Raw genomic sequence first — 70,932 nt, 5'->3', positions numbered from 1 at the left:
GCAGAGCAGGTGGACGGAGGGTGGAGGGGTAGGTGGAAGGGAGAACGGGAAAATGAGAGTCATAAGGCGGCGCGCGCACACCCAGCCTGCCTGGCTGGGGGTCTCCCCTCCACGCCAGGGTGCCAGGCCACAGAACTGCTTGGTCACTGTTCATTGACTGAATGCATAACCAAACTTGCCTGATGTAGGAGGGTCACTCTGGGAGTCAAGTGCAGGCTGGAGCACGGCAACAGGTGACAAGGGCCAGGGAGGCCAGGGAGGGACTGGCGCAGGCCCCGGGGGTGGGGAGACAAGGCCCAAGCCAAGGCAAGGCGCTGGGATGCACAGGATGTGGGCAAGGAGCTGGGAGCGGCCGAGCCTGGGGTCTGCCCTGCTGCCAAGCAGGCAGGGGTGCAATGTCCAGGGGGTGGGTGAACAGGGAGGTCTGCAGAACGGGGATGTCCACACAGAGGGAGAGGTGAGGCCTCCAGGCTGGTGGGAAGGGAGACGAGGGAAAGACACCGTGAAGGGCCGTGGGGAGAGAAGGGACGACTCGGGAGGTGGCATCAGGGAAGCTCAGGGAACACACTTGTCTGCAGTCAGGCCCCAGGGTTTGCAGAAAGGTGGGAGGGGCCATGGCAGCGCTGGTTCAGCAGGACAGGAACAAATGCAGGGGGCAGGGCGTGGGGAGGGAGGCGGGACGTTTGGAGGTGAAGGCAGCCCTGGGGCTGGCGTGGAGATGGTTCTGCAGCAGGAGAGATGGGCCTTGGTGGGTGGGTGGGCCTGGGGCTCAGCTCCAAGGTCCCAGCTAGAGACCCTGATGGCAACTGGTTGTCTGTGGAACAAAGTGCGTTCAGTAAGAGGGCCAGGAGGTGCAAGGGTGAGACCACAGCTGCGGCAGAAGTGGACAGGCCAGCACACTCCACACCGTGAGAGCCAGCTCACACCACCTCTGAGACAGAGCAGGAAGGAAGCAGGGGAGGGAGGAGAGCCGGGCTCACCTGGAACAATCTAGATGGAGCCCCCAGGAGTGGGGGAGAGAGGGAGGGAGGCAGAGGTGGGGGAAGCAGGGAGTGAGGGGGAGGTGGTGGGCGAGAGGGACACACACACACACACATACACTCCTCCGGTGACGCACAGAATCGAGACAGAATTCAATAATGACTTGGAGACAGAGCAGAGGAGAGGGAGAGAAGCAGCTGGGGAGGGAAGGAAGGCGGGGGGACGCACAGCCAGCCCATCTTAGGAGGTATTCAATAATTGTTGATTGAATGAGGGGACAAAGACAAGAAACTCCCAGAAGGGAAGTAACAACTGAGAAAGTTCCAAGACAGACAGACAGTCACACATACACACAGTAGGGGAAAAACCATGTGGAGTTTTGGATTTAAAACAATGAAAGGAAACAGTAATTGAGTCAGAACAGTGGTTCCCTTGTGGGGTGGGGGGTTGGTGAGGGAGGAGGAGGCTGGGGCTGCTCGGATGATCTGGTTCTTGCTTGGGGAGGTGGCTCCACAGGTGTAGAGTTGCACATTCTATGATATGTAAGTTATACCACAATTTTTTAATTTTTTAAATCTATTTTTATTATCGATTTCAGAGAGGAAGGGAGAGTGAGAGAGAGATCGAAACATCAATGATGAGAGAGAATCATTGATTGGCTGCCTTCTGCACATTCACACTGGGGATTGAGCCCCCAACCCGGGCATGTGCCCTGACCAGGAATTGAACTGTGCCACGCCAGGCATCCACTGAGCCACGCTGGCCGGGCATACCACAGTTTTGTTTTTTTTAAATGAGAGAAAGAGGATAAGAGAGGGAAGGAAAGATGTATGCGTCAGACAGGAGAAAGGAAGACACACACACACACACACACACACACAATGCCCAGCTATGAACCCTGACAAAATATGCCGAAAAAGGAAATAAAAAGGTAATTTGACCTAAGAGAGAAAGACTAATGCCTAGACCCTCACATGGGCAAAGAGAGAGACCCTGGGGGAGACCTGAATTGGGAGGGGGGGAGGTCGACAGGGCAGGAAGGAAATTTCCAACGCTGGCCTCCATCTGGAGGTATGAGCTTCTGGGGGTTTCTGGGCACGTGTCCTGTTGGAGGCGGGTGAAGCAGGCACATGGGGGAGAAGGGGCAGAGAAAGGGCTGAGTCTGGGGTGGGCCTAGAGGGGTGCAGAGGTTGGGGGTTGGTGAGGGGCCCAGAAGCAGCTGCTTGCTCAGGTCTGGAGCTCACAACAGAGGGTGGGGCGAGGGAGAGGGGGGAAGGAAGAGAGGGAGAGAGGGAGGCCGGATGAGTGTGAGTGCTGAGATGGCCCAGCAGCACAGGGGAGGACAACAGTGGGCCCGGCAAGAGGGGTTAGGAAAGGGTCCAGAAATAACTCTCAGACAGACAGATGCATGGATGGATGGACGGACAGATCACATGTGCGCATCCCCAGAGTGAAAGCAGCACTGGACAGAGCCTCAGAGATGGATGGGGAAGGAGAAAGGGAGGTATTGGAGGGAGTGGGGAGTGAGACAGATAGATACCAGCATGTCTGGAAAAATCAAGATGGAGCTGTAGAGAGGAGGTGAGCAAAGAGCTCAAGGGTGAGAGGAGTTTTGTCTCACACACACACACACACGCACACACACGGTGTTCAGTGTCTGCTGACCACAAGGAAACTGCCCTAGTGGGAGCGGCGGGTTAGCAAAGTGGCAGAGCGGACACGCTGACAGCTGGCCACACACTGGTTCACACCCGCCTCCCTGCGAACGCCATGCAGAGCCAGGGCAGGTTTCCGAATGGCCTTAGAGACGGGGCAGCAACAGGCAGGAAGGCGGCCGAGTCACACACACACTCACACCCAGCACACAGGAGAGGCCCAGGGGTGTTGATTGAATGGAGGGACAAATGCAAGTGACTCGGAATGATTACAAAAGCCTCAAACCCCACAGAGAAGGGGGCCGGGCGGGGGGCTACCCTGTCCCTGTCTGTCTCTGTCACACACACACACGCACATGCACACACACACGCACACACGCACACACACGCATGCCAAGACCAGCAGGAGCAGCTGCTTCTCGGATGACTGTTCCAGGAAAACCGGAGGGAGTGAAAGGAAACAAAGCCCTCAGCCCGTGGCAATGACCCCCGGCGCGGAGCAGCGGGGCAGCAGCTGCCTGCACTGGAGATCCAAAAAGCCAGCGGACACAGGGAGGGCCGGGGCGCGGGGGGCAGGTCAGGAGCCAGATGCTGGCTCAGCCGCACAGACACATGCACACGCCTGACAGGCCCTGTACAGTGTGGGGCAGATGGACACACATACACACAAGCACACATGTGACTGTGCGGCCACATATTGACAGAGAAAGGTTAGTTAACACCAAGTAAATTAAGCTAAAACTGAGAGGCAGGGACAGCGAGAAACAAAGAAAGAACAAAACAAAAAGAGAAAGACAGAGACAAAGAACATCGGAACAAAGGGAGAGAGGGAAGGGGGGCAGTGTGGTAGAGAGGTGGCAGGTAGATGCAAATGCAAGAGGCACACAGACGTCTGAACAAGAGTGACCCTGCCCCAGCAGGTCTGGCTCAGTGGAAAGAGCATCGGCCTGCGGACTGGAAGGTCCCGGGTTTGATTCCGGTCAAGGGCACATGCCTGGGTTGCGGGCTCGATCCCTGTGCGGGGCGTGCAGGAGGCAGCCGATCAATGATTCCCTCTCATCACTGATGTTTCTAGCTCTCCTCTCTCCCTTCCTCTCTGAAATCAATAAAAATTTTAAAAAATATTTTAAAAAATAAAAATAATAAACAAGAGTGACCCTGAGAGTGGGGTTCAGAAGGAGAAATGGAGAGAGACCGAATGAAGCATGAAGAGAAGGCAGAGAGCGGCCCCCCTTGGGTTTTGGACAGAACAAGCACCTGAAAGAAAGATGCCTGCATGGCAGGGAGGGACCTCAGCACAGTGAGGGGGTCAGCAAGGAGCCACATCCACACACACCACCACACACACAAATACTGCATGCACACCACACAACACACACAACACACATACCAATACATGCCACACACCACCACACACACAAATACTGCATGCACACCACACCACACACCACACAACACACATACCAACACATCACACACCACCACACACACAAATACTGCATGCACACCACACACCACACACACAACACACATACCAATACATGCCACACACCACCACACACACAAATACTGCATGCACACCACACAACACACACAACACACATACCAATACATGCCACACACCACCACACACACAAATACTGCATGCACACCACACAACACACACAACACACATACCAATACATGCCACACACCACCACACACACAAATACTGCATGCACACCACACAACACACACAACACACATACCAATACATGCCACACACCACCACACACACAAATACTGCATGCACACCACACAACACACACAACACACACAACACAACACATACCAACACGTCACACACCACACACACACAAATACTGCATGCACACCACACACCACACACAACACAACACACATACCAATACATGCCACACACCACCACACACACAAATACTGCATGCACATCACAACATACAACACAACACACATGCCAACACGTCACACACCACCACACACACAAATACTGCATGCACACCACACACCACACACAACACATACCAACACATGTCACACACCACCACACACACAAATACTGCATGCACACCACACCACACACCACACAACACACATACCAACACATCACACACCACCACACACACAAATACTGCATGCACACCACACACCACACACAACACACATACCAACACGTCACACACCACCACACACACAAATACTGCATGCACACCACACACCACACACAACACACACACAACACACATACCAATACATGCCACACACCACCACACACACAAATACTGCATGCACACCACACAACACACAACACACACAACACACAACACATACCAACACGTCACACACCACCACACACACAAATGCTGCATGCACATCACAACACACAACACAACACACATGCCAACACGTCACACACCACCACACACACAAATACTGCATGCACACCACACACAACACATACCAACACATGTCACACACCACCACATACACAAATACTGCATGCACACCACACCACACCACACACAACACACATACCAACACATGTCACACACCACAGCACACATAAGCCACATACAACACATACGCCATGCAACACACGTACTATACTACATACACATGCCACACACCCACACATACATGTACCACACACAGAGACACACATGAACAAATGCAGCAAGTCCAGAGAAAGAGGAGAGTTAGATCGGCCCAGAGAGAAGGGGACGGGGTGAGACGGGAGGTAAACAGGAGAAGCAGGCTTCCCTGTGCCTCTCCCGCCCTCTTCTGGTGTCTGTCTCCCTCTCTCTGGTCCTTCACACACACAATCACAAACCCCCAGAAAAGGGAGGAAGGAGAAGGGGCAGAGCAAGAGAGGATGGAGACTCAGTAGCAGTCCCGCCCTGGTTCTGCCCAGCTCCCACCTCCTGGCCTGGGGCGCCCCCTCCTCCCCCTTGTTCTCCTGTTGCTCCTACTCACTCTCAGCTCTCCCTTAGCTCCTCATTAGGGGAGCCCTCCCCGACCCCCTGTTCAAGCTCTCTGTGCCTGGGACTGAGGGTCTTTCTGCACCTGTTCTGCTCGTCTGTCCTTCTAGACAGTGAGTGCGTGTCCAGGGCTGCTCCCAGCAACTTCCCTCACCCCTGAGCCCCCAACCATGGTCAGGCAGACAGTGGGTGCTCCATGGAAACCCATCACAGGAAGAAATGGACCAGTGAGTGGAGGCATGCTTACACACCACGTGAGAGCATCAAGGATGAACGCAGACGAAAAAGCAGAGGGTAAAAGAGAGGGCAGAGGGAGGAAGGCAGAGGCCCAGAGGGGGATGGAAAGACGGGCAGGCACATCTGGAATAATCAAGATGGAGGCCTGGGGGTGGGGGGAACACACACACACACACACGCACACGCACACGCACAAGCACAAGCACATGGCCAGGCAGGAGCAGCTGCTCCACAGTGAGTGTTTCAAGAAGAGTCTGAAGAGCTGAGGGGCTGATGGAAGCACCAATGCCCCTCCGCCCCTCCCAGCCACGCAAGGGGCGGCAGGGGCACAATCCACACTGGAAAGCAACAAGCCTGCAGATCGGGAGCACAGAGGCCTAGGGGCCAGGCGGGGACCAGATCCCTGTTCCCTGGCAGGTCCACAGGCATCAGGTATTTGTCGGGGGAATGAATGAATGAATAAATGGGGGACCCCAGAGAAAGAAACAACCCTGCTAGGGTGAGAGATGGGACAGAGAAAGACCGGGGGGGGGGGGGGGGCTGGCACCTGTCATCTGGCTTTGATACACTCACAGAAGCCAAGGGTAAGCTGCAGGGGGCAGAACGGAGCAGAATGGAAATGCAGAGCACAAGGCACAAAGGACACAGCCCCGCCAGGAACAGCGCTGGCCCAGGACGGGCACAGAGGAGGAGCTCAGTAAATCGCCAGCTCATGATGCTTTTAGGGGGCCACGAAAATAATCTACTTTTTTAATCAAAACAAAAATGAACTTTTCGAGAGGTTCATGGGTAGATACACACACACCAATGCACGCACACCAAGAGGGCAGCAGGAGAGGCGAGAAGAAGGAAAAGAAGGAGGATGTTAAATAAAATCTGCAGGGAGGTGGACGTGGGAGGTGGAGGAAGACAGACCCCCCGGCACTGAGATCCAGCCACAACCACATGGACACACACTCGCCACCCTGGAGACGGGGTAGCCAAAGGAAGAGATGGACACTTAATGAGACCACAGCAAAGGGGCAACAGGAGGGGCCAGGCCGAGGCAGGCAGACAGACAGCTGAATGCACAGACAGAGCCTGGCAGGTGACAGTGGCCCGGGGTCCATGGGTCACAGTCTGAGGGAAGCACAGATCTGGGCACTAGGTGAGAAGACCCAGGGAGAGGAAGGCTGGGGAGAGCGAGGGAGGGATGGATGACAGACTGATGCACGGAGAATGATGCACGGAGCTCTGTCTCCAGGCCCCTTCCCCGCCCCGCACCCCCCAACCGTGGCTGTTCCTTCTCTATCTTGGTGTTTGTCTGTTTCTGTTTTTCTCTCTGAAAACCACAGCTTTTTGGAGGCTTCAAGAGAAAAAATGGGAAAGAAGACAGATGAAAGAAAATGCAGACGATGAACTGTGTGTGTGTGTGCGCGCGCGCGCGCGCGCGTGCGGATGTGAGCTCAAATGTACCTCCAGTACAAGGTCTGGGTGGAATTTTATGAGGAAGAGAGGAAGGAAATGGAAGGAGCAGAGTGTGAAGGAAGAGATGGGCGGCAGAGGGGCTTGCAGCCTAAAAGGCAGGGGAAGCAGGGACACTCACAGTCCACACACACGGCCACAGCACGCACAGCCCAGGGACACACAACACACAGCACAGTGCACACCAGACTCACCGCACAGTGCACACCACACACGCTGCTCACACACAATGTAACACATACTATACACACCACACACATTGGAAGTGCAACACTGGGAGGGAGCGCAATGAATCCGTGGAGAAAGGGAGGCAGGGAGTGGCTGAGTAAGACAGACAGACCTGGCACCAAGGGCCTGGCACAGCTGTGCAGGCAAACGTGCACACACACATCCACGTGGGCCCATGGCAGGACTGGGGCCAGGGTAAATCTTCAATATGAGTTTTGCATGTAAATGTATGAAAGAATGAATGGGCTAGCAGCCCAGAGAGAGAGCCAATACACATGGACCAGAAGATGGAGAGACAGAGGCACGTTCAGAGTCAGAGAGACAAGGAGGCGCAGAGGTGATGGGCAGAGAACAGGTGACAAGACCAGATGGACACACACCCAGAAACATGCACCATGTTTCCAGGTGGGAGGGCTGGGGTAGGGAAAACAAATTAGGACCTTTTTGTGCTTTTCTGTATCTTTCCTACTCTGCTATATATTTTTTTATTCATGGAAGAAAACATCTCAAACAAAAAAAAAAATGCATGCAGAATAAGAGAAAACTACTGAAATTAGGAAGAGGTGGAGGGGACGTGCGGGTCCAGGTCTCCAGTCCTCTGAAGTAGGAAACTGGACAGAGTTGCACAAGGTGGAGTGGGCTGGGCCCTGAGACGGGGGCCCAGTGCAGTGGCATCTCTTGCCTCTCCACGTTCTGTCTCTCACAGAGAGTAGAGCAAAGCAAATGAACAGAGGCCCAGAGAGAGGGAGTCCAAGCCATCGGTGGGCGAGACAGAGGAAGCGTCCCTGCCTCCCTTCCCGTGGACCAGATCTGGGTGCATCAGCGAGACTCGCCAATTCCCTCGAGCTATTGTTCTGGACAACCCTGCAAGTTGGGGCAGGGGGGGGGGGGCAGAGGGGGACAGGAAAGCTCCCAGAGGCAGTCTGTCCCCAACCCTCCCAGATGTGTCTTGAAGGAGGAATAGGAGTTTGCCAAGTTGCAGAGAGGAAAGAAAGGGCATTCCCAGTAGTGGAAACAGCCTGAACAAAGGCATGGAGATGAAGACCTGGGGAAGAATCAGAGGCATTAAGGTATCGATAAGAAAGAAAATCTGAAAGAGAGGGAGAGAGAGTAGAGAACGAACAGCAAGGCACAGAGAAAAAGAGAAACTAACCACAGTGAGAAACAGGGGGAGACATAAAAACGAAGGCAGCAAATCAGAAGCACAGAGGCATGCAGAGAAAGACCCAGAAGTGGGGAGAGAGGGAGGTTAAGGGAGGGAATAGGAAGAAACAAAGACTTGTCAAGGAGAGCCAGAGCCACGCTGACTAGCAGGGCAGGAGGAACTGTAGCGACAGAGACAACGGAGACAGAAAAGGCACACAGAGAAACAGCGAGACAGCGGAGAGAGGGGGTGCAGGACCTCTTCCCCGAGGAGCGTGCGTCAAGTGCGGAGAGTGGGTCAAGTGCGGAGGGGCCGCCAGGGGAATGCGCAGGCAGTTCTTTGTCCCCACGGGGCGGGGTGTCCCCCGCCTGCTTGCTGTTCCTCCATCCCAGCGCACACATGGGTCTTGCCGGGAGCGGCCCGCGTGGTGTGTGCGCTGAGCCCACAGGGATCTGCACCGACCCACACCGCTCCATGCTCGTCCACAGAAGCGGTTACACACATCGGTGCCCGCAGCCCAGGGGCCCACAGGTTCAAGCTGGAAGGACTGGGATTATGTCCGTGCAATACACACAAATCTGTGCACACGCAGCTGGAAAAAGACAGACCTACTCACTTCATATCCCATTAATTCCCAGGTACACACACCCCAGGAGCCCACAGGCTAGCACACTACCTGGACACGTGCATATAGACACACAGAGCCATGGGCAAACAGCTCCCCACACATACACCCATGAACACCAAGGCACACACGTCCTAGGACACACCGCCCAGGAACAAACAGAAGACCCGTGCCACAAAGTCACGGCCACGCTCCCCGGGAATTCCTTAATCACGGCCACGGTCCTCGGGAATTCCCCACTCACGGCCACGCTCCTCGGGAATTCCCCACTCACGGCCACGCTCCTCGGGAATTCCCCACTCACAGCCACGCTCCTCGGGAATTCCTTAATCACGGCCACGCTCCTCGGGAATTCCACACTCACGGCCACGCTCCTCGGGAATTCCTCTCACAGCCACGCTCCTCGGGAATTCCCCACTCACAGCCACGCTCCTCGGGAATTCCTCTCACGGCCACACTCCTCAGGAATTCCCCACTCACAGCCGCGGTCCTCGGGAATTCCACACTCACGGCCACGCTCCTCGGGAATTCCTCTCACGGCCACGCTCCTCGGGAATTCCCCACTCACGGCCACGCTCCTTGGGAATTCCTCTCACAGCCACGCTCCTCGGGAATTCCCCACTCACAGCCACGCTCCTCAGGAATTCCCCACTCACAGCCACGCTCCTCGGGAATTCTCCACTCACAGCCACGCTCCTCGGGAATTCCCCACTCACAGCCACGCTCCTCGGGAATTCCTCACTCACGGCCACGCTCCTCGGGAATTCCTCACTCACGGCCACGGTCCTCGGGAATTCCTCTCATGGCCACGCTCCTCGGGAATTCCTCACTCACGGCCACGCTCCTCGGGAATTCCTCTCACAGCCACGCTCCTCGGGAATTCCTCTCACGGCCACGCTCCTCGGGAATTCCTCTCACGGCCACGCTCCTCGGGAATTCCTCTCACGGCCACGCTCCTCGGGAATTCCCCACTCACAGCCACGCTCCTCGGGAATTCCTCTCACGGCCACGCTCCTCGGGAATTCCTCTCATGGCCACGCTCCTCGGGAATTCCTCACTCACGGCCACGGTCCTAGGGAATTCCTCTCACAGCCACGCTCCTCGGGAATTCCTCTGTCACGGCCACGCTCCTCGGGAATTCCTCTCACAGCCACGCTCCTCGGGAATTCCTCTCACAGCCACGCTCCTCGGGAATTCCTCTCACAGCCACGCTCCTCGGGAATTCCTCTCACGGCCACGCTCCTCGGGAATTCCTCACTCACGGCCATGCTCCTCGGGAATTCCACACTCACAGCCACGCTCCTCGGGAATTCCACACTCACAGCCACGCTCCTCGGGAATTCCTCTCATGGCCACGCTCCTCGGGAATTCCTCTCACGGCCACGCTCCTCGGGAATTCCTCACTCACGGCCATGCTCCTCGGGAATTCCACACTCACAGCCACGCTCCTCGGGAATTCCACACTCACAGCCACGCTCCTCGGGAATTCCTCTCACGGCCACGCTCCTCGGGAATTCCACACTCACGGCCATGCTCCTCGGGAATTCCACACTCACAGCCACGCTCCTCTGGAATTCCTCACTCACGGCCACGCTCCTCGGGAATTCCTCACTCACGGCCACGCTCCTCGGGAATTCCTCTCATGGCCACGCTCCTCGGGAATTCCTCACTCACGGCCACGCTCCTCGGGAATTCCTCTCACGGCCACGCTCCTCGGGAATTCCTCTCACGGCCACGCTCCTCGGGAATTCCTCTCATGGCCACGCTCCTCGGGAATTCCTCACTCACGGCCACGCTCCTCGGGAATTCCTCTCACAGCCACGCTCCTCGGGAATTCCTCTCATGGCCACGCTCCTCGGGAATTCCTCTGTCACGGCCACGCTCCTCGGGAATTCCTCTCATGGCCACGCTCCTCGGGAATTCCTCACTCACGGCCATGCTCCTCGGGAATTCCACACTCACGGCCACGCTCCTCGGGAATTCCACACTCACGGCCACGCTCCTCGGGAATTCCTCACTCACGGCCACGCTCCTCGGGAATTCCACACTCACGGCCACGCTCCTCGGGAATTCCTCTCATGGCCATGCTCCTCGGGAATTCCTCACTCACGGCCACGCTCCTCGGGAATTCCTCTCACGGCCACGCTCCTCGGGAATTCCTCACTCACGGCCACGCTCCTCGGGAATTCCTCTCACGGCCACGCTCCTCGGGAATTCCTCTCACAGCCACGCTCCTCGGGAATTCCTCTCACAGCCACGCTCCTCGGGAATTCCTCACTCACGGCCACGCTTCTTGGGAATTCCCCACTCACGGCCACGCTCCTTGGGAATTCTTATTTATGCTCCCAAGTCATAAGCACACCCATGGGATCTCTCTGGCTTGTGAAAATTATACTGAATATCCCCATTTAATTAAAGTGTTATTACAACCAAAGGTGACTCGTGGATATGTGCATGATCTGATGTAAAATAAATTTCTTCGTAGACTGCTGCAAATGAACTTCCCAGGTTGTGTCCATTGGTGGCGGGAGAGAAGGGAGGAGAGAAGAGTCTTCGAAATTTTTCTTCAGTGCCCAGGACTTCGATGCAGCCCCACCACCCACCCAGCCCCGCACTCCGGGAAACGCAAATAGCACCCGCACAGCCACATCTCCCCAGGAGCACATCCACACTCCATGCAGGCCTGACAGCCCACCCAGCCCCAGAGTGTCGGCCACCACCATCCACCCGGCATCAGAGTTCTGAACTGCAGATACTTTGGGAGTCTTGGGTTTCATCTGTGCAGCTCAGACACAAGCAAGGCTTCTGCCAAATGTGCTCACTCCACAGAGGCAGGTCCAGGTGTGCATACATGGTCACATTCCATGGAAACTGTTGACTCCAATCTGATCATGTCATGCCCAGGCCCAGCGCCCGCACGAAGGCCCTCTGACCACAGTCTGGCCTCACTCCCACCCCTCACCCTCCGGCACACAGCAGAGGCTGAATAAACCACTAGCTGAACTCTGAGGTCTGTTTGTGTTTAATCAGACAATATACAAAGTATTTACAACCAATTCTGGGTTCCCCCACCCCCCGAGCCTGGGCCATGGAATGTGGGACCCCCAGGCCCTGCCCAGAACTAGGGGTCTGCTAGGCCTCTGCATAGTCATCTGAAATCTACAAAACACTGTTTTTTTAAAAAAGGACAGTATTAGGACACCTTATACAAAGGGTCTTGGGCAGTTAGAAGGGGATTTGAGAGCACGTTCGTGTAGGTGAGTCCAGATTTGGGACTGGGACAGACAGGAGAAGACTTGGGTAATAAACATGTATGAAAGGAAAAGTTGAAATTTCATAGGCAGGCACCCCTTTGGCCTCCTTCCCCACTGGCAGGGCCTGGCTGGCTCAAGAATCCCCGGCAGCAGGAATGTTATTGCTATGAGGGGGGCTGTGGGTGAAATGTACAATGTGTCTGGGCGACAGAGTAAGGGGCATTTTTACATGTTAAATATGGACACACATGGAGGAACACACACGTGCACACACACACATACACACACAGAGGCCCTTACCAAGATGCCCATAAACTGTCAGCTTCCCCTTTTAGGAGGGGCACACTGAGGCCAGGGAGAAGCCACCACATACCCTAAGACTGAACAGTAGAGCGAGGGCCAAAACAGTCTCCTGACGCCCGCCTGTGTGATGCCGGGTCACAGGTCTGGACAGGACAGGAGGGGAGCAATTGCAGAGGCCATGGCCACAGAAGGAGGCAGACGCTGCAGCCCAGAGAAGTCAGGTCCACCCAAGGTCTCACAGCCAGTCCTGATACCTGACAGTGGAACCCTCATCCTCTCCCACCCCAGCCTAGGCACTCCTTTCCCTACTCATGAGTTTAGGGTGCCAACGTGGAGAGGAGAGCAGGGGCCAGGCATTGAAATGACACAGGACAAACTGGGCAGACAACCTGGGGCCCCCTCCTAAGGCCAGGGCAAGTTTCCCAACCACTTGGATCTTCTATTTCTGCCTGATTGCCCCCAGAGCCTGGGAGCTCACTCCCTTTCATGACTGGCTAAGCCTGAAGGTCAAAATCCACCCACATTCTGACTGAAGTCTGCCTCCCTACACCTGCACCTTCACCCTTCATTCCCAGCTCAGCCCCACACCCACCTCCACTCTCCCCCCACAACAGCCCCGCTGAGCGGGAAATAGCAGAACTCTCTGCTGCCTCTAACCCACCCTCAGGCCCCTTGTCCCTTGGGCTGCCACAGTCTGTCCATGATGCCGCTGAGGACAATCTTGGTTCCTGAGGAAGACAGAGGGAGCACCGGGTTCTGATCCCACCTCAACTCTGAACTGCTCTGTGGACTTGGGTGAGTCACAACCTCTCTCTGGGCTGTCTCCCCATGGGTAGTAAGGGACAAGGAATTGATGATCTCTAAGGGACCCTCGGGTCTAAGAAGGGCAGGGTTTGCGGGGAGCCCACCCCACCCACCATCATCAATCAGTCGAGGCGTCAGGCTGCTCTGCCCGGGAGCCAGGGCAGAGGGGTCTGGACCCAGCAGCCTCCACGAACAGGTGTTTCAGAAATGGACGGCAAGGGGCAGGGTATCAGGCAGGCTGACGGCCAAGGGCCTATCACTTTTCTTTGGAAAGGCTCTTTGGCCAGCTCTGGAGACAGCCCTGCATGGCGTGGAAGAGGGAAGGAGCCAATGTGTAGAGGAGGCTGAGGCTGGGAAAGGGAGCCCTCAGCTCCAGCCCTTTTCCCCACGTCCTCCTGCTGCAATTCACGGAGCTCCAGGAGGTGTACAAGGAGGTGTGTGGTGGGAGCAGGAGCCAGGCACAGTCACCGTGCCAGCCTTGGACCCCGCCCTCAGGGCTGCTCCGGGCCCCAAGCCCTTCCATGCCTCAAAAGAGGGAGAGGCCTAATCACTGACAACTCAGCCCCACAGAGGAGCAGCAGCGGCAGGAAGAGCGAGGCAGGACCCCGCACTGGGGGCCACCCAGCCCGATCCACGCCGAGCAGCCGGTCTGGCCCCGTAGCTGCCCCTATAGGTTCTCTCCAGGCTGGTACTGGGGCTCAGTGGACGTGAAATAGTCCTCCAGGAAGGCCTGCAGGTACTCGAAGGTGGGCCGCTCCTCGGGCTCCTTCCGCCAGCACTGGCACATGAGGTCGTGCAGGGACTCGGGGCACTCAGGTGGGCAGGGCATCCGGTAGCCTCGCTCCACCTGGTCCAGCACCTCACGGTTTACCATCCCTGTGGGCAGAGGGAGGAGTGAGGCGGCTCTGGGAGGACAGTGGGGTGGGGGGAAGCTGATGGGGATATCAGAGAGGGCTTCCCGCCAGAACTGGGTAAGTGTAAGCATAAGCCCCTCCCCAAGGCTGGAAGCCCTGACCGGAGAGAGAGCCTAAGATCAGATGTTCAACTTCTTTCTTCTACAGATGGGGAACCTGAGGCCTGGGAGGGGGTCTGGCTTGTCCAAGGTCACCAGGGCAGAGGGGTTCAGGGACTAAAGACGGGCTGCGGGAGCCCTCGTACCAGGGTAGGGCACCCGGCCCTTTGTCGTGAGCTCTGTCAGCAGGATCCCAAAGGACCACACGTCTGACTTGATGGTGAACCGGCCGTAGAGGGCAGCTTCTGGAGCCGTCCACTTAATGGGGAATTTGGCACCTGCAGGAGCAAGAAAGGTCATATAGGCATCCTTCCCATCCTCACATGACAGATGAGGAAACTGAGGCTCAGAGAAGGGGCAGGACTTCCCAAGGCACCTGGTGCCCGCCCAGACCCTGCCCACCTTGCCGGGCTGTATACTCGTTGTCTTCGATGAGCCGAGCCAGGCCAAAGTCGGCCACTTTGCACACGAGATTCTCTCCAACCAGGATGTTGGCAGCACGGAGATCCCGGTGGACATAGTTCATCCGCTCCACGTACGCCATGCCTGAGGCGATCTGCAGGCAAAACCCAGGAGCCTGGCTCAGGGGCCACCCCAAGCCCTTCCCAGGTCACAGGCATGTGCCCAGGGCTGGGGTCATCCCGAGGATAGAGAGCCAACCAAACACCCTGCCCATCCCTTCTTCGGGCAAGTGAAGTAGGTCATAATAAACGCTGCTGCACAAAAAGCAGAAGGAGCGAACGCGGGACCAAGGGCAAAGGGCAAAGGGGCAGCACAAGACAAGAGGCACCCAGGGAAGTGGGTGACCATAAAAGAGGCCCCAGACGCCCCAGAGACACAGAGCAGTGTCAGCTCCGGCCTGCAGCCCCGAGACCCCTTTCCACGCCTCCGTTTTCTTATCCATCAAATGGAGTCAACAGCCATCCCTGCCTCCCCTGGTTGTGATAAGGATTAAGTGAAAAAGGCCGTTCAGCAAACAAGTACATGTTTGTGAATACACGTTCGTTAAGTGAGTGAATTACCTTTACAGAGAAGAACACTGAGGCCCCACGTCCCACAGCAAGTCAGGGACTCGCTGCACAGCGAGGGCTCTTTCCTCCGCCCAGAACCACCACCTGCAGCACTGTCAGTGCTCCCAGTAACACACAAGGTGAGACCAGCGAGCGTGAAGGCAGCCAAAGCAAGCTTCCCGGAGGCTAGAGCTGGCTGCGCCAGGAGGGCCTGAGTGTGTGAAGCCAAGGGTGCAAGAGGGGCTGACTCACCTGAGCAGCCATGTCCACCAGCTGAGGCAGCCGCAGATACTTGCCCGTCTCCCCCTTGAGAAAGTCCAGCAAACTCCCTGGGCGGAGAGAAGGCAGCTCTAGCCCCTGCCTGCCCTCCCTGAGCCAGGAAGCAGTGATTCCCAGGTCCTGTCCAAATGGGAAGGGCTGGCCACACCTTAACCAGCGCTGCAGATTTTATGTAAACCCATCTCTGATAAAGTCTCACTCAACGTTTGTCATTCAAAGGCAAGCAGGATGAGAAACAACCCCAATGTTCACCTCCGGGTACACAGAAACTACGGTCCATCCATTGATGGGATGCTACTCAGCAGTAAAAAAGGAACAGAGTACGGATAACACACAATAAGGAAGGCCCTCGGATGTGGAAGGTTACATAAATGAAGCCCTAGAAGAAACAAATCCAGGATGACAGGAGGCAGGTGGTTGCCCGAGTCTGGGGCTGGAGACGGGGCAAGGGAACTGTCTGGAGGGACAGATCTTCTCTATCCAGATGTGGTAAGGGATACAGAGCGCATCCATCCATTGGAACTCATTGAACTGGATGTATTTTATAATCTATAATGGGTAAATTTTATAATATGTAAATTATGCCTGTAAAAAGTAGAATTTTAAAAATTCATTCATTACTTTTAAAATTCAGTAAAGATAAAGCCAGGGACTTAATGTGGCTGAGTTTGGATGGTTAGGGGAAGGTCTCTTTCTGCCCCAAAATGGCAAATGGCTTTAGAAAACCAGCAAACTGAGGTGGACCAGATGCATTGTGGGAGACTGTTAAACAAAATGAGACGAGAAAGGCAATCTTTGTTTTAACTTTCCATCAACATGAGAAGTTGTGCTCTATTCCATTCCACCTTTAAAGAGGTACACTCTAGGTCTGGGGGGCAGTAAAGCACTCCCCACCTGCTGTTCGGTGAGCACCCTCATTCAGAGATAACCTGGCCAGGGGCTGCCCACATCTCGGTGCCAGTCACCAGGCCTCACCCTTGCTCATGTACTCCGTGACGATGTAGATGGGCTCCTCGGACACCACGGCGTACAGCTGCACCAGCTTCTCGTGCCTCAGTTTCTTCATGACCTGGGCCTCCTGCAGGAAGGCCTCTGGAGACATCGTGCCCGGCTTCAGGGTTTTGATGGCCACCCTGGTGGTGCCGTTCCAGGTCCCTGTGTGGGGAGGGATGCAGGCTGCCTCAGTGGAGGCCCCCCATTCTCACCCATAGGGACCCAGGATCTTCCCAGGTACTAATTTCAGCTCTGGCCTCCCTGGCCATTCTGAGCCTCAGAGCTCCCACCTGTAAAATGGGCACAAGAACAGATGCTCCTCCCGGACGATTACAGAGACTACATGTGTGTATACACCCTCACCCCACACAGGCTCACACTGCCCCATGCATCTGCTCCCTGAGTCATCCATGGAGGTACATGCTCCAGAAATAGTAGCTGTTGTTAGGACTCTGGTTATTAGGAATGTCCCAAAAGGCAGCACATTCACCTGAGATGGGAGACCACAGTTCCAAAGCAACTACTCATTCCTGGGTGATCATGTTCCTTCTCAGCAGCACAAAGAAGGTGCCTCAGGTGCTAGCAAGTGAATGGGGCCGGGGCTGGGGCTGGGAGCAACAGGGAAGAAGTAAGAACTTCCCCCACTGATTACTGCACAACCAGCCCAGGTATGAGTCTTGCAGCCACCAGAACAGCGGATGCGTGGACTTCTCCAGCATTCGCTCACATCCTCATTTTGCACACGTGCACAGGAGCTGGCTTCTTATCCTCTCCCCTCTCTCTAGCTCAAAGCCAGCACCTCTCTCTTGCTGACTTGGCCTGAGCTCCAGCCTCCAGGCCTTTCTCCCTGCAGTGCCTCCCACCCAGGAACCTTCTCTGCTCCTCTCCATCATCTCTCCCCCTGACGGGAGAAAAATGGAGACAGCAATGCCAAGTGAACAGAGTGGCTCCGGGGAACACCTTGAAGATGGGCCACTGTGTCCCTCCGCTGAAGCCACAGGCTCACAAGGGTCATGCCTACCTCACCCCAACTTCCACGATCCCTCCGTGTCAGCAGAAACCAGGCCGTGGGAGGGACCTGAGTTCTGCCAGGGCCGCAGAGTGCTTGTTCTCAAGGGCGGCTTTGCAGTTTGTCCAGGGTGAGACAGGAGGCTGTCAACAGGCCCAGAACAAGCCAGGCCTGTGCTTCCCAGCACTCCCTCTGCACCGAGGCTTCTCTCCCCAGGGCTGAGGGCTCACCTGTGGATGCACGCTCACACAGCCCCACGGTGGGTCCTATCATCACCAGCCCCGTTTTACAGTTGGGAAGATTGAGGCTCAGCGTGAAGCCGCCTGGCCCAATGCCCAGCCCCTCTGCAGAGGCACGAAGAGGCTACTTCCCATCTTGGTGCCAGCCACCACTGGGGGAGATTCGCATTAAAACAGGGCCCACTGTTCAACAGAGGCAAGTGAGACTCTAGGAGGTGAAGGGGAGGGGGTAAGAGGGTTTTGAGCTGCCAGACAGATGGACATCTGCCTGGCTCTCAGGTGGGGACACCAAAGTCCCCCAAGGCGACTGTGTTCTCCTTGGAGGGGTAGGGGCAAGAACTCACCCATCCACACCTCTCCAAAGCAGCCCTGGCCCAGCTTGACCTCCAGCCGCAGTGACTCCCGGGGGATCTCCCAAGCGTCCTTGGCCAGGCCCTGAGTCTGTGGCTTGGACGTGGGGCACACAGTGGTGAGTCGGTGGCACAGGCCATCAGCATGTTCTGAAGATGGAGAGAGGGAAGATGGAGTTCAGGCCTGGTGTCCACCCTGGGGCCTCCCTGTCCCACCATGTGTACAGACCTGCACGCTGTATGCACACAGGCTTCGGGGACACACAGGATGCCCTTGAGGCCAAGCATCCACACCTGTGTGTATACACCCTCACCCCACACAGGCTCACACTGCCCCAAGCATCTGCTCCCTGAGTCATCCATCCATTCATTAATCACACTTTAAGGCGTGGCCAGCCAGGTGGATACCAGGGACTCACTGGAGGGCATGTCCAGTGGAACCTTGGCCTCTGGGAGCTCACAGTCCAGGGGGAGCCCAACTTTCCTTAATAAACTCCCAGAACCACATGTGTGATGTGCATGCAACAGCAGGTGGAGTGGATAGAGTCCTGGAAGGCTTCCCAGAGGAAGCGGCACTTGGGCTTGAGTCTGCAGGAGGGTGAGTGGTTAACCAGGGAAGAGCACTCTAAGCAGAAGGCACAGTGCCTCGTGCCTGTGTAAAGGCCCTTAGGGAGGGACAGCCGCTGGGGTGGAGGAGCTGAAAGGAGGCTGGGGGGCTGCGGGGAAGTGAATGGAGGAAGGGCAGCCCCAGGTTCATACTACTCAAGGCCTCAGAGACCACACTGGGGTCCTTATCCTAAGATTGCAAGAGCGCCCCTGGAGGGTTCTGATTTGGGGGAACAGGATTCAGAATGAACAGTAGTGGTGGCCGAGGGACTGACAGAAGGGGCAGATCCTAGAGGAGTCAGGAGGCGGGTTGACAGAGGAGGAGGAGGAGGAGGAGGAGGTGTGGGCTGGAAAGTAGCAGGCACCCTCAGGATAGGCCACACCGGCACACGGAGGCCAGAGCTGCACACCACAAGCTCACAGGCTCCCACAGGCCGGCCACAGGGTGCACACAGGCCCGTGACTCTTCAATCCACCCGACAGCCTCAACATCCAGGTGCAACAGCTGCTCTGTATACACAGGGGCTGTGCCTGTGAGCACCACGAACTCTCGCTCTCCCTGCGCCCTCCCTCTCTCAGCAGCAATCAATGTGGCAGTCCCCTCCTCCTCTTCCAGTAACCAGTTCAGACCGGTGCTAGGGCTGCAGAGACAATCGACACCGCCTGTGCCCCTCCCTTCCCTGCTCACTCCTCCAGGCAGCCCCCTCTTCACCAGCCAGCTGCAGAGGAGGAGAAAAAGGAGGGAGGGGTGTGGGGGGAGAGAGGGGAGAGGAGATAAGGAAGAGAGCACAGGGAGGAAAAGATGGGGAGGGAGGAGGGGAAGGAAGAAGGGGCAGGGGAAAGAAGGGGGGAGGAAGGCAGGAGCCACATATCCTCAGCATAACAGAAGCCCCAGCCCTTGTTGGCCCCAAAGCCCCCTCCTCAGGGTCTGCAGCTGAGGCCCTTAGAGGGCCTAGCCCCGGCCAGGCTCTCCCCTGGCCCAGCTGCCCACCCCCTGGAGGCCTGCACCCCGGGCTGGGGGTGGCACTCACTGGAGTAGTAGGCTACGAGCTGCTGCAGGCTGTTGAACTGGGTGCGAGACGTGATGTAGAAGCCGCCGCTGTCCAGCTTGCGGATCTTGTAGTGCTTCACGTTGAGGCCCTTGGCGTTGTCGAAGTCGGACACTGAGAGGCAGTAGGCACCTGCAGGGAAGGGCCAGCGAGGAGCCGTGATCACCAGGCCTGCCACCCCCACAGGCCACAGCACTACGCACAGTTCTGTGCCTGTCCAACACAGGAGGGGAGAGGGATGCCAGGTCGGCAGCCCCAGCCCAGGCAGAGCCAGGGTCTGGTTCAACCCAGCTCTGGGGCAGCCACTGAGACAGGGCCAAGTCAGCAAGGCGGCACCTGGCTGGAAAGCTTTGCCATGCACCCTTGACCCTGGCAAGGCTTCTGAAGCCTGAGTGAGTGTCCGAACTGTGTGACCTGAACAAGTCGCTTGCCCTCTCCCTGCCTCAGTTTCCTCCTCTGCACAATGGGGCTACCCCAGGGCTGCTGGGAAGATTCAATAAGACTACATATAAGAGGTGCTCAATAAATGCTTGATGGGAGCATAGACGTGGCCCCACGTGGCTGTGTGTACCCCGATTAACTGCTGCCCCTCTCTGGGTCTGCCTTGGCAGCATTCTCTGTGCCCCATCACTTCATGAAGACTCCAGGCTCAGGCAGGAGCCGGTGACTGGCTGAAGCTGAGGCAGACAAGCAGGAGCCCATGTGCTGGGCATGACCTGAAGGCTGCTAAGGCTCAGCTGTGCCAGCCACAATGGCCCCCTCCCTGCTTTCCTTGAGCCTGGAACAGCTTTGGGTGGAATAGCTCCCTCCTGCCCAGCAGGCCTGGCTGGGAGCCTCTGTTAACCTGAGCCCAAGAGACAGTGGCCTCAAGGGAACAAGGCGGCAACAGGGACCAAGGCTGAGCCCAGAGGTGGGGCAGTGGGTGCAGAAGCTCTAGTGGCCACAGAAAGCCCTTCTTGGGAGGCAGCGTACAGGCACTTTGCTAGAAGCCCAGCCCCCATAGGCCACAGACCCTCTGGACAGTCCTCAGCTAGAGGCTAAAATCTGTGTAAAGAAGGGAAATGAGGCCCAGAGAGGGAAGCAGCTAGGCTTCAGGTCACACAGCAAGTCAGGCACCGAGCTGACTTGAACTGTACCTGGGTCTCTAACGCCTGCATGGTGCAGCCATGACTTACTGCAGATGACCCGGGCCCTGTGCACATGGAAGCCTCAGGCCTGCGCCTGAAGCCGGCCCCTGACCATGCGCACACACAGGTGTGCCTGTGCCCGGGGGCTGCCTGCTCACAAGGTACACACTCCCCAGGCCCACAGGCATGAAGACAAACCCACAATTCACTCCCATGCAACAATACACACACAATTCCACCCCCATGTGCACACACATGCCTAGACCCACACATGGCGTGCACGGCCACAGAACCGTGCACATGCGTGACATGGATGATCTGCTTTCCCAACTCCTGCTGTGTCCCAGGCCCACAGGAAGTGGCCCAGCTTCGTTGCCATGGTGATGGGGTGCCTGCAACCCACTCGCAGAGGGGCTGGAGAGAAAGCGGTGATACATATGCATTCTCTTGCTGGGGGGAAGGGACAGAGGAACAGGGGCCAGGACTGATGGGGGAAGGGTAAAGCCGGGTCCCAGGACCCAGTCCAGCCCCAGAGGCCCCTGAAGAAGGGGAAGGAGAGGGACCCATTGTAGCAACACCCACCCTGGGAACAAGCCTTTCACTGTGTGACCCCTAGTCCTCCTGACAATCTATATCCATTCCTCATCTCAGGACACTGAGGCTAGAGAGGCTAAGTATCCTCTTTTACTGCACCTCTGGCCACCCAAGATAACTCAGTGTTCCTCAATGTACCTCTCTACCTTTGATCTTGTCATTTCCTCCACCCTGAGGGCTCTTCCCACTTCACGGCATACACCAAACTCCTATTCATTCTGCAACACCCCGCTCAAACAACCCACCAGAAGATTCAGTTCCCACTGGCTCCTACCTTTCGTGGTCTCGCTTTCTCGCACTAGGAAGGTCCCTCTCGGGTTCTCTGCATTGAGTAGTAACCGCTCTGACTCCCGTCTTGTGATCTTGCCAAAGTACCACCTGGGGCAGGAGGGAGGAGGATAATACTGGTGATCCAGGCTTCTGCCCATGCACAGTGCCTCTGGCCTGGGATGTGGCTGGGCCCTAGGCAGCCAGACCTCCCAGCCCAGGAGAGAAGCGACGGTGAGCAAGCAGGAGGCCAGAGTTCATACTCACTCCTCAGCCTGGATGGAGTCGGAGGGCGCCACGTAGTTGCTGGGGATGTAGCCCGTCTGTCCCGTGCTGAGCGAGTGGGCCAGCCACCAGTCTCCCTCTCTGAGTGTGGGAGCAGGAGGGAACAAAGGAGAAGGGAATCATCAGTGGTGGGTCTGCCTGCAATTTTCAGGGGTGCTGTGCTGGGAGCCCTGGAGGCCAGTGGAGCACAGGGAACGGTGGGACCAGGCCCCTCACAGCCTGCCCGGCCACGCTGGCCCACATGCCTCGGCCAAAGCTGACTCAGATAGGCTTTGTCCAGGACTATGGCAGGACTGACCGTGGTCAGCCTGAAGCCTGATTTCACAGGGCAGAGTCCTGGAATGGGAAGGACTCTTGCTTCCCTTCAGATAGACCAAGCTGTTCAAGATGCCAAGAGCTGCCTGGGAGTGAGATAGGAGCTCCTTGTCTTTGGGGAGCAAGCAAGTTACAACAGCAAGTTCCTGTCGGAGACAGATGTCAAATCAGACCTTCAAAGTCTCCCCAAGCCCTGAGAAGCCCAATCCTGGGAGCTGATGAGACCTGGGTGGAGGCAGGGGGTGGCCCTTTGGGGGACTGATGACAATCCAAGTGCCAACCCTGCAAACTAGAGCAATGCCTGCCTTTGTCACAAATCACAGGTCACACCTAAAGGGCTCCTTGACTGAAAACTACAGGCCTCCTCTTGCAGACTGCCCATCATGGGGAAAACTGAGGCCAGAGGGGGCTGGGACTTGCCCAAAATCACACAGCGAGTCATGTCAGAGGGGGCTAAGGTGGCAGAGCCCCAATGCCCAGGACACTTCTATATTAATGGCCCACAGGAGGAAGAGGAGAGGGGGTGGGGCAGGAGGAGCTCCCCACAGGGCTGGGTCCCCTGGGCCTGGGTGGGAGGAGGGAGGGGGCGAAGTACCTTTGCAGCCATCTGAATGTGAACCAGGTCTGGCTGGAGCGGGGGTCCAGAGACACAGAGGAGAGAGGAGAAAGCGAGAGCCCAACAGGAAAGAAGAGGCAGAGATGGGGGTGGTAAGAGGGAGAGGCAGAAAGAGCGAGGGAAAGAGCAGGACAGCCAGGCGGTGCTGGGGATGGGCGACAAGGGGGCAGCCACAGAGGCCTCGCATCCAAAGCAACCAGAGAGGCTAGGGAGATGTCCATGAGGAATGTGGGGGGTGATGGGAAGGGCTGCCTGGGAAATGGGGTCCAGCTCCCTCCCATTCCCACTGGGTGGATGGGAAGACTGAGGCCAGAGAAGCAAAGGCCTCTGCTCAAGGTTACACAGCCAGGCCCAGGCTCCAACTGCCAATAAGAAGGCATTCTCCCTACAGGGGCTTGACAGCTTGCTGAGCGTCTCCATCCCAGGACGCCTCTGAGCCTCACGACCCTGAGAAGATATACAGCTACTGGGATGCACTCCCCTCCCCATCGCCAGGGCCCAGAGGGAGAAAGACCCTTGCCAACAGTCACACAGTCTGGACTTGAACCTGAATCCCTGGATCCTGGTTTTTCTGAGCTTCCCCTGACCCACATTCTTCAGCCCATTTTGAAGATGGAGAAGTTGAGGCCAGGAGAGTACGGGGCTAGGGATGCTCTCCAAGGACCTGGGAAAGTATAGGTGAGCAGTCAGACCAGGGCTTAGCCATGGGAGGGGGCGTTGAACCAGAGGGGTAGAGTCCCTTCTGGCTGGACGGAGGTGAGAGCAGCATGATACGGGCTGTGCAGGCTGACTTGGCTGTGCCATCGCTGACGCGCACTCAGGCAGGGACACAGTTCATGTGGGAGTTTCTGCAGAAGAGGGAGGGCCCCAGGGTAAGAGGGCAAGGCCCTCCTCAAGGAAAGAAGCCTTTGGATTCCCAGGGCCTCCCTCCACCTCCTGATGTGCACCCGCTCAGCGGTGGCTACACTTGTCTGTCCCATTTGACCCTCAAGGCCACCCTGAGCGGGAGGAAGGCAGGCCTCAGCCCCCAGATTAGGACACGCAGCACCCAGGCTGGAGCAACCCAGCACTTCCTTCGTAGAGTTGGGGAACTTGAGGCACAGAGAGGGGCTGAGACTTGCCCAAAGCTACAAAGCCAGGACTCAAGTCACAGGGAACAGCGGAGATCTTCCAGTCCAAAGCTGCCTTTCACCAATGGGGAACATAAGGCACAGAGAGGGGCAGTGATGTGCCCAAAGCCATGTTGCAAATCAGAGCAAGAGGGAGGACCAGGGCCCCTGAGTGCCGCAGCCAGACAGAGCAGGCCTCCGGGCACCTGCAGTCTCCCCAGGCCCTCAGAGGCCCAGAGGCCCTGGGGAAGCCAGGGGAGGATGAAAGAGGAGCAGCAGGACTGGAGGGCGGGGACTGGGCTGAGGTCTAGGTGACAGGCTACAAGACGAGGCAGATTGACAAACCAGGGTCTGAAAGCTGACCCGCCACCAACTCAGTAGGGAAGGTCGGTGGAACATGTGCCCAGAGGCCAGCCACATAGAGACCCCAGAAGCAATGAGGGTTCAGTTCTGCTGACATCATCCAGACTTTGGCCAGCAGAGCCTCTAGCTCCCTGACATCAGCCCATATGTGAGTTTGGGCTCCCAGGCCAGTTTCTGAGTTTTAGTTCACAAGGGCAAGGAGGGTGGTTGTTTGCAATCTCACTAAAGGGTCCAACTTGAGCCTGGCCCCAGCTTGAGAGGCGTCAGGGAGCTTGAGCACCAAAGTTAGCCACAGGCTGTGTGACCTTGGCCCTGCCTCAGTTTCCTCATCTGTAGGATGGGGATACTCATGCATCCCTCCGAGGGGTCCTCAATGTGCATGAATGGTTAATATCTCAATCTGGCTAAAAAAAAAAACTGAATTCATATCTCAATGGTGCCCCTCTCCCCACTCTCAAAATGTTTTTTTTAAAACTAAAGGCAAAGCAGCTCAGTCCAGCTCCAATAAGGATTTGCTGTGTGACCTTGGGCAAGTACCGTGCCCTCTCTGGGTCTTAGTTTCCTCACCTATAAAGAAGATACTATAAATAATACTTTTTATTTCCTTCTTCACAGAATCATCCTTGCTGCAAAGTATGTCAATCAATCAGGACCAAGCCAGTTTCAGCTTCAGTAAGCTAATTCTGCATCACCTGCGCCTCAGTTTACCCACCTGTGAAAGGGAGCCATCAAGCTCCATCTTCCCAAGTCTATAGTCTGGGACAGCGGTCGCCAACCTTTCGGAACTCACGGACCACCAGCGGTCCGCAGACCACCGGCCGGCGACCACTGGCCTGGGAGACTCAAACCTGCCACCGGGTGCCAAGGGCCTGAGGCTGCTCCCACAGGAGATGCCCCACAGCTTCCCAGGCCAGTTCAGTGCCACAGGGACACCAGCACAAGCCCAGCCTCAGAGGCAATGGAGAATTAATCTGTCAGGTTGAGCAGATTCGCCGAATCCGGCACCTTCCCTGGGGCCTAGTCCTTACCCGATGGGTAGGAAAAAGGAAAAGAGGGGAGGGAATAAGACATTCCCCGTGGACACAGACGATGGGGTGGTGAGGGCCTGGGTGCAGGGGAGGATGGCAGCGGCTGGAAGAGGTTTATGGGGGAAAGAGGAGGACCTCTGTGTAATACTTTCAACAATAATGATAAAAAAATAAAAAGACAGTCCCCGCCTGATCCCTCACCTTCCCACCTGTGGCCAGAAGAGAAAGCAATGAGCTGCCCTGAGCTACCCTTTTATATTCCCACTGCTGTTCACCAGCTGTGTGACCTCGGGCTACTGACCACACCATTCTGAGCCTCAGGACCCTCTTTTTGGACCCTAATCTTTGTGCTGCCCGGGTTGGTATGTGGGTCAGGATTGTGGCAGCTTTGGAACCTAAGTTATGCCCATTTGGGTGCTCACATACTGGTCAAAGAGGCAAGCTTGGGCAGCGGGGCATGACCCTCGCAGGCAAGTGTCCTGAGGCCTGGGCATGGCCCATGGGAGAGGGCAGGGTGAGGCCAGGGCAGGTCGAGTAAGGAGGATGGGAAGGTGTCCCTTGCCCCACGGTGGGGAGCACCCAGGGAAAGGTTTCCGAGGTTAGTGCTCCCCCAAAGAAGCTGCTAGAATGTGGGTGGGAGAAAGGGGCAGTTCAGGGAGCAACCCACAGGGCCCTGACTCCTGGAGACTCAGACACCAGGGCTGGGCTTGCGACAGTCAGACCTGAGACCCCAGTGGGCTTCCTCAGATCCAGGGCCACAGAGCGCCCAGGATTCTCGGGCTCAGGGCTTAGGGCATGAAGATCTGGGGAACAGGAGCTCCAGGCCTGCTGCAAAGCCCCAGCCACAAATGTGCTCCTCCTTAAGCTCTCCATCTCCCCCCACAGCCCAGCCTCAGGTTATATTCAGAAAGTTCCTCACTCATAAGAGGAGGTGGGGGTTTAGGGCAGGGGGCAGGGAGATTAAACAATAATGCACCCTAAGCAATAACAATGGAAGGACATGTAGGGTGGTCCCTGGGTGGAGTGTGAGACCTGAACACCCCACCTTCCGATAAGCCCCCAACTCGGATCCCTTTATCTCTCCTCTTCCTCTAATGCCTGCCCTGAACTCTGCCACCACCAGACTTCCCAGGCGAAGGAGCGGCTGAGCATTGTGCCTGCGGAGGGACTCTCGATTCACCCCACCCTCCAATCGGGGCACCTTAGTGCCACCGAGGGCTTCCCATGGACGGGGCTCCAACACTGCCAGCCTCCTGACAGCCTCCGGGCTGGCCAAACACCCTCCCCCACAAACCATCCCGGAAGGCAGGAAAAAGGAAGGGAAGGGGTGGACAAAGAAGGAGCGAGGGCTGCTCTCTGGGTGAAACATGCAGAATCCAGTTTCCAGAGCCTCTCCTCCCGCCACACCTTTGCTCAAGCTGTGACCCCAGCCCGAGAAGCCCTTCCCACTGTTGCTGGTTGAGATGCCCCCAGTTCTTCAAAGCCTCTAACACTTAAATCCCCCCTGCACCTCCTTTCCCTCCTCCTGGCTCCTCTGTACCACCCCAGCAAGGGCCCTGGGTCACGCCTACCCTCCCAGCTCTGCCACCGCTAGCTGTGTGACCTCGAGCAAGTCATTTCACCTCTCTGGGCCTCAGTTTCCTCATCTGTAAAATGGAGCAAATATGAGTTTCCACTTGCCAGGACTGCGGTGATGTATAAATAAAACAATGCAGCTCAAAGCGCTCAGCACAGAAACGGTGCTGTTTCATTACTGTTCATCCATCTGGTTCACCTGCCCGGAGGGGTAACCCCAGCGTGCTGAGCAACAGGTGATGGGGGGACCCAGAAACATGGCGGACCCGAGCAGCCCTCAAGGTGCTCCCAGCTTGGGGGAAGGCAGATCCAAACAGCTGGAACCAAGAGAACTGGGGTGACACTAGGAACTGGACACACAAGGGGTGGAAAGTTGGGACAGCCCCTCCCCCAGGGAGAGACGCTTGAGTCAGGGAGAGAGCCGCCGCCCAGGCTCCAACCCCGGCTTTGCTATTTGGTAGCTGTGTGACTGTGGGCAAGGGCCTTCACATCTCTGAGCCTCAGTTTCCTCGTTTGCAAAATGGAGACATCCCCTCCCCCCATCACTACAGCCCTGGCGGGACTGCAGCTGAGCAAATTTGAGGACGTGGGTCTAAACTGCCTGGCCCGGCACCTGGCACCTCTTTTCCCTCTTGCCCCTCAGAGAAGGCAGTCTTCAGCTGGATCTTGAGGGATGAATAGGAGTTTGCCAGGCAGAGATGGGACAAAGGGCATTTCAGGCAGAAGGAGCAGCATGCACCAGGGCGGGGAGGCATGGACAAGCAAGACACATTCGAAGAGGGTGGAGATATCCAATCTCCTTAGCCAGGCCTTCGGGGACACTCAGGGGTCACTTCTACCCTGTCCTCTGGAACAGCTCCCTCCAGCGCGGCACCTCCCACAGCTGCCCCTCCGTGAGGGACTGCCTTCCGCCACCTCCACTTGCCACTCGACTTCACTGTTCTTCCTCCAAAGACCTGGAAGCTCCCGGACCCTGGGGTCACCGCCAGAGGGGGACACACAGCGGAAGCCCAAACGCCCGGGCTGACCCATCCTCTGCCTGCCACTCTGCCTGGACTGGGGCTGGCTCCCGGCTACCCTCTGGCTCCAGGAAGGCCTGGACAAGGCCGTCTCCGCCCAGGCCTCAGTGGCCCAGCCCTGAGCTGTGCATGCAGCTGGAACTCAGTGCGGGCTGAGGGATCAGAATGAGGAGTGGGTGAGTTGGGAGGGTGGGTGGGAGGAGGGGTGGTGGAGAGTGACAGGTGATGGGAGGATTCTCCCCATTCTCAGCCTGAGGTTGAGGTCGGGACCTGGCCAAACTGGCTGGGGGTGAGGACACAAGCTGGGGAGCTGGAAGCGGGCAGCCAAGGGGGCCAGAGACCACAGGCAGGGACACAGCCACATGCAGACAGCAGCCCCACCCCCACCAGCAAAGCACCCCACCCAGCCCGCCCATGAAGTATGTACACACCTGACATCCACCTTCCTCCTAAGGGCCAGCGAGAAAAAAGCAGAGAGAGGGAGAAGCTGAGAGGGCTGGGGGAAGCAAGTGCGGGCCAGGAATGGGGTGGGGGAGGTCCCAGGCTGCAGGGGGAGGGGGACAGCAAGCGCTGCCAAGGGCAGCAATGCAGCAGGTGCAGTCTCTGCCCTGCCCTGTCAGCAGTCCTGCATGAGCAAACCCATCCCCAGCCCACCCTGAAGGCCTCCACCGCCCCTCCCTGGGCATATGGCCCTAAGGCTGCACGGCACCCCCATGACAGGTATAGCACCTCACTCCCACTGCACTCTAGGCAGGGAAAGAAGAGGAGGGGACAGGAGGAGGAGGACCCCACCCCATGGCTGGAGCCCCATCCACCCCTCACTGGTTCTTTCCTCCCTGCTCCCTGCTCCCCTGCCCACAGAGGCCCCAGCGTCTGGCATGGGCCCCCATAGGCCAGTTTGGCTCTAGGATAGCCTACCCCAAGGAGGAGTCCCTGGAGGTAAACCAGACATCCACCAGGGAGTCCTGCCCTCCACACCCTATACTATCATCTCATCCACATGCCCAGTCCTGACCTTCTCCCACTGTGTGCCCAATATGGGTTCCCCACCCCTCCCAAGGCGGGCTCCTCCCCCTACAGTGGGACACGCTGACTTATCCGGCTGCCCCGGGCCCTCCAGCCCTAGGTCACTAATGGGGGCACCTCTGTGGGCATGGCCTCCAGTGTTAAGCCCTGCTTTTTGTAGTCGTGGGTCCTGGGCCCAGTTCTGCCATGACCACATGCCCCCCTGCAGAGTCTGGGATCTGGGGTTCTGGGGTACTGTGCCCTGTTGACAAGTTACTGAACCCAGATCTCTGTCCCAGGGGCCTTCCCGGAGCCCCAACCACCACACTTGCCTCATTATCACTCCCACAGGCCCCAGGATGGTTTCCTGGGCCTCCACAGCCCCAGCGCTCAGCTCTGCCTGCTGCCCAACATGCTGCCCTCTGAGCCTGGGATGCTCAGAAGTGGTTCTGGCCCAAAGCCGGGCCCAAGGGATGGGACATCCAAGGACGACGGGGAAGGGAGGCACTCACGTGTTGTTGACAATCTGCAGCCGCTCCCCTTTCTTGAAGGATAGATCAGTCTCTGTCCGGGACTCATAGTCGTAGAGGGCCACAAAGGTGGTCACTCCGCCTGCAGAGAGGGTTGGGCATATCAGAACGGCAGGGGCCATGGACAGGGAGAGGTGTGCACAAAAGGGCCCTGTACCCCGGGGGCGTGGAGGCTGGTCTCCCACAGGCCATCAGAGCCCAGCCCAGAGTCACGGTCACATTCAGAGCTGTGTCCATGTGCCCGGGCACCCCTGTGAGGGCGTGCAGAAGGCACGCATCTCTTCCTGTCTGTGTCCCACTGGGCTCTGGGTGATGCTAGGCATTTGTTTGGTGTCTATCTTCTCCACAGAACCAGCAGCCCCTACTAACAGGCATCTTTGTTTTGTTCCCAGAGCCTGACACATAGTAGGTGCTCAAGAAACAACTGTGGGATGAATGAATCAGTGAATGAAGGAAATTGCACCAGGCGAGGTTGCTCTACTTCTCTCTCCGGGTTCTTCTATGTGTCTGGGGAGAGCTTGGTGGCAGGTAACTGTCCCCTCAAAGAGGCCCTCTCTGTCCCCCATTTTAATTACAACCTCTATCCCTCCATCCTCCAAAATGCCCTCCCTGCCCCTTCTGTCCTTCTCACCAGTTACCACCTTCTAACATGCCGCACCGTTTACACATCTTGCTTTGTTTCTCTCCCCTGCGGGGATTGTCTGCATTACACACCGCAGGTCCCCAGACCAGAAGAATCCTAGCACGCAGTAGAGGTGCCACAAATATTTCTTGGACACATGAATGGGTGCGCATGTGGGTCTGTTTGTCTCACTTGGACTGTGTCTGTGCCTGAGGAGTCCATGAGTGTCCATGTGTCTCTGTGTGCTTTTGTGTTCTCACTGCATGTGTGTGCACTTGTGCCTCCATGGGTCTGTGGGTAGCTGCAAATTCGTTTCTTCAGTGTGTGTCTGTGTCCTGTGTGTGTCTTTGAAGGGCTTTGACCACACGTGTGTGTCTTCGTCGGAGAGCAGGAGGTTATTTGTACGTATGTGTGTGTATATTTGTGTACATCTGCACTGGGGGTGTGTCTGTGCCTAGGGAGTGCAATCCATGTGTGTTCTATGCGTGAGGCGTGCGTGTCTATGATGGAGTCTCCAGCTTAGCACAGGTACATGTCTTTAAATGGTTTCTTTGAATGAGTTGCTGACTTGGTGTGTGTAACCATGAGTGTATGGCTCCGTTTGAGTGTGTTGGGTGAGAGAACACGTGCTTGCAAGTGTCATGTGTCTCTCAGGACCACATCTGTCTCTAAGCATCCCTGTCTTGGCTGTTATACCCCGAAGTGCCAGCAGAGGGCGCAGGGGTGCATCTCAGCATGAGGAGGGCCTCTGAAGAGGAGCTTTGATTTTTCCTCCCCACCCTCCTGGCCCCTTGACCACACACTGGCCACCTATCCCGACCCATCTCTGGGCTGACCAGGGCAAAGGGCTCCCTGGTCCTTAGTTTCGCCCTACAGTCCTATATCTTTAGACCCCTTTATGCTCTGCGTCTGATGGATGGTGCACCGCACTTCCCACCCACAGCCTCCAGGAAACTCCCAGGAGTCCCCAGGGCCAAGTAACCCATAGACACTTCCCCTTTCGTGAGCAAAAGAAACAGCAGCCCAGAGAGGGGGTGTCGCTGCCCCAGGACACACAGCCCTCCTGGCAGAGCAGCCTGGCCCGGCCAGGAAGGGCAGAGGCATCCAGGTACCTATGCCCCCAGGTCCACTGACCAGCCAGCGGCCCCGCCCTCTGCGGGGAGGTGACTGTGTCCGAGGAGTTGAAGCCTCCAAACAGCTTGGGCTCGGCGGTGGCAGGGGAGAAGGCCGTGTTGGGGCCACGGTGGCCGTCAGCGGAGGCCGGCTTGCTGGGCGTCTGTGAGGTGGGGAAGGCACCCCCGCCGCCGCCACCGTGGGCGTTCTCGGCAGGCTCCAGGCTGCGGCGCCGCTGGCTGGCATCCTTGGGCTTGCTCTTGTTGCTGCCCATGGTCCTGGCTGGAGAAGAGAGAGGACCCTGGAGTGAAGGAGGGACCCTGGGCGCAGGCAGGGCTGTCTGGGCCCCTCAGACAGCCTCCACCCTAACCCATTCTACAGATGGGGAATCTGAGGCCCACGAGGGGTACCAGCCTCTTGAGGTAAGTCAGCCTTTCAGAGCCCCCATTTCTTCATCTGTGAAATGGGAATGATGATGTCACCCAGAAAGGGCTTCCTTGGTACAGGATCAAGCACAGAAGAAACCTCGTCATCAGAAGCCCTAAGCTCTTCCACATTCTCCCGAGCCACTGTTTCTGTCCCTCGTGGGCAGGGACAGTCTCTGAGTCATGTCTATGCCCCAGGCACTCAGCACATAGGAGAGGGCTCATTGAGGGTTTGTTGAGTGAATACATGACTGACTGAAATTGTCTGATCCAGGGGGAAAGGTGCTAAAAGTTGCAATCAACTCAGGCAGCTGAAAGAAGGAGAGATGGCTGGAAGCTCACCCCAGCCACAGGGCCTTTGCACATGCTGTTCCCTCTGCCTAAATGCTCTTCTCTGACCATTTCACCAGGGTAACTCATGCCTCTCTCAGTTCTTAGTTCATAAGTCACTTCCCTAGGAAACGTTCCTCAAATTCTTTCACTGGTCTAAGTTAACGTGACTTTTGTGCCTCTCCTTGGTAACATGTGGCCCAGCAATCACTTAATTTGTATTTGTGTGATTATATTATTATTATTGTCATGGACTTTAGTCTGTCTAGTTCACTGCTATGCTCCCAGTACCTCGCACAGTGTAGCACCCAGTAGGTGCTCAATAAATAGCTGAATGAAAGAGATTTCAGAGCCAGAAATCTGGCAGGTCAAAACTTCCCAGTGATGCCCATGGCCCTGCCACACCCTTTTGCCTCCCACTTCCCCATTCTCAGGTCCTGGCTGGCCCCCACTCCCCACCATCATGGCCACCCCTCCCTGCTCCCTCATCTTGGCAGTCCTGGATGGGTCATCACCTCACCTGGTGGAAGGCAGAGCTGTCCCAGAGGACCTGGGAAGCAGCCTGGGGTCTCAGCAAACACTAGGTGTGGAGTCAGGGGTCGCAGACTAAAGGCCCTGCTTCACCTCTTCCCACTCAGTGACCTTAAGCAAGTCACTTCCCCTCTCAGGTCCTCAGCATCCTCATCTGAAAAGCAGGGATAAAGCAAACTCTCAGGGCTGCTGTGAGGGCATGATCAGAAGAGAAATCACCACGACTGACTTGTGGGTCATGATTTATCAGCCCTGCCTCTGGCAGACAACGCTGAGAGCTTCCCAGACCTGACCACTCCTTCCAGCCTCCCAAAGCCTTTCTGAGCGAGAACAATGCTGGGTGGGGCAAGGTGGGAGCGTGGGCTCCAAAGCCAGACTCCGCAGCTCGGATCCTGGCTCTGTCCCTAATCAGCTGCATGACCTCAGGTAAGCAACTTAACTCCTCTCTGTGCCCCGTTTCTCCATCTGGAAACGGTTGGGTCATTGTGATAACTGAGCGAGGCAAGCCAGAGTGCTGGGAACACAGCCGGTCAGCCTGCACATCAGCTCTCACTGATCTGTGTGACTCTGGACACACCAGCCAGGTGGTTCCGACTTTTCTCCAGGGCATGCTGCAGGCCCTGGAATTAGTCCAGAATTTCCTCTGGGAACCTATGGATGGAGAAAAGTCCCTTTAATTGGTGGGGGCCTCAGGCAAGCCTGTTAGCCCTGAGAGCCGAGTCCAGCTCTGTGACCCCAGTCCCTGTGTGAACCTCCGCCGGTCCCTACACGCTCTGGGCCTCAGCCTGCTCTGCTGCACAGTGGAGGTGTGGCCTGCCTGCTCCCTGGGGTCCATCCAGCTCAGAGAATGTGGGGCTGGGGAGGCCCTAGGGAGACCTGCTTAACAGCCCAAAGGATCACCAGGGCCTCCTGAGGGACCAATGGGCCTGGGGACAGGAATGGCCAATTTCCATTGAGGTCATGGTGCCCATCAGCACTCATACAGTTGGTGTCCCGTGGGACCTACTGACCTGATTACCCACATTCCCAGGCTTGATGGAGGCTGAGCCCCAACCACCGTACCTCCAACCCACTTGCTCCCTGGTCCAGCCTTCACAGCACCAACTGTGCAGGAGGCTGTCAGTCACGACAGCAGGACAAAGAGATGAACTGGCCAGGCCCTGCCTCAGAGACTGCATGCCCTCACAGACCACTTGCTTGTGGCACTTTGAGAGGAAATAGAAATTGTAAAAATATATTTTTAAAAAGTTTCTAAATGAAGAACTTTCTAAGATCCCAAACTTTCTTTACAATGAACCGAATGATGAAAAGTGAGCCTCCTGTCACGGGAGGTAACCAAGAACAGGAGATAGGGTACTTGGCTAATGTGCTGTGGAGTGAGAGGGAGAGCCAGCGCTGGACCTTGGAGGCTCTTCCAGCACCAAGAGGATGTACATGCCCTCTTGGGAGGGGGCGAAGGAAAAGACAGCTCCTGGCCCTAAGTCTTACACTAGCCAAGAAGACCACTCCCCACTGGGGCACTCAGAAAAGCATAAGACAGCCTTCAAGAACAGGCCACGGCGGCTCAGGGCCTCTGACTGCAGTGTTTGCTGGTTTCTGGGGTTTGGTCTTTTGCAGGGGGGGGGGAGGGGGGGGTTGGTCCTTGTGGTTGGTTCTAATTATACAAGTAAATATATATATTTGTGGACAGGAGGCAGGTCGAGGCTAAGAGCCAGAGTCCTGGATTAGACTACTTGTGTTTGAGTCCAAGCCCTACCACCCTGGCGTGGGACCCTGTGCCTCAGTTTCCTCCTCTGTCAATTGGGTATAACAAAGGTACCACATCATAGGGCTGCTGGGAGAACCAGTGAGGGGAGTGCATGGAGCACACATTCCCTTCTGGCATCATATGACTGTAGGACTGTAAACTGGGATCCTTGTGGTGCCCTGGCCATAGCTCCCTGCAGGCAGGACCAGGGCAGACCCATCTCCATATCCCCGGTGACCAGGAGGCCTGGCTCCTACAAGGTGCTCTGGAAATATCTGCAGAATAGACAAAAGACTAAAGAGCACAGACATAGGGTTTGCATCCTGCTTTGTTCCTGCGATTTCATGCAGAGACCAAGTATCATTCTGCAATATTCAAACCCTCCCGGAGCCTGGACCTTGTACTGGGCCCTGAACTAAGCCCCCGGCAAGCACTGATGCATCGAATCCCCGTGATAATCCAGGAGGCAGATGCTAACAGTGTCCCTATTTTACTGATGAGGAAACTGAGGCACAGAGAGGTGGAGGAACGTGCCTGAGGCCACACAATGAGGGTGAGAATGAAAATGGAAAGAAGTAGGGGTAGGAAAACACAGCAGGCAGGCAGGAATCCGGGGCTGCTCAGGGTGGAGGAGCTCATGGGACCCACCTCCTGCCCTCGGGACCTCTCTCACCGAACAGCCAGACGCCTTGGCAGATGGGGCCAGGAGGGGGTGAGGCAGTCCAGCCCCACTCCTAGAGAAAGCTGTAAGTTCCTGGCTTCTTACAAAGCAGAGTGAGCTTGAGGAAGGACAGGCACCTTCAGGGGGTGGCTAGTCCCTGCAGGGCTGCCACCATGCTTGTGACCTTGAGAGGGACAGCCCTCTTGGCCTCAGTCTCCTTTCTCCAGGCAGGACCCTGTTTCAGGGCCCAAACACCAAGTCACCATGACTTGCCTATTTGAGAACGGCCAACCCCCCGCCCGCCACCCCCCCACCCCCCCCCCCCGCCCGCCACCCCCCCACCCCCCCACCCCCGCCCACACACACACACACATCTCTCCCACCACTTACACACGCCAAGGCAGAAATAGCAAGGGGAAGTGGTAAGGGCTCTGTACTGTGGTGCCTGAGGTTCCCAGAGGAAGGTGGCCCCTTTCCTTTGGGGAGCTGCTCCCGACCACAGGCTCCAGACAGTGGGCCTGAGCTATCACTACCCATGAGAGATGCCAGAATGCGGCCCAGCTCAGTGCCCCCAACACTTCATGCTCAGCCCGTCCCAACCCGATCTGGCATCTCTCCCTGAGGCTGCCCCGCCCCATGTCACTGTCAGGGCTGGTTTCCCACCCTCCCTCCAATCTTTCTCAAAGGCACCCCCTTCCCACCCTATCTCCACTCCCTCCGGCCAGGCCCGTCATCCTGGCCAGGGCAGCGGGGCGGGCCCTCCAGTGCACTCTCCTCCCAGCCGAGGCATCTCTCTAAACCACACAGACATGCTCACAGAGTTGGTGCTGTCACCCTCACCCACAGACCCTGCAGAGGGAGCACACTGGCTCTCACCTCCGGGCTTTTGCATGATCTGTGCCCCCCTTCAGGCACACAAATGCTCATAACATCCAGAAGAGTCCAGAAAACACTGGTGTTCAGTCATGACATACCCACTCCTTCTTCCCCGACTCTGAAGAATATCGCCTCCACCACCTTCTAAGGGTGGAAGGGAGGCCAGGAGCTTAGGAGTTGAGAATAAGGACTCAGTCAGACCTGGGTTCAAATCCTGCCTTACTAGCTAAATGTTCTTGGACAAGCTACCTCACCTCCCAGTTTCCTTACCTCTAAAACTAGAGGCCCGGTGCATGGATTCACGCACTGGTGGGGTCCCTCACCCTGGCCTGCGCCCTCTCACAATCCAAGATCCCTCGGGGGATGTAGTAGTGTGCGAAGCTGTGGACCAGGGGCCAGGGAGGAGCCCGAGCCCAGGCTGGACACCACACCGCTCCCACTCATCCTAGCCCCACTGCACCTGCCGCTACCGCTGCTCGGTGGCACTGCCCCTGAGGCAGGAGAGGCTCACACCGCCGCAGCTGCGCTTGCCAGCCATGAGCCAGGCATCTGGCGCACCTGTCAGTCAGCTGAGCAGTGGGAGCGCACTGGCCGGTTGTTTGGTCATTCAGTCGTTCAGTCGCTTAGGCTTTTATATATATAGACTAGAGGCCCGGTGCATGAATTCATGCACAGGTGGGGTCTGGCTGGCCACCGCCCCCATCAGGGCCCATAGGGCTGGGCCCGCCGGGGGGAGGGGATGCAGGAGTTTGGCCAGCTGGCCCCACCCCCGATGGGGGGGGGATTGGAAGGAGGGGTGTTGGGCAGGGGGAGGGGCCCCAGGTGGTTGGCGGATTGGCCCCGCCCCCTGGTCGAACTCACATTTGAGGGGACAATTTGCATATTACCCTTTATTATATAGGACTAGAGGCCCCATGCATGAAATTCATGCACTGGAGGGGGGTGTCCCTCAGCCTGGCCTGTGCCCTCTCACAGTCTGGGAGCCCTCGAGGGATGTCTGACTGACAGGCATCCTTAGCACTGCTGCAGAGGCAGGAGAGGCTCCCCGACCACCGCTGCGCTCACCAGCCGTGAGCCTGGTTTCTGGCTGAGCGATGCTCCCACTGTGGGAGTGCACTGACCACCAGGGGGCAGCTCCTGCATTGACTGTCTGGCCCCTGGTGGTCAGTGCACATCATAGCAACCTGTCGTTCTGCCATTTGGTCGATTTGCATATTAACCTTTTATTATATAGGATAGGATGGGAATAATAAGAAACCTAACATCTGAGAATAAAGTGAGAGAGCCCATGTGAAGGGCACAGAATAAGTGTTTGATTAACAGCACACAGTGTTGTTTTTATCATTACAGGCAATAAGAGGAGCAATGCAAAGGAAGCAGGAGTTAGGTGGCAGGGCCTGAGTGCTGAGATCCTCATAAGCAGTTGATACTCAATTATCCTGATAGCACGACGAAATAGGGACTATTACTGTACCCACTTTATAGATGGAACTAAGGTTCCAAAAAGCCAGAACTTTGCCAAAAGCCACACAAGTGAGTGCAGCAGAGCTGGGATGTTGGAGGTTCAAGAGTGTCATCAAGACGCACCTCTGATGGCCCAGGCACTGTGCTGACAACCTTACTGCCCTAGGCACCTCCCCAACCCTCCAGCCTCTGACTCACCATCCATACCTCTGCACCTTCCAGGGAGGAAGAAGCAATATGGAGGAGTCAAAAATACAGGCCTAGAACCAGAATTCCAGGCTCAGATGGCAGACTGCCACTTCCTAGCCATTCAGCCTCAAGGGGCCTCAGTTTACCCCTTATCAAAAATGGGAATCAAGGTAACTGTTCCTAGGTAACTGGGCTTGTTGTGGGGGAAACATGAGGCAATACTTGTAAAGTGCCTGGTACATAAGAAGTGCTCAGTGAGTATTAGCTGTTGTGATCGTTACATTTCAGACCCTTGTTCTCTTTTCTAATCACTCTTACAATTAAGCAAAGGCTTCCAAAATTCCTACTCTGAGTCAAGCCTTGTGTCTGGCCTGGAAGGACTGTCTGGTGGAGGTGAGTAGGAGCCCAGGCCTACAAAAGCTATTTCATAGGGGAAGAGTCTAGGAGAGACAAGCATGTCCACTAGTCAACTTTCCTTTAAGACACTTGCCAATGCAATGAGCTAAGAAAAAGAAATGGAAGAAATAAAATGGAATTAGAAAAGAGAAGATGAGTATCACCATTTTCAGATGTTATCACTGTGGATCTGGGAAACCCAAAAGAATCTACTGCAAAACTATTAAACAAAAAGTGAATTAAGGTAACTGGTAGGAAATTAAAAGGTAATATAAAAAAATCAACACTGTATCTATATACCAAGAGCAATCAGAAAATTTTAAAAAAAATTTTTGCTTAATACTCACCTGAGGATATTTTTTCCACTGATTTTTAAAGAGAGTAGAAGGGAGAGGGAGAGACAGAGAGAAACATCAATGCAACAGAGACACATCCATTGGTTGCCTCCCACACACGCCGACCAGGGCCAGGGATTGAGCCTGCAACTGAGGTACGTGCCCTTGATCAGAATCAAACTCACAACCCTTCAGTCTGTGGGCCAATGCTCTAACCACCGAGCAAAACAAGCTAGGGCAGAAAATAAAATTTTTTTAAAGCCTAGCATTATAAAAATATCAATTCTTCCTAAGTTAATCTAAAAATTGAATGTGATACCAATAAAACCCCCAGAAGGATTTTCTTTTAGCTAAAGAAGTCAATTTTAAAGTGTATAAGTAAATGTGTATGAGTAGCTAGGAAAATCCTAGAAAGAAGAGTAATGAGAGGGGAAATTGCCCAACCAGACAGTAAAAATTACTATAAAATCATAGTACTTAACACTGTGTGATATTAGCACAAAAATAGACAAATAAATGGAACAGAATAGTGTCCAAAAATTGTCCCCAAACATACAGAAATTTAATAAATAATGAAAGTGGCATTTCATACCAGTGAGAAAAAGATAGACTATATTTAAGATAGAATTGGAACTAAGGATTTGCCATCAGGAAACAAAGTTGGATCTCAATCTCATTCCATATGCCTATAAATTCCAGATCAATCAGCTCTGAATCCCACAAAACCAAAACCATAAAGCTCTAAAAAGGGGAGCGGGGAATACATTTTCTTATATCCAAATGGGAAAAGCATCTCTAAACATGGCACAAAACCTAAGAATCAGTCTTCAAATGCTAAATCAATCCACATAAAAATCTAAAATGTCTGCATAGCCCTGACTGGTGTGGCTCAGTTGCTTGGGCAGCATCCTGGTACTGAAAGGCGGCAAGTTCTATTTTGGGTCAGGTCACGTGCCTGGGGTGTGGGCTCCATCCCCTGTAGGGGGCTGCAGGAGGCAGCGACTGATGCTCACCGATGCACATATCCAGGGTGCAGGTCCATTTCCCCAGCCCTGGTCGGGGCATGTGCAGGAGGTAACCGATCAATGTGTCTCTCTCCCTTCCTCTCTCTCTCTCTAAAAAATATATGTGTATATATATATATATATATATATATATATATATATATATGTGTGTGTGTGTGTGTGTGTGTGTGTGTGTGTGTGTGTGTGTGTATTAACAAAATCTTTTTACAAAATGAGACTTTGTAAAATGTGTTTTTTTAATAAAATAAAATGCATAACTCAATAAATATCATAAACAAATTCAAAAGAACACAAACGAGGAGGAATATTAGTAACTCATGATGAGCTCCCACAAAATAAGAAAAGTAACCACAGATAGCAAAGCAAGTGGCACTTAAACATATGACAAGGTGCTCAACTACACTTATAAGATTAATGCAATGAAAACTACACAAGCTACCCAGCCACGGCAGGCTACACGTTCTTCTCAAGTGCACGTGGAACATCCTCCAGGATAGGCTATATGTTAAACCATAAAACAAGCCTTAATAAATTCAGGAGTGAAATAATACAAAGTATGCCTCTGACTACAATGAAAGGAATAAGAAACCATTAACAGAGAGAAATTTGGGGAAATACATATATGTGGAAATTAATAATTCCTCAATAGCCAATGAATCAAAGGAGAAGTCACCAAAAAAAGTAGAAAATACTTTGAAATGAATGAAAATGAAGAAACAACTTATCAAAATGTATAGGATGCAGTAAAGGAGAACTTAAAGGGAAATTTAGAGCTGTAAAAGCCTGTATTAAAAAAGGAAAAATCAGTCACCTAACCTTCCACCTTAAGAAACTGGCAAACAAAGAGCAAATGAACCCTAAAGCAAGTAAAAGGAAGGAAATAAAGATTAGAGCAGAAAAATTAATGAAATAGAAAAAAAAATAGAGAAAATCAACAAAACCAAAAGTTGGTTCTTTGAAAAGATCAACAAAATTGACAAACCTTTATCTAGACTGACCAAGAGAAAAAGAGAGAAGATTCAAATTACTAAAATCAGGAATGAAAGAGAGGACAATACTATCAACCTTACAGAAATAAAGACTATAAGAGAATGCTATGCCAACAAACTGAATAACCTAGATGAAATGCACAAATTCTTAGAAAAACACAAACTACCCAAACTAAGACGAAATGGAAAATCTGAGTAAAATTAAAACAAGAGATTGAATTAGTAATTTTAAAACTTCTCTCAATGAAAAACCCGGGCCCGGATGGCTTCACTGATGAATTCTATTGAACATTTAAAGAAATAACTCTGGCCGGTGTGGCTCAGTGGTAGAGTGTCAGCCTGAGCAGCAAAGGGTCACTAGTTTGATTCCTGGTCAAGGGCATATATCTCGGTTGCAGGTCCATTTCCCCAGCCCTGGTCGGGGCACGTGCAGGAGGTAACCAATCAACGTGTCTCTCTCACATCAATGTCTCTCTCTTCCTCTCTCTTTCTCCGCCCCCATCCCTCCCTTCCACTCTCTCTAAAAATCAATGGGAGTCTGGTCAGTGTGGCTTGGTGGTTGAGCGTCAACCTATGAACCAGGAGGTCATGGTTCGATTCCTGGTCAGGGCACATGCCCAGGTTGTGGGCTCAATCCCCAGTGGGGGGCATGCAGGAGGCAGCTGATCAATGATTTCTCACTTCATTGAAGATTCTATCTCTCCAGCTCCCTTCCTGTCTGAAATCAATAAAATTATATATTTTTTAAAATCAATGGTAAAAAATATTCACAGGTGAGGATTAACACACACACACACACACACACAGGAAAGAATACCAATTCTTCACTAGGGAACACTTCCCAATTGGTTCTATGAAGCCAGTATTACCCTAATACCCAAAACAGACAAAAACACCATAGGAAAAGAAAACTACAGGCTGCTATCCCTTAGGATATAAGATGTAAAACTATTCAATAAAATAGTAGCAAACTGGATCCAGTAATGTATAAAGAGAATTATCATCATGACCAAATGAAACTGACCCCAAGAATACAAGGTTGGTTTAACTTCTGAAAATCAATTCATGTAATACACCATACCAGTAGAATAAAGGACAAAAACCACATAATAACCTCAATATATATTCAGAAAAGTATTTGACAAAATCCAACACCCTTTCATAACAAAAACACTCAACAAACTAGAAATAGAAGGGAATTTCCTCAACCTGATGATGGGCATCTATGAAAAACCCATATCTTACATTATACTTAATGATGAAAGATTGAGTGCTTTCCCCTAAGAACTGGAACAAGACAAGAATGTCCACTCTCACCACTTCTATTCAACACTGTACTGGAGTTCTAGCCAGGAAAAAAGAGGACATAAAAGGCATCCTAATTGGAAAGAAATAAATAAAACTATCTCTATTTGCAGATGACATGGTCTTATATATGGAAAATCCTAAGGAGTCCACTAAAAAACTTATTAGAGCTAGTAAACAAGTTTAGCAAGGTTGTGAGTTATCAGATCATGCTATAAAAATAAATTGTATTTCCATATACTAGCAATGAACAATCCAAAAATAAAATTAAGGAAACAATATACAATATCAAAAGAATACTTTTTTAACAAAAAAGTGGAAAACTTAAACTCTGAAAACTACAAAAATTGTTGAAAGAAATTAAAGATCTAAATAAATAAAAAGACATCCCATATTCATGGATTGGAAGACTAAACATTGCTGAGATGGCAAAAGTCCCCAAATTGATCCACAGATTCAACACAACCCTTATCAATATTCCAGCTAGGTACTTAGCGAAAATTGAAAAACTGATCCTAATTTTTTTTTTTAACATGGAACACTTCACGAATTTGCGTGTCATCCTTGCACAGGGACCATGCTAATCTTCTCAGTATTGTTCCAATTTTAGTATATGTGCTGTTGAAGCGAGCACTGATCCTAAAATTCACATGGAAAGCCAAGGGACCAGAAATAGCCAAAAAAATCTTAAATAAGAAAAACAAAGTTTGAGGGTTCACACTTAATTTCAAAACTTGCTGCAAAGCTCCAGTAATCTACACTGTGTTACTGGTATGAGGATAGACTTACAAATCAATGGACAGAATTTAGAGTCCAGAAATAAACCCTCACATTTACACTCCATTGGTTTTTGACTAGTGAACTTATACTATTCAATGGAGACAGAACAGTCTTTTCAACAAATGGTGTAGAAACAACTGAATATCCACATGCAAAACAAAGAGGCTGGACTCCTTCCTCAAACCCTACACAAAAATGAACTCAAAATGGATCACAAAGCTAAGTATACAGGGTACAACTTTTAAAATTCTTATAACAACGTATAGGCATCAAACCTTGGATCACACTAACTCCTTAGAGCACAAACTGAAAAAGAGGAGTTAAACTGAACTTCATCAACAATAAAAACTTTTATGTGCCGAAGGACGCCATCAAGGAAGTAAAAAGAATCCAAAGAATGGGAGGAAATATTTGTAGACCACATATCTGATAAGGAACTTGTATCTAGAATATACAAAGAATTCTCATAAATCAACAACAAAAAGACAAAGGACCCAATTTAAAAGTGGGCAAAGGATTTCAATAGACATTTCTCCAGAGAAGATATACCAGGGGCCAGTAACTGCATGAAAAGATGCTCAATACCATTGTCATTACAGAAATGCCAATCAAAACCACAATGAGATAACACTTCACACCCTGTAGGGTGGCTACAATTAAGACAGATAACAGCAAGTTGTTAGCAAGGATGTGGGAAACTGGAAACTTCACACACTGCTGGTAGGAATGTAAAATGGTGAAGCCATTTTGGAAAACTGTTTGGCATTTCCTCAAAAAGTTAAACTCTGTGTTTACCATCTGAGTCAAGTTCTGCTCCTAAGTATATACCTAAGAAGAAAAAAGTATCTACATAAAAACTTGTACACAAGTGTTCATAGCAGCATTACTCATAATGACCAAGAAGTGGAAACAACCCATTTGTCCATCACTTGATGAATGGATAAATAAAATGTGACATCTCCATATAACAGAATATTATTTGGCAAGAAAAAGGAATGAAGTACTGCGACAGCATGAATTAACCTTGAAAACATTATACTAAGTGAAAGAAGCCAGGCACAAAAGACAACATCTTGTATGATTTCATAGAAATGTCCAAAATAGGCAAATGCATAGAAGCGGAAACTAGAGGAGTTGCTGCCTGGGACTGGGGAAAAAGGTCTGAGAGGAAGTGGAGAGTGACTAATGGGTACACAGTTTCTTTTTGGGGTAATGTTCTAAAATTGACTGTGGTGATGATTGCAAAATTCTGTGAATATACTAAAAAACATTAAATTGTACACTTTAAATGGGTGAATTGGTTGGTATGTGAAATATTTCTCAGTAAAGCTGTACTATTAAAAAACAACAACAACAACAACTTGGGTGGTGAATATCCGATGCAGTAGGCAGATGATGTGTTATAGAATTGTACACTTGAAACCTGTATGGTTTTATTAACCAACTAGAGGCACGGTGCATGAAATTCGTGCACTGGGCGGGGGGGAGAGGGGGATGGTCCCTCAGCCCGGCATGTGCCCTCTCGCAGTCTGGGAACCCTCACTCCTTACCGCCTGCCTGCTTGCTGCTTCCTACCACTGGGCTCACTGCTCCTTAGTGCTGCCGCGGAGGCTCCCACCACCACCACCACGGCACTGGCCAGCTGTGAGCCCGGCTTCTGGCTGAGCGGCACTCCCCCTGTGGGAGCGCACTGACCACCAGGGGGCAGCTCCCACGTTGAGCATCTGCCTCCTGGTGGTCAGTTCATAGCGACCAGTCATTCCACCGTTCGGTCGATTTGCATATTAGGGTTTTATTACATAGGATGTCATCCAAATAAATTCAATTAAAACTTTTTTGAAATAAAAATTAAAAACTAAAGTTCATGGGGGAAAAACTAAAGCAACCTGTGTTGGTGAGAGTGAGGCGAACCAGATGGCATGGTGTGAGGGTACCAGCGCAGCCTCCCTGAAGGGTCATCTGGTAATATACATCAAAATTACAACTGCACACACCCTATGACCTTGCAAGTTGGGATTCTCCGAAAGGCATTCTCACACATGAACGCTAAGCGTGTGACTGGGGATATTCAACGCAGAATTGTCTATAATTAAGCAAAGTCTGGAAACAACCAAAATATTCCTTGCTGATTAAATAAAGCGTGGTCTTCATCCACACCATGAGTTCTATGCAACCATGAGAAAGAAAGAAGCATGTGTAAAACTTTCAACAATAAAGGTTTAAATTTTTTAAAAAAAGAAAGCAGCACAGAATTATCTCCAAGGTACCCTGTTGAGAGAACACAGGTACAGAACAGGGTATACCAGGTGCTACCTTTTTCAAAATAATTTTTCTGACATTTACGCTTATATATGCCTGGATCTCCCTAGAAGAACACACCAGAAACACTGCAAAGAGATTTCTTTTTCCTGTTTCGTTTGTTCTGTTTGAATTATTTTTTACTGTGTGTGTATTAATGCTTTTTCTTTCCCTTTTAAGAAAAAATGTAGGCTTACCTGGTTTCAAATCCTGGCTCGCTCTCTCATAGCTGAGCAATTGCTTCACTTCTCTGAGCCTCTGAAGTCTGCAAAGGGAAGGATAATAATCATAGCTACCTTGCAAGGTTGTTGTGGAGGATTAAATAAGACCTCGAAGGCACAGGGCTCCCAACCACGTGTGGCTCCTAGTAAGTGCGTGGGTCTAGTTGATTATTCACATGGTACTACGTATACCAAGGTGGACTGTAGCGGGGGCCACCAGAGATCCTCAGACCACGTGTTCCGAGCACCAGCAATCCCCTCCAACTGGGAGAAACCAGGGAAGGCTTCCTGGCAGAGGCAGCATTTGAGAAGAGCTTTGAGGACAAGGAGTTCCACAAGTAGAGATTACTGGGGATGATGCTCCTGGCAAAGGGCCTGGAACTAGGAAAGCCCTGGGTATTCACTCAGTCATTGTGCATCGATTGGCTCCTTCAACAAAGCTTAGCTGAGCATCTACTATGCGCCAGGCACCATCGAGGAAGAGACACACAAAAGACCAGCCAAGGAAGGAATTATAGACAGTGCAGTGATGGGGACAATGAGGGCCTAAGGCCTTACCCAGGTCCAAGTGCTCACAGAGCAGACCCAAAATAGGAGGCTCAGAGCGGAAGAGGTGCGTGCAGCCTAAGGTCATACAGCAGGTTCTCGACTTCCGAAAATAGCTCTCAGCTCTGCCCTCTCCTAGTCCCACAGGCCTGGAGAAGAGAAAGCCCACAGGGACCCTCTTGATGTGCACTCAGCAGATGGGGGCCACCAGAGATCCTCAGACCATGTGTTCCGAGCACCAGCAATGGGTACACATGCAGTCTAAACTGGGGGCCCACAAGGAGGAGGGACAATTGGTTCTCAGATGATAACAGCTAGTTGATGGGTAGAGAGACTCCTGCGTACCAAACACCATGCTAAGAAGTGCACAACACACATGAGCCCGGGAGACCCAATGCAGCCCTATGTGGACAGCCCCACTTTGCAGATGAGAAAACTGAGCACAGAGGGGTCAAGTTGCTTGCCTAAGGTCACACAGTTCATAAGAGACAGCATCAGCAGGCAGGATCAGACTGTTTGGGCTTCACAGCCTCGTGCCCCAGGGCCCATCCCCCAAGGGAGCCACTGCCAGGGCCTGTATCAGTGATCCCACCCCCTCTCAGAACGGCCCCAGGTGGAAGCTGTTCTCAGGCAGTCCAGGAATGTCTCCTGATAACAATGGCCCAGCAGGGGGGGAAGAGTGGGTGGTGGAGGTTGTGGCAGGAATGTGTGGGGACAGAGGAGGGAGGAGGCGGTGGGGATGGACACGGCCCATTGGCAGCCATCATCCTGCCTGTGGAGAGGCCACTCTCAGCCTCTTACCACTGGCTCTCGCTGGGTGTCCTTATACCAGGGACGGTCCGTTTCCCATTCGGGGAAATGGAGGCTGGAGCAGGGAGAGTGGCTGGCCCAAGGCCACAAGCCCAAGAAGGACCACTTACGGAGTGGATATGCGACCCCTCTGAACGCCCAAGGCTGGGCCCCCACTGGCTCCATCCTTCTCACCACAGCCCTGTGGGGCAGGAACCGCCAGCACCGGCCCTGTCCACAGAGGACGAAGCTGGGCCCGGAGCAGCATGGGAGACGGCGCCACCCACCGTGCCCATTTCACAGATGGGGGCTGCGTCCCGTTCTTGCCTCCCCTGTGGCCTCCCACACTAGAAGGGACGCTCCCCACAGGCAGGGACCTTTACCTGATTCCATTTTTTTCCTTCAGACTCTCAGAAAAATTTCCTACTCAACTGGGGCATTTTTTCTACAGGTGGCTTTTCAATATAGACAGGACTCCTGCCTCCGTGTGGGGGTACATGAATAATGACAGTAGTAATGGTTAATATTTATTTAGCACCTACTATGTGCCATTCCTATGATCCCTTTTCACAGGTGGGGAAACTAAAGCACAGATAGGCCAATGATGTGATTAAAATCCCACCTTCTAGCAGCTGAGTTAGACGTCCCTCCCACTCTGAGCTTCTCCCTAAGGAGGGGTGCTACCCAGAACCCCTGGGAAGGGCCCAAGAAGGAAGCCTGCAGCTGGGCTCTTCTTGGTAGGGTCCAGGGCCAACTCGGCCCCCTGCCCAGCCCCGCTCCCAGTGCAGGCTGGGGAGGTGAAGCGGGGCATGCTGATGAGGGTGTTGAGACCCACGCTTTTCCCCCTCACATCCTCCCACCTGGGGTTCATGCCACCCCTTCAGTGCTCCCAACAGCCCTGGAACAAGCTGTGGCCACGCTCGTTTTAGTCCTGAGGACGTGGGGGCGCCAGGAAGCTGCCCCAGTCAGGAAGTAGAGAGAGAGGATGCCAACCCAGATCACAGTGATGCCAAAGCCATCCTCTCTCCACGGCATCTGTAAGGAGGCACGGGAAGGGCAGCTCGGGAGGTGGGCACCGCACGTGCAAAGGCCCTAAGGTGGGAAAGTCAGGGGTGCAGGGAGTTATCGATTGAGAGATCTGGCTGAGTGCGTCCCGGCCTAACTGGGTCATGGCCGGCCTTGGACAGGCGTGAAGAGAACTCAGAGGGGCGTGCCCAGGCCCAGGCCACACAGCAAGGCGGAGGCCGGCGCTCGAATGAGGGTGTGGGCCCTGGGACTAAAGATAAGATTCTTGGAGCTCCCGACCCAAGAGTGCTGGGCTGAGGTGAAGCTGGAAAAGGAGATGCTGGCTCCAAACCCACAGACCAGGCAGGTACCAGGGACCAGCCAGGTACCAACTGGCCTGACTAATGAGGGCTGCCCATCACAGGGCTGAGGGGAAGGCCTCCCTCAGAATCCCTGTGTGACCCTGGGCAAGTCATGCCGCCGCTGGGGCCTCAGCACCTGCACCCGGACAGAGGCCCTGGCATGCCCAGAGCTCTTCAGCAGACGCCCCAGTATCAGGGGGTGATCACAGGGAACGCTGAGGTCACGTTCTGTTCTCTCCCAACCTCGCCAAGGTCATCTCTCCTGGGGCCTCCCAGCTGCCGCACCCCCGCTAGCTGTTGGCTGATGGGCCTTGGGGGGACAGTCACCAGCTGGCCCTGCCCACGGTGCCCACTGCTTCCTGCCAGCGGCTCTGACTGCTTCTCTGCTCTGAGAACACACAGTGCCCCCCCCCCTCACACACACACACACACACGCCTACAGTAACTCCCTCAGAGAGACTGGTGGGCAGGAGCACCTGGTGGCCAGGCCCCTGCACACAGTCAGCCTGAGCTCAACCCCTCTCCCCCCAACCCCCCACTCACAGCCCATAGGTGGCCTACCCTGGATGTGTGCCCTTGGGAAGTTCCAACCCTCCTCATCTTGTGGTCAGCAAGATGGCCCAAACCCTTAAAGCTCACAAGGTTAAGGCTAAGGATGGAGGAGGGTCTGCTGCATGCTCTCTCCTCCTTACCCCTTGACCTTCCCTTCAACTCATCATTACCCTCTAGCTTCCAGATCTTTGCACAGGCTCATCCCTCCCTGAAGCTTCACCATCCACCTCCTCTGCCCCTGTGCTCCCCCATGAACTCCAGTGTACCTATTCTCTGACCACAGGCAACACCCGACCTTACCTGCCCCCAACTGAGAAAGGCACCCCTCTGTTTCTGGGCTCCCATAGCGCCCATAACATGGGGATTAAGAGCCAGACAGTCTCGGTTCAAAACCCAGCTCTGGCCCTTTCTAGCTGTGTGACCTTGGGAAAGTTACTCCACCTCTCTGTGCCTCCGTTTCCTCACCCATAAAATAGGGACAGAAATAATAACCTACCTCCAAGGATTGTTGTGAGAATTAAGTGAATTCATCTTCGTGAAGTACTTAGAGCCCAAACCTAAGCAAATGTTCCATAAGTGTTTGTCATCAATCCCTACCAGTAGCAGCCGTCACGTGTTGAACACCTACTATACGCGAGGCCTGTGCTCAGCATCTTACCTGGGTTCCCTCACAATAGCCTGGGAGGAGGGGCCACTGTGAAGCTCACTTTATGGTAAAGAGAGGGAGGCCCAGACGCATCAAAAAATACGTGGGAGAAGGGGATTTTTGGTGACGTTAAGGAATTTCTGCTCATTTCTTTTAGAGGGATTATGGTTTTGTGGCTACTTCTTAACATGAGTCCTTCTCTCTTAGACATACATATTGAAAGATTTACACATGAACCATGACATGTGGGATTTGCTTTCAAAGGCACAGGATGGGGATGCGACAGATGGGTGTGGAGGGGGCAGGACAGGCCGTGGGTTGATGGTGTTTGGGGCTCAGTGATGGGCTTATGGGGGTTCATTATACTAATATGCCTACATAATAAAGAGTTTTAAAAAGAAGATTAAATGAAATAACACAAAAACAATGTTTAGGCCCTGTCCCCCTTCCACCAACTGCCCCCAGCCTGGGCAAACCATTATCGCGCCCTCCCCCCGCTGGACTAACGCAGCAATCCACCTGCCTCCGCCCTCACCCCACAGTCTGTTCTCCACACAGCAGCCAGATGCACTCGGAACCGTCCCATGGCTCTCATTTCACTCGGTTAAAAGCCAGCAGTATGGTTAAAAGCCAACATTAGAATGGTCCAGGGACCCTCCTTAATTGGTCCCTCCATCAGTTTGCCTTTTCTCCTTCCATTCTCCGCCTCACTCATTCTGTTCCCCTGCCCTCCTTGCTGTTCCTCCTACCCTCCTGCGGTCCAGCACCCCCTACCTTAGGGTCTCGGCACTGGCTGCTCCCTCCACCTGCATTCGCTACCCCCAGGGAGCAGCAAGACTCCGCCACCCATCCTTGGGTGTGAGAGTCTGGGAGGTCTTTCTTCCCAGGGTCCCCATTAACCACCATGCATTCTTCAGCCCCAGCCAGCATCCCAACCCCTTCGCAGTTTACACCTGATCCACAGCGCTTGTCACTCTTACAAACTGTGTGCATGTTTTCCTCCTTTGTTGAGTTTTTGTCTCCTCACCTAGAATGTCAGCTCTGCGAGAGCAGGGGTTTTGTCTGGTTGGTTCTGTGCCTCTAGAACACTGTCTGGCACATGGCAGTGCTCAGTAAATATTTATGGAAGGGGGGTGGGGTGAAAATGGAGTGACGGAGGGAAGGATGGAGGGATGGATGAATGGATCCTACCCAGGACCCCACAAGATGAACAGGTACAGGCCTCTGCCCTGGGTCTGTCCAGCCCCACCACAGCCTATGCCCCGACCACTGCACTCTCCTGCCACTGCCTGGCACGTCCAGGTGGCAGGCCCTCTGAACACCCTGACATACGCAGAGCAATGTGCAAGTCTGAGACAACTCCCGCCCAGAGCCCCGCCTGGCAGGAGCTTGGACGTGGACCAGGTACCAGGGGATGTTTGCTGAATGAGCAAGGAGTGAATGACAAGTGAGCCGGGGGCTGTCTGTGGGCCAGGGCAGCCAGAACGTGTCTGGTCCCATGTTCATGCTGCAAACACGCTAGGGGCTGACAGGCCTCAAACCGGCTCTGCCAGTGTGGCTGGGGCGGGGCGGGACGCTGCAGGCTCAAGCTGGCCCTGGCAGAGAGAGGGAGGGGGGCTGCCAGAGAAGAGACCCGCAGCCTGGGGAGAGCAAAGGCTAAGCAAGTGGACCGTGGAGCTCCCACCAATCTCAGTCCTGCGGAGACGGGACTGGTCCGGGCTCTGAAAGCTCTTAGGTTTCTTTCTGGGCAGGAAGGGGACCCCTTTCCAGACCCCGGGCCCTGCCTGACTTGCGCTGTAGAGGGCACAATCCCTTCCCGCCAGGACCCAGCCACAGCCTGGAAACCTTAGAGAGAAGGCCCGGAGTGGCGGCACTGGCACCAGACAAAGCAGCAGGAGACGGTGTGAAACCCTGCTCTGTCCCAAGTTACTGCATAGCCTTGAGCCAATCCTGTGACCTTTTGCACTCAGCGGAAGGTGGTGCTGGGCTTGGGTTCCAGGTACCTTCAATCCCAAGGTGCTGAGTTACCGAGAAGAGGCCCCTCAGTAACTCCAGCCTTACCCCAAAGCCCAGCTCTGGGGGTGGACATGGCCAGAGGCCAGACTCGCACACATGTCCTTACTCCCCACAGAAACAATACTACCTGCTGATTGCTAAATAAAAACACCTGCTGATTACTGAACGCTTACCGTATGCCTGGCATCAGGCTCAGCGCTTTACATGCACTGTTTCATCTGTGAGGTAGGGACCTCAGTTTTCTCATCTGTGAAATGGGTGGGATCCTGCCAGTTTAGGCTAAGGTATAGCAGCAGGAGGACTCAGTCCAGCCCTCAGGACAAAGTGAGGGCCTATGTGCCTCCAGATATATTAGGAAGAAGGGGAGCGAACACGAACCTGAACCCCACAGAGGTCTGTGGCAGGGCGTCAGCCCCTCATTATCCGCAGCCCCAGAGAGGAAGAATGATTCCTCCTGTCCCCCATGTAGCCCGGTCCCAAGCCCTGTCAGTCCCACCTCCAAACACATCCTGAATCCACTTCCTTCCCTCCACCCAGCCTCTTCCGACAGGTTGGCCAACTCGGGGCAGAAAACCTTTCTCAAATGTCAATCCGAACCAGTAACTCTTGCTTATTAGGCTCACAGCCCCTGAACCCCAAGACTGAGAACAAAGTCCTCTCAGGGGCCTCCGACGCCTTACAGGGGACTCAGCCAGCCCACGCCCTTCAGTCATGTCTCTTCCACACTGGCCGCTTCCCCTTTCCCTAAGAATTCAGTTCAAACCTGCCTCGGGCCCTCGGTCCTTCCTCCACGCAGAGCTGCAGAGCGCACTTCCCCGAGATATTCACGCCTAATCCCTCACTTCCTTCAGGAGCTTTACACCTACTCAGGGGCCTTTCCTGACCACCTGTCCAAACGGCAACACACCCAGACAACGCTGCTCTCTGAGTCTCATTTTAAAAACTACCTCTTCACAGAAGTCCTTTCTGACCTCCCCCAGCCCAAGTGAGAACCTTCAACTTCTCCTTCCCGGCCCAGCCCACAGTTCTGATACATAACTCACTGTGCGAGCACATGTCTGATGAGGACAGGAGACACTCTGTCACACTCACAGCTGAACACTTTGTAGTGGGTGTAATATTCAGAACAGTTAACAGCTGGGATGATTGGGCACCATCTGGTCAGAGCAGACACTGGCCCAAAGCACAGCGCCTAGCATGGAGTGGGTACTTGGTAATGAATGAATGAATGAACGGATGGATGGATGGATGGATGGATAAATGAACAGGGCACACCCAGTAGGCCTGAGATTTGCCAGAGATGCCTGTGGCCCTGAGAAGGTGGCCCACAGAGGGGAATGGCTTTCACAAGTTCACCAGCCAGGCTCTGGCCTCAGCAGCTACAGCCAGCCTGGCCACTCCTCCTGCACAAGCCAACTTTCATTTCCCATCTTCTCAGTCTGAGGAAACTCCTTCCCCCTAGGGAACTGAGTGAGGAGGAGGGGCAAGTGGCCCGTTAGTCCCCAAAGCAGGCGTGGGGGGGGGGGGGGGCACCCAGGCTCCATCTGTCCCACCACAAAGGGGCTTTGTCCTCAGTGCTGAGAGCCTGGGGCAGACCGGAAGTCGCCCTCAGCTGCCCGGCAAGTCCCAGAACTCCCAGTAAACTTGGACCGACCGCTCCAAAGCCCAATCGCAGGAGCTGGCATGGTGCTGGGCTCAGCCCTCTAAGATCTCGTTTATGCTCTCTAGGAGGGAGGCTCTGGGATGACCCCCTTTCTGGAGATGGGGGAACCAAGGCCCAGAAAGGCAAAAGTCACTTGGTCAAGATCTCCCAGCCAGCAAAGACCAACTCTGGGATTCAAATTCAGGCCCATCTGGCACCAGAGTCGTCAGCTAACAGCTCTCAACACACCCTGTCTGGAGTAGGGACCCTCTGGGCTCAAGAGGGTGGAGGGGTCTTTCTGGAGGCACACGTGGGCAACCATCCCTGGCCCTTCACCCGAGCAGGGAGACCTCTGCCCTGCGGTCCCTGACCCCAGAGCTCTTGCCACACACCCAGCCCATATCCCAGGCACTTTTGGAATCTGCCGGCCAGGCCCCAACAAGTCCCTGCCACTTCCTGCCAGTCAGGGCACCTGCAGGGAAAGGATGTAAGGGCAGGCAGGCCAGAGAGTAGAGGCCCCCGACCCCTTACTCCGCTGTTCCCCTTTCAACCCAGACCTACCATTTGCCTGGCCAGCCAGCACCCCCCTTCTTTCCAGGCTCATCTGCTCTCGGTGCAGCCACCAGGGCCACCTCACCAAAGCCACACTACCCTGAGCCAGGCACTACCCACAGTGCTGGGTAAGTCAGTCCTACGGCAGCCTCTCCTCACTGCCCCAGGACGGCATGTAGACGTCCCGAGCAGGTACTAGAGGCCCTCCACTGATTGGCACAAGCCAACTCTCAGGTTTAATCTCCTCCGCTCCTCCGAGCTCCAACAAGAGGAACTGCTCCTGCAGTGCCTTCAGGCCCTTGCTCAAGCCCCACCTCCCCGCTGAGAATCACCCCAACCTTCCAGGTATGTCACATGTACCACTTCTTCCAGGAAGTCTTCCCTGACTCACTCCCTCCAAAGCCCCAGACCAGCCTCAACCTTCTGCCCCAAGTGGGGGTTCTTGATCCACATCTGGAACCCCAGCCTCTGGTGGGCTGCCTTCACTTGACAACAGTAATTGAGCACCTGAGCCCAATCTTACCCTTCTCTGTCCTCTCTTCACACCCTCAGCAGGAGGCCTGCCTTGCTCAGAGCAGCCCTAGGCATGATCAAGGTACTCATCTTCTAATGACCTTGTACATTAGAAGGTACAGCTCCCCACCTCCTCAGGCTATGCCTGCACACACCAGACTATTTCCCACCTCCAGATCTTTGCCCCTGCTGCCCGTTCTCCCCAGCAAGCCCTCAGCCTTCCTCCTGAGTTCCTGCTTACCATTTAGCCTCAGGCCAGGTATCTCCTCCTCTGGGAAGCCCTTCTGGCCTTTGTAACGGACTGCCACAGTTCATATGGCACCTCCCCCACGGCAGGGCAACGAGCAGGGTCTGTGCCTGGCTCCCCCACTGTGCAAGCTGCTCCCAAAGTGTACATTTGGGGTCCCCAGCATCCAGCACAAGGACCAGACATCACCAGCACGTCATCAAGGATCCAACTGCCAACTCCCTGCCCAGAAAACCCAGGGGCAGAGGGCAGGAGCAACTGCCCATAGCAGTACTGAGTCCCATTTTGCCCCCACAGTCCACACACCTAAGGGATAGGCGGAGGGGGGGGGGCCTCTCTGCAAATGGCCAACTGGTAACCAAGCCCACGTCGTTTCTAAAACTAGGGCACAGGAGAGAAACGGGAACAGCAGAATTGTCCCCAAATAGAACTGTGGCTCATCTGGTTCCAGGGCCTTCGGGAACACCTGGCGGGGGGAGGGGGGAGTGGCGGGGGGGGGGGGAAGGGCAGGTGGCCGCTCCCAAGGATCCAAAGGAAATCTAAAGATTGAAAAGCAGAGAAATCAACCTCATCACCATCGGCACTGATACCCCAACCACTTCCCACAGGGCCAATCCAAATCCTGGAAGGGAGGGTCCTCTCCCACTTCCCCCACCTAGCTACAGGGTGCTCCCTAAACTGTCCCCCTCAGCCTTCGCCTGCATGGATCCTTTGCCTGGAATGCTGTTCCCCTCCTGCCAGTCAGAATCCTGCCATCTCTATGCCCCCAACCACTGACTGGGCTTTCTGTAAGCCTGGCATGGGCAGGCATGTGAGCAGAATGAGATTATCAAGTCTTCTCAACATCCCTATGAGGAAAAGACTCCTGCACCCATCTCATAGATGAGTAAACTGAGGCTCAAAACGAGAAGCCATTTGCCCAAAGCACACAGCCGAGGAGGCAGGTGGGCCAGGTGATATGGTGGGTCCTAAGTGCCAGCAGTCACAGGGCACCCAGAAGGCCTGGTGGGGCCTGGATCAGCCTCCTACCCAGGCCCAGTCTTGGAGACTTGGCATAATTCAGGGGCAAAGTACACAGGGCACAATCCCACCTACCTGCCTAGGCAGAATTAACTCCCCCCTAGTTGGCTGGCTGCTGAGTGAGGAGCCACATTGGTACAATGTGATGAGACTGTCTCCTTCACAATATGCACAGACCCACTGCACAGATAAGAAAACTGAGTCCTGGAAGGGGACAGTTTCCCCATCTGGAAAGCGGGATGTGCCCCAGGAACCTCTGGCTGAGACACCCTACTGTGGCCTGGTGGACCCTATTTCCTTTCTCTGAGTTTCAGTTTTCCTACCTAGAGAATAGGGCTGTCATTCCATCCCTCTTCAGGTTGATACAAATTAAAATAAAATAACAACTATCACTTATTGAGAGCTTACTATGTGCTGGTATGGCTGAGCGGGTCTTGCACAATAACTCACTTGATTCTTAGAACAAGCCCAGGATGTGGAGACTGCCATTTGACCCGTTTTTCAGATGGGAAAACTGAGGCCCAGAAAGGTGAACTGATTCACTGAGCCACACAGCTAGTGGGTGACAGCAGTTAGAAGTAAAGGAGAAGACCTGGGCTAGGAGCTGGAGTGCTTACAGAAGAGGCTCCTGGCCTTCGCCCTGCCCTGAGAGGAACACGGGAGGGGCTGGGGAAGTGCCAGGAGTCAGGCAGGGGGTACAGAAGGACTCCGCCTGGAGGATGGGGCAGGCCTGCGGTGCTCAGAGGCCCTGGGTCCAAATCCAGGCACTGGATGACCTTGGGCAAGTCCCTTCGCTTCTCTGAGCTGTTCCCTCTTTGGTGAAATGGAGCCAGAAGTTCTGCCTCTCAGGGATGCTGTGAGGATCAGACCCAAGCGTTCACGGGACCCTGAGCCAGAGTTCAACCAGTGCTGAAGGAATGAATGACTATTAAAGCAATCCAGGGCTGGTCCATGCGCTCACTGTTCCTGCAGGATCCTGATTGTAACTGATTCTGCACTCGGAAGCGGTGGGAATGTGGACACGGCCGGCCTCTTTAATTCCTAAGAGGAACCCTCCCAGCTCTGCCAGCCTCCCAGGCTGTGTGACTTCAGGCAAGTCAGTTCACCTCTCTGAACCTCCAGATGCTTCTTTTGACAATAAGTTGAGGCTTTAAGGGCCTATGAGAGAGGGGACTCAGGGGGATGGAGGCGGGGGGAGGTTCCGTTCCATCTGTCCAAGCACAGAGAACACCTGGCGTGACCCAGAATTGGGGCCTCAGTTTCCCCATCTGCCAAATGAAGGTTATTATGACAGTCTGCTTCCCTCCCAGCCCCGCTTGGGGATACTCAGAGGTGACTGTGGAAAGTGCTTTGTAAACTATAAAGTGCAGCACCCTTCAAGATGATGATTATCGCCACTCTCATAGCAGCAGAAAGAATTCTATGGCTGCCCAGCTGGCGTGGTTCAGTGGTCGAGCGAAGATCTATGAACCAGACGGTCACGGTTCGATTCTGGGTCAGGGCACATGCCCTGGTTGCAGGCTCGATCCCAAGTGTGGAGAGGCAGCTGATCAATGATTCTCTCTTATCATTGATGTTTCTCTCTCTCTCCCTTCCTCTCTGAAATCAATAAAAATATATATTAAAATAAAAGAAGAAGAAGAATCCTATGGCTTGCCCAGCCAGAGTGGCTCAGTTGGTCAGGCATTGTCCTGTGCAGTGAAAGGTTGCAGGTTCGATTCCCTGTCAGGGCACATATGGAAGGCAACCAATTGACGTTTTTCACATTATTGCTTCTCTCTCTCTTTCTCTCCCCGCCCCCTTTCTCTCTCTAAGCTTGCCCTCGGGTGAGGATTAAACAATAAAAAAAAATCCCATGGCTTGCCATCTAAGGCAGAACATGTCAGAGCCATGAGGGAGGGCAGAGGAGGGAAGTATGGGCTCCGGTTGGGGCAGAGAGGATAGTCAGTAAAAGCTTTTGGGAGACAGAGGCCGCTTAGCCACTAGAAGGGTATTGAGAGGAAGGGCACAGAAGCTGTGGGACCCCCAGAGGCAAAGGCGTGGGAGCTAGACATCCCAGGGCAAGCAGGAAGACAGCCAGTGGGTCAGAAAGGCTAAAGGGTCACCTGAGTGAAAGGGAAATGCGGGAGATGATGGGGGGATAAGGCAGAGGGCAGAGCTCTGGCCCAGACCAACAGCACCTACAGGAGCCCTTGCTATGGAGCCTGGGCCCATCCTGGCCTCTCTCTGAGCCTCAGCTGCTTCCCAGGCCAAGTGGGCAAAGACACAAAGACTCAATGCTTAGTCAGCGGCCACCTTTGGAGAGATGGACGCATTGGGGGGAGGGGGAGAGTACTGAATGCCAGGGATGAGGGCACGGGAGGCCTTGACAAGTTACAGGTGGGCAAGGGTTGAGGCGGGAGCTGGGCTCAGATAGGCTGGTTAGAGCGGGTGACTTCCAATCTATCCAGCCACCAAACTTGTCTGTCTCTAGTTAACCTTTCCCCAGCCCCACCCCACAGGTCAAGGCCACCATGGACAGAGGTGTGTCCAGGCTAACTCCTTGGAATCAATTGGCCTGCAGAGGCCCAGCAATCCCACCTTGCCAGGGAACTACCTTCCTAATCACAGGCACTCAGAAATATGAAACATGTACTGTGTACAGGCCCCGCACCAGGGCAGGCACACATTAGCTCACCTGATCCTCTCATCACCTTGTCAAAGCTGGTACTGGTACTGTCATCCCCACTTCACAGACGGGGAAACTAAGGTTCAGAGCAATCATGTTCCCACAATCATACACAGTGAACAAGAGGCAGGGCCAGGATTCGAACCTAGATCCAACCAGCTCCACAGGCCTTGCTAACATCCACTGAGTACCCTGATATGCCAATCCTGAGATCTGAGGGTTCCTTGCAAGATCAGAGTCCTCCAGACCCAAGTGGAGATCCATCCGTCAAAGCTGGAAGCCCAGAGAGTCGCGATACCTGCTCCCAGCAACACACGCACCCTGAACCCTTGCCTAGGGAAAGATTTCAGCCAAGCTGGTGCACACTCAGTGGGACTCAGGTGCCAAAAACCACCCAGAAGCCAGAAGTCGGGGCTCACACTTCACTGTGCTGGGGGACCATGGCCCCAGCCCTTGCCTTTCTGAGCCTCAGTCTCCTCTTCGACGTAGTAGGAACAAAAGTTCTACCCACCCCATGATGGGGCAAGGGATGGAATGGGTCACCTGCTATGACCTGGGTGGGAAGAGCACAATGCAAAGACATTGACATCGAACAGAGTAAAAGTCAAGGCCACAAACCTGGACAAAGCAGCCCAGGAGAAGATAATCCACCCTTAACGGGGAAGCTGAACTTCCCAACACCACCCAACCCCAACATCATCCCCCAGCACTGGAAGCTTGAGGGTTCAAAGGGCCCATTCCCAGAGTGTCTTAACAGCCCCGCAGTGGGCATCAAAGAAGAGGACTCTGCCTGGCCCACCCCGTGGGGGGCTAGGATCCCCATCAGTGAGGGAAGAGCCCTCATCGCACAGATGAGGAAACTGAGGACCAGAACAGGGAGAGAGTTGGCCAAGATCATCCAGTTCTCCTTCCCTCTGGCTTCTCATTTCATTCTAGAATTCCTCTGGGTAGTTCCAGGGGGAGGGGTTGGGGCCCAGGTTGGAGGGAAGTCCCTCACTCCCCACAGCAAGGAGGAGGGAAATGGCGGTGTTGGCTTCCAGCTCTAAGATCCTCTCCAATCACTGACCCCTTGACTCAGCCCCACCCAGGCTGTCCTGTGGGAAGGGGCAGGCTGGCTGGGTAGGGACAGCCCTGGATCAAAAGACAAAAGATGTGCATTTTCCTCCCAGCTTGGATAATATGTCCTGGGTCTTTCTGGCCTCATTTCCCCCATCTGTGAAGAGAAGGTCAGAATAAATCAGGAATAACAAACTCATGGCACACATAGGATGTTCTTTAATCCTCTGCCCATGGCAGACATTACAAGTCTATCACAGTATTCTTTCCCATGAAGCCAAGACTGAGCCTCAACATCCTTCTCCACATAGCAGTCCAGGTCTGGAGAATTTGAGCCCCAGGCCATCACAAGACTGGATAATATCTGAGCCCCCCCTGAGGGGAGAGAAGGGAGACTTAGCATTTCCTGAGTATCCAACAGAGTCGAGCCACGGGAGACAGGAGCTGATTTAATCTTCACAAGAGAGAGGTGCCGAGGCTGAGGCTCAGCAAGGCTGCATGACTTGCCTTTGGACACAGGGGAGGTATCTCCTGGACCACCCTTCCCCAGAACGGTGATGCAGAGCCAGGCGTCAGCCATCAAGTAAGCCCCTAAGGTACAGCCTCACTCCATTCTCTCCTGGGCCCTACTAAGTGCAAGCCTCATGCCCATTCTACAGGTTCAGAAACTGAGTCACAGGAAGGGGTGTCAGCTGCCAGAGGAAGAAGGACTGGAGCGTGTCTGGTTCCTCCCCACCCCTATTTATCAAGTTAATGCATTAAGTGCATTGTGTCAGTCCTCTCAGGACATCGTGGGAGCCATGACTCATATTATCCCACTTCAGAGATGAGGAAACTGAGGTGCCCCAAAGGAAGTGCCTCCCCCAGGGGTTCAAATGGAAACCAGACAGTTTACCAGGGAGATAAGGGGGTGGGGACCGTGGAAGGGAAGTAAAGGGCTATGGGAACCCAAAGGGAGATAGAGGTGTGGGGGATCACATGACAGAGGCAGGAAATGAGGCTCTAGTCGAAAGGCCCAAAGCAGGGGGCAGAGGTCCTTTGAAGTGGCTCTAAGGCCTACAATGACATGGGAGGCTCCCGCAGCGCCCAGCACTGGACTAGGAGCCCAGAGCCCTACAGCCTTGGCTCAGCCCTGTCACTTGTCAACTGGGAGACCCTAGTCACGCTCTAGTCAAGAGGCTTCTCCTCTCTGGCTCTTAGAATGTTCATCTGGGAAATGAACCAGCCTCGCCTAAGGCAGGCTTTCAAGAAGCTGGGGTGAGCTGGACCCTCCTCCCCAGGTCAGCCTCCTCACACAGAGAAGGCAGGGCAGAACTAGAGTCACCCAGAACTTGGTGGCCCTGGCTGCCAACATCCCTTCCTGGGACAGTCCTGCCCAGACCAGCACCTTTAGACTCAGTGAGATCATCCACTGAAAGCCTTCACCACACAGCTGGCGAGGCGAGACCCACTGGGCCAACCGACCTGCCCATGTAATGCCAAACAAGTGCCTACCGGTGCCAGGCACTGGGCATACAGCCCTCCTTTAACCCTTGCCTGATGGGGAGATAGTTATTGTCCTCATTTTCAAGACAAGGAAACTAAGTCTCAGATACAATGAATGACCCAAAGACACACAACAAGTGAAGACGGTCAGATCTGTCTGACTCCTGAGCCCTTCCCATACCTTCGGTCTCCAGCTGACCCTCACTCCCAGCCTCCAGCTACCCTGCACTGCACTTCCCCAGCCCATCGCTCTCACTCTCTCCTGCCTTCCTGCTAGTGAACTCCTACTCGACTTCCAAAGCCCAGCCTCAAATGCCTCCTCCTCCTGACCTGATCTAGGCCTCCACAGAATACTCCATCCCACAGATCTAGTTCTACCAGAGGCCTTGGCCAGCTCTGTACCCCTGGCCTTCAGCACAGAGCTGTTCACACAGGGGACACCAATCAGCTCTCTGTGTGAAATGAAGGCCAAACTCCTCCTCAAGGCCCAATGGTCCAGCCCTGCTGTAACACCCCTCGTTTCACCTCTCACCCAATCCTCTTAGTTCTCTGTGCTCCAGACTCACGGGCTTTCCCACTGTTTCTCCACAACAGCACATACTCCTCCACCACAGGGCCTTTGCACATGTCGTTTCCTCCGACAAGCCCTTCCCCTAGCTCAGCCGTGGGCAAACTACGGCCCGCGGGCCAGATCCGGCCCGTTTGAAATGAATAAAACTAAAAAAAAAAAAGACCGTACCCTTTTATGTAATGATGTTTACTTTGAATTTATATTAGTTCACACAAACACTCCATCCATGCTTTTGTTCCGGCCCTCCGGTCCAGTTTAAGAACCCATTGTGGCCCTCGAGTCAAAAGCTAGCCCACCCCTGCCCTAGCTCCATGCCTGACCAACTCCTCCGCGCTTCCTTCAAGATTCCTCTGTATCCCACACCTCTTTCTCTGAGCCCTTATCACATCTGTGATTATATAGTAATTCATTTGGCAACTTGTTTGCTATTTGGCTCACCCTCCAGACCCAAATTTCTGGGAGGCCAGGGATCTCTTCACAATTCCCCAGCAAGAACCCACCCAGGCCAACTCCTCCCCACAACCCCAGGGGCCCTGGGAAGTATCAGAAGCAAAGAAAGAAAACCCTGTCCCCTTGTTAAGTGAACTGCTGCTCCTCTCAGCACCACCTCCTGGAAGCCTCCCAATCAATGCCTCCCTACAGCTCCCTCTGCTAACCCCCTCACCACACTGCTCAGCCTGAGTTCAAAGCTCCTAGTACACAGTCGGTGCTCATGGTCATGGGTGCTTGTATCAAGGTGGGTTTGGGAAAAACGGGGTCCACTGAGGGCCAGGGCGGTGAGAGGGTGTCTGTCAACAGATCACTGAGCCATCTCCTGCCTAGTTCCCAGGGCACAATCAGGGAAGAAGCAAAAGCAAGAACTGGCTGTGAGCTAGGGATAATTCAAGCTCCAGGAAGAGGCTAAGGGAGAGGAGGAGAAAGCTGGGGGGAGAGGTGGCAGAGGAGGGCCTTCCTGGGAGAGGTGGGCCTTAAGCTAAGCCTCAAAGGGCAAGAGCAGATAAGCAGCTCGGAGGAGAGGGCAGCCCTGGCAGGGACAACTTCAGGAGCAAAGGCCCAGGGGCCACACAGGAGGACCTGGCCAGGCAGTCAGCTGACAGAGGTGACACACCATAAATCATTTCCCTGGGTGGAAAGGCCACATCACCAAGACACACCACATCACCTAACGGCTCGTGTCTTCCATGCAATCACCCAACGGTATAGTCTTTTCCGACAATGCCATGTGCCTGGTCACACACCGGGCAACTCCTGCTCCCCCAACACTGGACAGGTGTGAGGGCAGCCGGACTGGGGTCCCTGAGGTCTAGGTTCTAATTCCGTGTCAAACTGTGTGGCCCTGGTCAAGTCACTTCCCCTCTCTACACCTCAGTTTCTCCATCAGCAAAACGAGGATAAACAAGAGTCCCTACCTCGCAGGAGGTGCTCAGTAGATGTTAGCAGCTATCATTCTCATTGGCCCATTTCAAAACGGAGGCCAGAGGGAGCAGTGCGTTGCCTACGGTCACACAGCAGCTGGGTGGCAGGGCTGAGCTGGGGCTGTTTCTTTCTCAGGGGGTTATGGGGTGGCTTTTCCTCTCTGGAGACGAGTCCCACCAGGGCCTATGACCTCACCTCCCACCCAGTTTAGGAAATTCATCCAGTGAAGTGCTCATTTATTAAGCACCTACTACACGTCAAGCCCCTACATGCAGAAACACATAGGTTCCTGCCCTAAGGATTCCCATTCCACATATGGGAATTCAGAGGGCAGTCCCTTGGCCCAGATCACCCAGTGAGATGAGAGCCTAGGTGTCTGGTCTCCCCAGCCAGGAGGCTGGGAAGAGGGTTGGCAGTAGGACCAGCCCAGCCCATTCTTGGAAACAGTCTGACCTCCACTCACTGTAGCTGGGCCTGGACTCACCCCAGTTCACCCAGGGACCACTGCTCCAATTGTACAGAATCCCTGAAGTTCAGAAAGCCTCACCCAGGGCCCCACATGCTCTGTCCACGCTCAAGCTGGCCTGAGAGCCCCCGAGACTGAACTGAGAGCCCACAGGTGAGGTACTATGTTCACCCCCGTCCTTCCACCAGCCCAGTAATCCCAGCCAGGCCCACTGGCCACTGATGAAGACCCTCCAGCTCAGAGAGGGAAGGCAGTTAGTTGTCTGAGGATACCCAGCAGGGACACCCAGGCCCAACCCCAGGCCAGGCAGGCAGGTGGACCCAGCCTGGTGGTGAAAATCCAAAACTTTTGTCAACTTCTGGGCAGGTAGGCCTCTGGGCCCCATCAGGGTGAGTCTGGGGGCTGGGCACAGGAGGGCCCAAGCACAGTCTGGCCCAGTCCCTTCCAAGCCAGTGGCACCAGACCCTACCCACAGCCCCAGGAGGACAGAGATTCTGGTGCCCGGCTGGGCGCCCCCAGGCCTGGGTGCTGCGGGACCCCTCTCCACCTCCCATCCTGGGCCGGGGGGCACCAGGCCCGGCTGGCTGCCGTGGCCAGAGGTGGCGCCGACTGGCTCAGATTTCAGATTTGGCCTAGACCCGGCCTGAGGGCTTGGGCCGGGCTGGCTATTCTCAGGGGGCTCTGAGGGGCAGGGTGAGGCGGAGCAGGACTCTGCAGGGACAGGACTCCGGAGCCCCCCGCCCAGCCCCCTCCCTCCGCCGCATCACAACAAAAGGCCGACCTGGGCAAAAGCCGGTGCGCCGGCCCAGCGCTCCGAGACCGCGGCTCCGCCGGGGTGGGGGGTGGAGGGGTGGACAGGAGCCCCCGCGGCCCGGAGATCCGACGCCAGGGTGGTCCCCGGACGGGGGCTCCCCAACACCGGCTGAGACAGGGCGCCCACGGAGGGGCGGGGGTGTGCTCACCTGGGCCGCGGACAGGCGGGCGCACCAGCAGGCAGACGCACGGGAGGGCGGACCGCCAGACGGCCAGGGGGTCGGGCAGACAGACGGCGGCCAGGCCGCTCCGGCTCCCAGGCCGGAATGGATTCCGGGCCGGGAGAGACAGAGCGGGAGAGAAAGGGAGGAGGAGAAGGAGGAGGAGGCGGCCCAGGGAGGGAGGGAAGAAGAGGGAGGGAGCGCACGAGCAGGGAGGAGGGGCCCGGCAGGCCTCCGGGAGGAGGAGGAAGGAGGAAGCGCGGAGGGAGGATTCCCCGCCGGTGACTCGAGAGAGAACCGTGCGCGGCCCCCAAGTACCGGAGCCACCGGGGGGCGGGGGGGGGGCGGCAGGGGGGGTGGGGGTGGGGGTGGGAGGGACGGAGGCACGCGGAGCAGGAGACCCGCCCCCCACCCCGCCCGGTAAGAACGCCCCACCCTGGAGGACTCCCATGGGTCCTTGTGCCAAAATGCCCCTCTTTAATTCCCCCCAATCCACCCACCCTATTTACTCCAAATCTACTTCTGTTGCAATATTAGTAATAGTAATTAATAATAATAATAATAATATCAGCACTAATGAAGCCCTCGTTTCTTTCTAGGTGCCATGCTAAATGGCTCTGGTAGGCTTTAGGATCTATTCCTAACAACCAGCTGGACTGGGGGGGTGATTATCTCCATTTTACAGATTAGGAAACTGAGGCAGGGAGAAGGGGGTTACCTACAAGAACCTTGACCTTGGACTCTGATCTTAGTTTCCCAAAGTGGAGACTGGGGCCTGAGACAGTGTGGAGAAGAGACACATTTATTTTTAATAGATTCGTGTTCATTTTAATGTGCTCTTTTTAAAAAAGCAACTAAGGCAGCCCATTAAAGTCACCAAGTTCTGGATATTATTGCTGAGAAAGGGGCTGAAGCAGGTCTTTAGTGATAATTATTATCCTTTCAAGCAGATAAAAAGGCAACGTGCACCTTGATGCAGGGGGCAGGGAGTAAAGCAGAGAAAGTGGACACTGAGGAAATGCCGCTTTAGCCACAAAGCCACCCACCACCACTATCTGACCCCACCTTACTCCCACCCCTCCTGGCCCAGGCTGCCCTACTGGGGGTCAGCACCACACCCACCCTGGTTCTTCACCTGTCCTCCTGGAATCATTGCCGGAATCAGCTTTAAATGCTGCTGTTTCCTTCTCTGAAAGTTCTCCCATTTCACTGATGAGAAACTAAGGCCCTGCCAGGTCAACTGGCACCAGGCCTGGAAACCTCCTGAGAGGAGCTGGGAGGAGACCCCTAGCATATGGGAGGCAAAGGCCTCAGGACATAAAAATAGCACCCAGGAGACCAGAAATGAGCAAGGCCCTGAGCCAGACTGACCTGGGTTCAAGTGTAAGCTATTTGCCTACCTGCTGCACCTTGTACAAGTCATAGGAGTGAACGTGGTCACAGATGACTCCTGGGAAGGTTAAAACTGACAAGTATGAGGGTGTTTGAGGTTATGCTCCACAAATGGTAACTCTTATGCTTAGTAAACTGAGGCTGGAAGGGGGAGGGGCTGCTGGAAGTCACATAGCAAGTCAACGGAAGAGCCAGCACCAGAGGCCATCCTCTGCTGGTGACTGGTGAGATGGCTTCACTTGTTTACAAGGCTGGCTTACAGATTAACCTCAGCTTCCCAGGATTCTGGGCGGGCCCCTGGCTGGAGAAGCAGGTTTCTCAACCCTCATTCACGCTGCAGACATAGCTGAAGGTCTTTATTGGCCACATGGAGCGAGGGATGAGATATTCATCCAGTGATGTTGCTGGGGCTGGATCTTACCACTTGCAAGAGCAAATTTTCTTCATCTTTTCCCAACTTCAACCTCAATGATTGGTAGCTTGATATCAGTCACTGTGGGATTATTTACACCTTGGAAACTGGCAAACACTGCAAATTAAGGCTTTTTCCCCCCCTTCCAGAAAGCTGGTTGTTAAATACTCACCAGCACATCACAGATTTATGCCCAAGAGTTCAAGTGAAAGTCCTGGGCTCCTAGAGCAGGGATGGCAAAGGGCTTAAAAGTAGAGACTTTGGACCCACAGACCTGAGTTCAAGTCTCAACTTCTTGGATGTGACCTTGAGCCTGCCATTTCTCTGAGCCTGAAAAATAGGCTACATATTGTGCGTCCCTCAGAAGACTCATGTGAGGATGAAATGAGGTGCTGTAAGCTCAGTATGTGTGGCCCCTGGTCATTCATACCGCTACACATTCTCTTGGAGCAGCGGGGATCATCTGTACAAGTCTTGGCTTTGCAAGCACAGATGTAGCCTTCTATCTGGAACCACTGGCTCTGAGGGCTTGTCTCAGCTGCTGAGGCTCTCAGGAGGCACTTCAAGAGGATGTGGCCAGCACAATGGTTTTATTATTGAGCCTTGGAAATATTCATTATTTTCAGCCATCCCTCCGGGCCTTTGCCCTGCCAGGAATGCTCACCCCATATCTCTAGCTTCCCAACCCTCCCTATCCATCAAGGTCCCAAGTAAATGCCATATCCTCCAGGACATGCTTCCTGAAATGCCTCTGATGGAGGCATACCCCATCCATTCGAGGTGTCCCCATCCATTCGGGGGGTGTCTGTCCTCACTCTGAAGGCAGGCACGATGGCCTGGTCCTTGCCCAGCACAGAGCAGATGCTGCCCAGTTGGCTGGAGAGAACCCACTGACTAGGGATCCACACACAAGAGCTCATTCACGTTCCAACTCTTTCAGCCCTTGACTGTGTGACCCCGCCCTCTCTGAGTCTCAGTTTACTCATCAATAAAATGGGGCAACAACCCCACCATCTCCCAGGATTATGCAGATGCAAGAGTTGGTGGTCTGGCCTGATGGATAAGTGACTCTTTCTGCATTATTTTGTTTAAAATTGTTAGTAAAATAGCAACTCATTGCTTAGTACCCCCAAATCATTCATCATCATTAATGGACAGCAAACATTTATTGACCACCAATGATATACACAGCCCTGGGCCAGGCCTGGAACACCAAGGACAGTTTCCCAACCCAAAGCACCCAGCAGATGACAGATGTTAATGTCAACATTGTTGAGATGGTGAACACCTGTTGTACACACTCATCTATCTCTAGATACCGCTTCCCCTCCTTCCCCCTACCTGGATCAAAGCCATACCTGAGGGCAGGATGGAGACAGTGGCGTGAGGCCTGGCGCCACACAACTGGCAACAGACTTTGGCAAGAGCTTTCCCATGACACAGGATCAGGGGCACTGCCCACACCTCACCCAGGGCCCTGGTGGCTCTGGCTTGATGGTGGTCTATTTGCTGTGCTCACTCCAAGCTCTTGGAGCAGTGACCAGGAGGCTGGACCCATCACAGGCACTCAGCGGCAAATTCCAGACCAGCCTTGTCATTCCCCAGATAATTTGCTGTGAGTTGTCTGTTCAAAGCCACCTGGCTCAGGGCATAGGTCAGAGTGGAAATATGTGCAGGCTCTAGCTTGAGGTTATGGAATGGGCTTGCCACCTCCATGGCACTGCAATTTACCCAGAGATATCTGGTTCCTCGGTACATCAGCTGATCAGGCCCTTACCAGCCACTCAGGCCTCCCTTGCAGGCTCTCTTCCCAACTCTGTCCAAACTCCGTCACAGCAGCTCCTTTCATCCTGAGTCCTCTACCCTTGCTGGTCCCTCTGTCTGAAACTCTCTCCACCCCCTAGCCTCTGACTAAGCCTTACTCTTTCTTCTGGTCTGTCAATATCTCCTGAGCATCTACCATGTGATAGGTTCTGTACTAGGTGCTAGGGATACAGAGGTAAACAAACTAGATCTGGTCTCTGCCTGGAGTTGCTCATAGCCCGGAGGAGCAGGGAAGCGTGACCAGAGTTCCAGGTGGTGATGGGGCAAGCGCAGGAGGCTGGAGGGGCGCAGAGGAGCGGCCCTAACCCAGCACGCGTGTTGGAATAGCAGGGCCGGTGAAGAAAGGAAGCTGTCTATGAAGAGTACAGAAGCCTGAAGACATGGTTTCAGGTGACAATGGACAGAGAAGGTGTCCAGGCAGAGGGAACAGCATGAGCAAAGGCACAGAGGCCAAAAATACTGCTATGTTTGGAACTCCAACCAGAGCGGTGCTAATGGAACACAACCTGATGGGTGGCTGGAGTGGGGCAATTGGGGTGGGACTTGGGGCTGGGATTAGCCCTAAAGATCCTTAAATGCCAGGCTTGGCCTCTATCCTGGAGGCAGTGGGGAGCCATGCAGGGTTGTGAGCAGAGCAGGGTCACTGAGTGGGAAGCAGAAGCAGGGACAGGGAGAAGCAGTCTGGAGGCCTCTTCGCTGATGGCAGCCACAGCTGCGGACCCGCTGAGGCAGAGCCCCCGGCTTACATCGGTGTGTGAGTGCCAGTATGTGGGCACATACCTAGGTTCCAGGAATGAGGACAGACTTACTCAAAGGCCTAAAACACAGGACACGAGAGAAGCGTCCCTCCCTAGCCTCACGAGAGTCAGAAGGAGCCAAGAGCAGGTAAGCATGTTCTCCCTCAGAGGCTGGCCACCAAAAGGGGTAGCCAGCTGCCAGCAGTTGCTCCAGCGTCTGCCTACCCTCCAGGAAAGGGATGGAGACAGTAGAAGCCCAAGTGATAACATACAAATGACAGCATTAACCACTGATCACAGCCATACATAATCTAAATCCTCACAGCCTCACCTGGGGCTGTATGGCCAATGCACAGATGGGAAGCTTGAGGCCCAGACTTCTCTACTCACCCCAGATTCTGGAGACGAAACAGGGGATGTCAGAGGAAACAGGGGATTCCTCTGTGAAAATAGGTAACACGTCTGGCCTCACCAATATTGTGTGAAGGTCAAGTGCAGGGAAAGTCAACCGTCCATCACGTCGTTACTCCCCTCAGGCCACAGTGGAGACCCAGAGAGGGGCAGGCACTCTCCCAAGGTCACAGGAGAGTCACTGGCAGGCAGAGCCAGGCCCCCTCCAGCCCCAGCCTCCTTCCACCATATCTCAGAATGTGTGCGAGAAAAGATAGCAGGAGCCAGGGCCCTTGATCTTCCTGGCCTGGCAGGAGGGCAGAGGGCAGGGCGGAAATCTGCAGCGAGGGCTGTGACTCAACAGGGATAAAAACCTGCTGAGCAGAGAGGAGGCCGCCTGCAACAGGAGAGCTTCAAAGAACAATTGTAAAAATAATCATCATAGCGACGGCTCACGGCCACTCTGTGCAGTTTCCTGGGCAGTGCCCTGGTCTGGGGCTGTGTGTAGCATCACATTTGTTCTTCACAGCACTGCATGTCAGAGCTATTATTATCCCCATTGTACAGATGAGGAAACTGAGGTGAGACAAGGAGATATGTCACAGGGAGGGAGGGAGGGAGGAACCTCAGATTCAAACCCAGGCCCATTTCAAGCCTTCCTGAGTCTGAAACTCGGGCTTTATGGTTCTGTCCTGTCCAAACCTTCTATGAGTCTCGCTTCTCACATATTTTACATCCAAGAGGGAGAAGCAGGACCCACAGCGCCCCACCCAATCACTGATCCCAGACCCTGAGCCTTGACTTCCACCTCACGGAATGTCTCCGTCCCCCATATTTCCCAGGTCTGTTGGGAAGATGGAATGTAGCCATGTTTTGTAGGATACTTCAAAAAGTAGATATTAAAGAAGAAGAAAAATGCTAATCCTATACTCTGCCCTCAAGAAGGGAGCTTAACTCCCTACTAGTTAGGCCTGGACTGCTCATCGTGACTTCCTTCCTTCCAAAGAGGACGACATGGGAAAGGGGGGGAATAGCTTTACAAAGCGGAGAGACCTGGCCGAACACTGCCTCAGCCAGGTGACCCAGGTCAGCAATGACGGGGGTGAGACACAGTGACAAAATGTCCCCTTGATATGATGTGATGAGAATAGCACACCACCTCTGTGACCTTCCTCCCCAGAACTCATTATCCCAGAGAAACACCAACAAATTCCAATAGAGAGACATTGTACACAATAGCTGACAGTTCTCAAAATGGTCAAGGTCATCAAAAACAAGGCAAGACCGAGAAATTGCCACAGCCAAGAGAAGCCTGAGGAGTCGTGATGATTACATGTGACCTGGCGCCCTGGATGGGACCCTGGGGCAGAAAAAGGACATTATGGGGAAATTAAGGAGCTCTTAATAAAGTATGGGCTTTCGTTCATAATAATGTATCAATATTGGTTCTTTAGTTGTCATATAAGATGCTTATAAAAGGGGAAACTGGTTGTGGGGCACATGCCATGCTGTGTTCTAGAGCAAAAGACAGAATTTTAGGATAGGCGGGAGCCGAGAGAGCCGTCTCTAAACATTTCCTTCGAAAATTGGGGGAACTGAGGACCAGAGAGTGAAAGTGACTTGCCCAATGTCACCCTGCACGTTTATGGCAGCCTGGACTAGGGTCAAGGTTCCTCCATGTCACAAGAATGTATTAAATGCCTACTGCATATACACGGCGCCAGCCTGAGTCATCGTCACGGCGAAGACAGATGGAAAGGTTCAAAGATTTGTCCACGGGTCAGCACTGCCTCTGGGCCAGTTGTCCAGGGACACAGACCCTGCCCTTTGGAGCTTTCGAGCCAGAAGGGGAGACAGATGCTGAAACACCCTGAGCAGGGGGGGTAGATAGAGAGCCATGAGCTTCCGTGTCCAGAAGACACAGCCCCACCATCTGCCACGCATGAGAACCTGCTCAGCTCACTGTGCTGCTCGGTAACATGCAGCTGGTGACCAAACTGACTGCAGGTGACACAGAGGATCCCGTGCGGTGTGGAGGCTGTGAGGCGCCCAGCACAGCCTGGTTCGCGGCAAGCACTCAATGAACAGTATGCTCTTCCTTTCTGTGTAAGTGCAGTCTGAGTGCTGGAGGAGCTCAGAGAGGGGGCGATTTGTAAGTTCGCTCTGGTAGAGGGTACTTGGGGAGTTTCCCAGGCAAGGGACATTTAGATTGGGTGGGTCCTGATGGCTGGGAAGGAGTTTGCCAGGCAGGAAGGATGTGGCAGAGGAGACAG

At 54.2% G+C, this 70,932-nt stretch overlaps 1 protein-coding gene and 1 non-coding gene across 9 annotated transcripts; both read right to left on the bottom strand.

Annotated features, from left to right (window-relative positions):
- Positions 1 to 12,334: 12,334 nt before the first annotated feature.
- On the bottom strand, positions 12,335 to 65,059 carry SRC (SRC proto-oncogene, non-receptor tyrosine kinase). Of its 8 annotated transcripts, none has more exons than XM_059706096.1 (15): positions 65,040 to 65,059; positions 45,355 to 45,422; positions 33,077 to 33,246; positions 31,828 to 32,084; positions 30,054 to 30,153; positions 28,968 to 28,985; positions 22,494 to 22,592; positions 22,234 to 22,337; positions 20,221 to 20,370; positions 18,578 to 18,733; positions 16,968 to 17,147; positions 15,966 to 16,042; positions 15,106 to 15,259; positions 14,850 to 14,981; positions 12,335 to 14,567 (listed from the first exon to the last, which is right to left on the bottom strand). In XM_059706096.1, exons 4-15 carry the CDS (start codon positions 32,078 to 32,080, stop codon positions 14,359 to 14,361), a joined length of 1,632 nt encoding a protein of 543 aa, XP_059562079.1. In that variant the 5' UTR covers positions 32,081 to 32,084; positions 33,077 to 33,246; positions 45,355 to 45,422; positions 65,040 to 65,059; the 3' UTR covers positions 12,335 to 14,358. The 8 variants fall into 8 exon arrangements, with proteins under 8 accessions (XP_059562079.1, XP_059562078.1, XP_059562080.1 ...); XM_059706095.1 differs by lacking the exon at positions 65,040 to 65,059 and adding an exon at positions 63,893 to 64,107; XM_059706097.1 differs by lacking the exon at positions 65,040 to 65,059 and adding an exon at positions 45,937 to 45,955.
- On the bottom strand, positions 42,607 to 42,713 carry LOC132240313 (U6 spliceosomal RNA). Its single transcript, XR_009454243.1, has one exon. It is a non-coding gene; the product is annotated as a U6 spliceosomal RNA (small nuclear RNA).
- Positions 65,060 to 70,932: the final 5,873 nt, after the last annotated feature.

The sequence above is a fragment of the Myotis daubentonii genome, chromosome 8 (assembly GCF_963259705.1).
Source record: "Myotis daubentonii chromosome 8, mMyoDau2.1, whole genome shotgun sequence".
NCBI lineage: Eukaryota > Metazoa > Chordata > Mammalia > Chiroptera > Vespertilionidae > Myotis > Myotis daubentonii.
The sequence above is the reverse complement of the archived record's forward strand: the minus strand, read 5'-3'. Positions and strand labels throughout refer to the sequence as shown.

Excerpts from the sequence above, each read along its gene's own strand:
- SRC (XM_059706096.1), bottom strand. The coding sequence starts at position 32,080 with ATGGGCAGCAACAAGAGCAAGCCCAAGGATGCCAGCCAGCGGCGCCGC. Across the intron at positions 20,371-22,233 it reads AGAAAGCGAGACCACGAAAG|GTGCCTACTGCCTCTCAGTG; the intron begins GTAGGAGCCAGT and ends CCTTCCCTGCAG. Across the intron at positions 17,148-18,577 it reads CTTTGGAGAGGTGTGGATGG|GGACCTGGAACGGCACCACC; the intron begins GTGAGTTCTTGC and ends CTCCCCACACAG.